The sequence below is a fragment of the Rhineura floridana genome, chromosome 6, assembly GCF_030035675.1.
Source record: "Rhineura floridana isolate rRhiFlo1 chromosome 6, rRhiFlo1.hap2, whole genome shotgun sequence".
NCBI lineage: Eukaryota > Metazoa > Chordata > Lepidosauria > Squamata > Rhineuridae > Rhineura > Rhineura floridana.
In genome coordinates this window covers 3221962-3292498 of record NC_084485.1, presented here as the reverse complement: position 1 = coordinate 3292498, position 70537 = coordinate 3221962, and the positions used below count along the sequence as shown (strand labels likewise).

Sequence of the window (70537 nt, the reverse complement as noted above, 5' to 3'; positions counted from 1 at the left end):
GCCCCACTCATACGGTGGGTTACGTTCTAGACCCCCGCCTAAAAGCGAAACCCACCAAAAAGCAGAACTCCTTCAATAAAATGGCACCTGACGCCCGAAAAACGCCATCAAAGTGGAACAAGCGCCATATGAGTGGGGCCTTACTCTAATTTTAGCCGCCGTATTAGCGGAACGCCAAAAAGCAGGCCGCTGAAAAGCAGGGCCCTACTGTATTTAGTTAGTACATTTCTGCAAACCTTGGTTTCCCCAGCCCTACTGGTGAACTTCCCTCTTGTGCATGGATGATGTTGCTTTGGCTGCATAGGCAATGACAGCAATGCCTGAATATTGGGAAATAGAAGGAACCATGTGTTAAATCCCTGTGCCCTTTCTCAACCTTTGTCCTCCATTCCTTTGGCTCTGCCTCAGTAAGCCACCTGTACAAAAGCCCTCAGACATTCTTCATTGCAGAATATCCTGGCAGAGAGGATAACCTCCCTCGTCCCCAGTCTCTGTGTTTTGATGTTTTGCCCAGATAAGTGGACCTTCCATTTCATTGATAGTAGCTGGATTCATTTTCATCCTTCCATGACTGAATTCCCTCCCCCTGAGATATCAAAGCAGTTGTTCAACCAAGGTGCACAACACTTTCTGCGTAATCCTGAGCACGATGATGCAGAAGTAAGTTCAACAGGGTTTGTACCCAGGCAAGTGGATAGGGGATTGTAGCCTAAATTAGTGATGTCTTGGCAGTCCACAATAGCTGCAGTGTCACCAACCTTCCACTGCTTTGCTGCTTTTATCTTGCAGGCCTGTGACCTCTTAAAGTCTGCACTTTCTAGCTCTGATGGTTTCCTGCTGACCCATGAGCTCGGTAAGTGGCTTCCTTCCTTGACATTTCGTTTCTTAAGAGCAGCAGAGGAGCCCGCTGGATCTGGCCAGTGGCCCATCTAGTCCTGCATCCTGTTCCTGCAGCGGCCAACCAGATGCCTCAATGGGAAGCCCACAAGTAGGACCTGAACGCAAGAGCGCTCTCCCCTCCTGCGGTTTCCTGCAACTGGTATTCGGAACCACATAGCCTCTGACTGTGGGGAAGAGCATAGCCATCATGGATAATTTATTTATTTATTTATTTATTAAATTTCTATACCGCCCCACAGCCGAAGCTCTCTGGGTGGTTCACAACAAACAAGACATCAAAATACAATTAAAACCACTTATAGAACAATTTAAACACACTAAAATACAAATATACTAGCATACTAAAATGCTAAAAATAAATTGAGATGTTAAAATATTGTTAAAAAAATTAAAATTATTAAAATGCCTGGGAGAAAAGGAATGTTTTTACCTGGCGTCGAAAAGATAATAATGTTGGCGCCAGGCATACCTCCACAGGGAGATCGTTCCATAATTTGGGGGCCACCGCTGAGATAATTGATAGCCTTATCATCCATGAAAACATCTCACTGGGAGAAATCAGTTCCTGTCCTTCACCACCTGGGGTGCATTCTAAGAACCAGTAGGTTAAGACATGAAAAACCCCCAAGAGTTTTCAGCCTGGGAGCAACATTTCCTTGTGAGGAACTTCCTGGGGGCTGCAAACTAGTGGTGGGCAGGGCAAGAAGCAAATGTGGGAGGAGTAATACTTTTGCACAGTGGGCTACATTCTAGGCAGAAACCAGTCAATGTTCTCCACACCCACGTACACTTCTCTGTCCTCTATGCAGCTAAGCAAAAGGCATTCTCTCACGTCACGGGCACATCCCAGCCAGGGAAAAGCACAGGAGGGTGCAGAGCAGAGACAGTGAGAGGAGTAGCCTGGGGAAGGCATGGAAGGGCCAGGAGGAGTCTCAAGGGCCAGACAGAAACACCCAGCAGGCCATGTTTGGTTCCCCACTCCCTGCCGGCATACGCTGTGGGGTAAAGAAAGGCCGGGGAAGAAACTGGCAATCCCACCCCATATATACGGTCTGCCTAGTAAACGTCGCAAGACGTCACCCTAAGAGTCGGAAATGACTCACACTACAAGTGCGGGGACACCTTTACCTTTACCTTACCCTACCCTCAAGAATCCCTATTTTCGTATTAAAAATAAACATGGGGATTCATGCTGGGCTCTTTTGCACAATGGGTAAATTTGGGTGCAACATCTGTTAACAAATTATTGTTGTTGTTGTTGTTTACACTTCTATACCGGCCCATAGCCGAAGATCTCTGGGCGGTTCACAACACAAAAGCAATATACCATCACATTTTGTACTTCCTATTGCTAGTAAAAGAAAACAAATATATCACATTTTAAATAAACATAGCTGAACAATAAATAGCAAGCAATATGCGTATCTTCAAAAACAAAATATAACAATTCTAAAAACATCTAAACAAAAATAAAGGAAAACCATACATCACATTATAAATCTCAAACAATATACATATCATCAAAAGCAGAAAATACATATAACAATTGTAAAATATGTCTGACAGTTATAGAATATGTCTAAAACAAAGTTCTCTATTGTCCCGTTGTGCTTCTCCCCACCACCATCTTCTATAAACAATAAACAAAGTTGTTTCCACATGCCATATATTTCCGTGGCTTCTCTCCTATATGGGTGGCGTAATGAGTATTTAATTTTGATCCATCCTTGAGTATATTCTCAAACAAATTGTAAGGCAAATTAGGGAAAGATAATTTCAAGCAAGTTTTCTTTATGGTGGTCTAGTTACAAAACAAAAAACAGATGAGACATTTATTTTCTTCTAATCTGAGCTGTTTAACCCACATTATAATCCATTATTACAGATTTTGGAAAAGTCAGTGCCAGCAAATATACCAACATGATGTATAATTTAATTTTATATAGCGTCTCAATGGAAACCCAGAATTGCAAAACTTTAGGATCCAAACACTGTTGCTCATATGACTGGCTGCTCTAAGACATGCACAGAGAGTCCCTTATATATAAGCATTCATTCAACTGAAGACACATATCTATTTATTTATTTATTAAATTTATCAGTTGCCCATCTGGCTGGGTGTCCCGCCACTCTGGGAGATGTACAGAGTAAAAACATACAATTGCATTCAAACATATCTAGGTGCCCGTACCTAATCCATTGGAGAAATGGGTCTCTCCACTGGAAGGTATGAGGAATTCCATGCATGGAGACATCCCTTCAATGGATCAGAATACACACGTAGCAATGAAATGTGTTCTGAACTCTTTTATCTCAGGTGGTTTTTAAAAAATATTTATCTCCCATCTTTACATTTGGTCAAGATAGATCATAGCATCTAAGACCATATAGAATAAACAAATCAAATTGGATTTGTTGGATCAGTGGATAGCGACAAAATAGCATCCGCAAATTGATCCTTAACTAACTAGGACCCCTAGTTAAAAGCCTTTTGCAAGCTTTCCTAAAGAGATGTGTGCTCAGGTGAAACATTCTCTAGGAGCCCTGAGGACACAAGTGTAAAGGCCTTTCTACTTGTGCTAACCAGTAAGAACATAAGAACATAAGAAGAGCCTGCTGGATCAGGCCAGTGGCCCATCTAGTCCAGCATCCTGTTCTCACAGTGGCCAACCAGGTGCCTGGGGGAAGCCCGCAAGCAGGACCCGAGTCCAAGAATACTCTCCCCTCCTGAGGCTTCCAGCAACTGGTTTTCAGAAGCATGCTGCCTCTGACTAGGGTGGCAGAGCACAGCCATCACAGCTAGTAGCCATTGATAGCCCTGTCCTCCATGAATTTGTCTAATCTTCTTTTAAAGCCATCCAAGCTGGTGGCCATTACTGCATCTTGTGGGAGCAAATTCCATAGTTTAACTATGCGCTGAGTAAAGAAGTACTTCCTTTTGTCTGTCCTGAATCTTCCAACATTCAGCTTCTTTGAATGTCCACGAGTTCTAGTATTATGAGAGAGGGAGAAGAACTTTTCTCTATCCACTTTCTCAATGCCATGCATAATTTTATACACTTCTATCATGTCTCCTCTGACCCGCCTTTTCTCTAAACTAAAAAGCCCCAAATGCTGCAACCTTTCCTCGTAAGGGAGTCGCTCCATCCCCTTGATCCTTCTGGTTGCCCTCTTCTGAACCTTTTCCAACTCTATAATATCCTTTTTGAGATGAGGCAACCAGTATTCCAAATGCGGCCGCACCATAGATTTATACAACGGCATTATGATATCGGCTGTTTTATTTTCAATACCTTTCCTAATTATCGCTAGCATGGAATTTGCCTTTTTCACAGCTGCCGCACACTGGGTCGACATTTTCATCGTGCTGTCCACTACAACCCCGAGGTCTCTCTCCTGGTCGGTCACCGCCAGTTCAGACCCCATGAGCGTATATGTGAAATTAAGATTTTTTGCTCCAATATGCATAATTTTACACTTCTTTATATTGAATTGCATTTGCCATTTTTCTGCCCATTCACTCAGTTTGGAGAGGTCTTTTTGGAGCTCTTCGCAATCCCTTTTTGTTTTGACAACCCTGAACAATTTAGTATCGTCAGCAAACTTGGCCGCTTGACTGCTCACTCCTAATTCTAGGTCATTAATGAACAAGTTGAAAAGTACAGGTCCCAATACCAGTCCTTGAGGGACTCCACTTTCTACAGCCCTCCATTGGGAGAACTGTCCGTTTATTCCTACTCTCTGCTTTCTGCTTCTTAACCAATTCCTTATCCACAAGAGGACCTCTCCTCTTATTCCATGACTGCTAAGCTTCCTCAGAAGTCTTTGGTGAGGTACCTTGTCAAACGTTTTTTGAAAGTCTAAGTACACTGTGTCCACTGGATCACCTCTATCTATATGCTTGTTGACACTCTCAAAGAATTCTAGTAGGTTACTGAGACAGGACTTTCCCTTGCAGAAGCCATGCTGGCTCTGCTTCAGCAAGGCTTGTTCTTCTATGTGCTTAGTTAATCTAGCTTTAATAATACTTTCTACCAGTTTTCCAGGGACAGAAGTTAAGCTAACTGGCCTGTAATTTCCGGGATCCCCTCTGGATCCCTTTTTGAAGATTGGTGTTACATTTGCCACAGTGAATGATTCAACTTTCTCTCACTCTTAACTTCCATGCAGTTGACTTATCACCCTCTGGGATCCATTACTCTCTCAAGAGCTTCCACATGAATGACGATGTCCTAATCCTTGAGCTGGGTGTAAGTACCAACCATTAATTTTGATGTACTCTTGCTTGTCTAAAAGGAGAGCCGTGACTTTCACATGCTCATTGCACTGCTAAATATTCATGAGATTCAGAAGTGTTTTATTCATGAACAGGAGGAACACTATATCAGTAAAAAAAAAAACACGTTCAGCACCATCCATTGAGTTCATGAGACTGCAGGTTGGTAAATTTAAAGATTAGGAGGAATATTCCAATAGTCAACTGGCATCAGAACAAGATGCTCAAGGAAGGTACAGAACCTACCTGTTTGGAGATCCTATTGTACCCACGCAAAACAGTTAAGTCTGCCATTGTGGGGAACTAATGCAACTATCATTCTGAAATCTGGCAGGATCTGTACCCTCAGAATGGCTGGCAGAAAATGAGACATTTTCTTTTAAAGAACCAGACTTCAAAAGAACTCTGCATGGAAAACCCTGAATGGATCTGCCTACAATTTGGCAGCCTTAATCCACTCTGGAGAGGCTCCTAGGCTGGCAAATTTCATCCACTTCTGTGAAAAGGAAAAAAGTTATAACCATTTTTAGATTCCCAACTCTAGTTATGGGGTGGGGGGAGATGACAGTGCTTCATAATTAACAGATGTTCTAAAGTCCTAAATAAGATGTTGAATTGGAACGACAGATGGCGGCTCCAAAACAGATTGGACTACTTCCTAAAGCTACAGATACAAGTCCTGTGGCAGGTGCAGACCCATAGGTACTGTAAACCGCCCAGAGAGCTTCGGCTATGGGGCAGTATATAAATACAATCAATCAATCAATAAGGTATAGCAAACCTAGAGACCACCATCTCTAATTGACAACTCCTGTTGGTTTATGTTATTATTTATTTATTAAATTTATATCCCACCCTTCCTTCCAGAATGGCTAATGGTTCTGTAACATTCTGCAATATTGCCAACAAGGTCACGGGCAGAATCATACAGAAACATGTTCACTCTAACAGAGGCATCGACAGTGCTGCAAGTGGCAGAAAAAGGCGGCTTAAAGAGCCATTTGAAGAAGTTCTTGTCATTCAAGGAACAATGTGACACAACTGCTATTCTGCTGCCGCTCTCAGGTCTCTGCAGGAGAAGGAGAGACAGAGGGAGAAGTAGAAGAGGCAGAAAATAGGACCAACATCCTCTTGACGTCTCTTCCTGCAATGCATGGCGAAGCTGTTGCTGACATTGCCATGACCAGGACGCAGCTGGAGCAAAACTTTGCCCAAATGTTATATCCTTTCGAGCCCCTCATTGTGGATAAGAAGCACAAAATGGTGAGTGGTGCTGTCGATTGTCTTCTCTCCCTCGTCCTGTAGGACAGACTCTGGGCCAATACAATACAAGTGAATTTTACAGGGAAAAACCCTCTCCTCCTCACTCAAAATTGCTTGAAAGGTTTGAATGGATATTAATTTTAACATTGGAAGTTGCACTTCACTTGTGTCATAGACCCACCCTCTCCCCTGGCATCTTGTGGGCTCCCAATGGCATGTATGGAGCATTGCCTGGTATACTGAAAAAGAGGGACTACTGGCCTTGTTGCTCCATGTGTGCTTCATTATTTATTTATTTATTACATTTATATCCCACCCTTCCTCCCAGAATGGTTAATGGTTCTGTAACATTACACAACATTGCCAACAAGATCATGCACAGAATCACACAGAAATATGTTGACTCTAACAGGAGCATCAACAGTACTAAAAGTGGCAGAAAATGGTGGCTCATTCAGCCCTATTGAGCTATGTCTCAAGGCCAGAGTGTGGCTCAGCCAAAGAGAGATTAGCTTAATTGAAGGAAGGGTGAAGAGCAGAATGGGGAAGAGATGGTGGCCCGGTGCTGCATATTGAGCATTTCCATTGATCTGTTATTTCATATATACCTTCCAGGGCTTTTGCCTGCTTGAAAGTGTTCAACGTTTGCTTCCAGGGGATGTTTCCTACAAGGTGAGTGTATTTTATTGGTATTGCTCAGCTTTTAAATGTTAATGTTTCTCTTCTGAAATGTCTTACCTTGTCTTATAGCGGAATCCTATTCCTGTCTACTCAGAAGTAAGCCCCAATGAATTAGATTCATTTCCTGGGAAATGAATTCAAATTTGCGTTTCCTGGGAAAACACCACCACTTCCCCTTATGTTCTGATATACTTCAAAATGAACCTGGTGCTTGAGCTAATCAGCATTCAGATCCACTATTAATGGCATCACCTTTTCAATTAGAGATAATGCCATTCAGAAAGTCTCCTATAAATGGGCAACTTGCAGATGCCCAACCATTCACTCTCTTGGGTTTAATGCTTGCTTGGTTGCCCTATACTTTTCCCCTTCAACTTTGCTCTACTGTGGGAATGCCTGCAGGAGCTAGAACATTTCTCCTTTCCTCCTCTTCCCATCTCTCTGTCTCAGCCATGTTTGTTACTTTCCTTGGGATTAGTCAGGACCTTTGCAGGAACCACAAGCCAGTGTTTTCATATAAGGAAAAGTCGTTCATTTTTGTTCTATACCAGGTGGTTTGTCAAGAATCCAGGGTGAGAATCAGACTCTGGTTCAAGGCTAACCTACAAAGTCTTGCTAACTTTGTCTTGAAAGGCCCATCATCCCCAAGTGACCCTCAAGTGACTTGCTGCCAAGAACCTGGACACAGTCAAGACCCATGGTGGCTGGTGCACATTGGGACTGATGGGGAAGAAGTCAGGGAGCCCAAATAGTAACTTAACCCAGAACCTAGGGAAGGCAGAGCCAACTAATTCTACTTTTCTCCTCCTCCTCCTCCCTGCTGAGTTCTACAAGGGGCAATATTATCTATCTATCTATCTATCTATCTATCTATCTATCTATCTATCTATCTATCTATCTATCTATCTATCTATCTATCTATCTATCTATCTATCTGTCTATCTGTCTATCTATCTATCTATCTATCTATCTATCTATCTATCTATCTATCTATCTATCTATCTATCTATCTGTCTATCTATCTGTCTGTCTATCTGTCTGTCTGTCTGTCTGTCTGTCTATTATTTGATTTATATCCCGCCCTTCCTTCCAGCAGGAGCCCAGGGTGGCAAACAAAACCACTGAAAACTTTAAAACATCATAAAAACAAAACATCTTTAAAAATGTTTCTTTAAAAAAGCTTTCAAAACATCGTCTAAGATTACAAACATTTTTTTAAAAAGAAGGTTTAAGAACATATTAAAAATCAATTCCAACACAGACGCAGACTGGAATAAGGTCTCTACTTAAAAGGCTTGTTGAAAGAGGACGGTCTCAATACTGAGACTGAGGAGGAGGAAGCTGAGAGGAAGTGCCACCTCCCCTGGGCTGGTTCTCAGAAAGAAGGCAGGCGGGGGCTGGCTGAGGACAGATTGAAGTTAATGGGGCAGCGCCCCATTTGACCTCATTGACTAGCCTCCACTGACTGATGCCATGCACCTGCGTGGTTTAAGGGCCTGATTCAGCATGTGGCCGAGCAGTGAGAAGAGGGAAGGGAAGGGAGAGGGAATGATGGGTGAAGCTCTCTGCCTGCATCTTCTCCTCAGCCCCCTTTCCTTGCTGCCTGACTGCATGTTACATGCTGCCCTTCCCCTCTGGGCATCTCTGGCTCATTCCAGGTGGACATGACCTGATCTGGGGCTGCCTTGATCTGCTCTGGAAGACCCCCGATTCAGTCTGAATCATTCCTATTAAGCTAGAGTGGTTGCACAGACCTTATAATAACTCTGTGAGCGACTAACAATTTTGGTAACATTGCAGCTGGCAAACGCATTTTACATACCGTCTGTTATATCACCTACATTCATTGGTTCTTGCCAATTAACAGTTAAACAAGAGCATACTGACAATATTAACTAACCAGTAACATAGCCCAATAAACTCCTTGGTATGCAACTGTCTCCAGATTAAAGATCCTGAGAGTGGTGCCTTTGTGGATGTGCATGTAATAACACCCATGTGAAAAAGATATGTTCAACGTGTTTGGCTCAGCTCTAGGAATACTAGTTTATTTACAAAATGCAGAAGTTAGGCCTAGGTGGAGGCAAAGCCTAGCTCTCCCCACACAGACAGCAGTTCAACTGCTCCTGCATCACATTTCCAGGGAGAGGCATGCCTGCATCCCCAGGTGCTTGCAGTCTGGAGCTCTTAACTCTCTCTCAGCCATGTTTCAAAGTCCAGTTTCTCTCTCCCACTGTCCCCAAGTCTGTCTATATGCATTTTGTTCCTTTGCACCAGGGTAGGTACCCTTTGTCAGCCCAAAGACCACAACCCCTCACAGGCAAGCTTCCAGGGACCACATGCCAGTTGAAAGGGGGGCCAGAGGCAAAATGTGGGTGTACCAAGAGGCAAAAAGTGGGCAGGACCAGAAGCAGAGGTGGGAGGAGCAACAGGTAGGACTCTTACCTTTGTACAGCAGGCGACATCCCAGCCATGGAAAAGTCAGAGGTTTCTCTCCATGCACACGTCTCTCTCTCTGTAAAAAAGGCATCACCACCAGCGGTGGCTGGTAGTTCCATGTCAGTGGGCCAGTGGACACCCTTCAGCACTTTGGAACAGTTCCTTGAAAGTCTGAACTAAAACCCGGAGCGGATTCCACTGCCCCACTGACACGGAGTCATCTGCTGCCATGGATTATCACGTTTCAAGAACATATTTCAGCTGGGCAAAAGCACTCGAGGAGGGCACAGAGCAGGGTTGGCGAGAGGCCTGGGGAGATGGCGTGGCCTTGGGAAATCCCTAAGGGATGGACAGAAAGGGTTGGAGGGCTGCATTTGACTCCTGAACTGGAGGTTTCCCAGGCCTGCTTTACATAGAGATGCTTAGATCACATCATCCTTCGCTCTGTGCAGTTTGGGATGGGAGGTGGGAAGCATGCCTTTGCCAAAATGGTTGTCACCCTTCAGAGGTGTCTTCAGGTACTTCCTTGTCACTGTGGGACATTTACCTGTCATTCCCATCACATAAGATGTGCCTGGCACCCTTGACCTCTGACCCTTTGGGAACTCGAAGCGGCCTTTCTGGCCCCATTAACCATCTATTGTCCATCAGCCCAACTCAGAACCCTAAAACCTGGTAGCCAGAGACCTGCTTTAAACTGAAAATGATCAATTATTCTATTTTTACTGCATCTCTGCAGGAGTTGGAGAACTATCTGGTGAATGTATCAGCTCGTGGGCCGCCTGAATTCCTTGGCGCCTTTGGAATTTTTTATGTGATTCATCCATTAAAGATGGAGGTGTTCAAGATCAACGAAACGAGCAATTCCCTTTGGACTCTCACAGATGTAAGTCCTGCTCCAGGGGGCATTGTGCAGGAGAACTTCCTGTGCCCGTCAGCCCCACCTCTCTCCACTGAATGGTACCTGTCCTGATTTCTTCCTTTCTCTCCTGGCAGGCTCACTGTTTACCGGCTGATATTTCAGTTTCAGACAACAAGCTCAAGTTCTCATTAACTCTAGACAGGTAACAACACCCTGAGACCGTATCCAGAGCCATTGCCTTTTATTTATGTATTTATCACATTTATTAATCGCCTGTCTGGCTGGCCTTCAGCCACTCTATTGACACACTTTACAGAATATTTTTGCTCCCAGATGAGAGAAGTAAAAGGTCACATGGTTACCAGATATTATTTATTTATTTCCATTTATAGACCGCTTACTAGCTGTACATCTCAGAGCAGTTTACAGCAGACAGATATATATACCCACAACAACATATCCATCCATATATCTGCAGTATCTATAATAATGCCAATAACATAAATTAAAATAGCATGACAAGGCAGCACAATGCAGAACCCCAACCAACAGAAAACACACTATTCACACAACTCCTTACCCAATCTCACAACCCCCACAGTCATTTACTATCTCATGCGCCATCTCTTATCAACAAACCACTCGCACGCAAACCACTCACACACAGCAATACAACACACACACAAAAGCTCACAGCCAAGCATACACATATAAGAGACTCTAGCAGGCCCATGCCCCAAACAGACTGGAGTATCTCCTACTCCTTCTCCCACCTCTCACCTGGGAGGGGCCCGGTTCTATAGCAGAGCAAACTCTCATGCATGTCTCTGTGTGTGTGTGTGTTAAGGATGAGCGAGAATGTAGATTGTGTTCACATTGCAAGCAGAATTTATCAAATGCACAATTTCTGAAACATTATGAAAACCAAAACACAGCCATCCTCCGAAATTCACACATCCTCGGATTTTGTGACACAGTTCGCCAACCAAACAATGTTTACAAAAATGCATATACTAGGGGAAGTCCGCATAAAAATGAATATATGAGTGAAAATAACATTAAAAATTATTATGTGATGAGACATTGCTTGCAAAGATTAGTGTACATTAGTCACAACCACAAATCCTGACAAGTAGCCACTGATAGCACTGGTGGCAAATGCAAACGTCAACCTCACACGGGAGGCAAACTCAGTTGTAGCAGTGAATCAGCGGCTCTGCTCCCCTTCTCCACCTCAGCAGGTTTTGTTTGGCTTGCAAATTGCTCACGGGGTTGTTGTGATGACAAGAAGTTTGCCTCCTTGGAGTACTGCAAGCTGGCCTCCGACTTCTCATGTTCCAATAGTCTGCCTCCCCTGACTCAGACGTTATGGAGAAATGAAGTTTTGATGCCCCCAAACTCTTAATGACTTCTCCCAATGGCTACAGATAGATACTGAAGAACTCTCTGGGCAAGACTGTGCCTTGCAGCACACCATAGCAGGAAGATCACGGGGCCGAAATGCCATGCTCGAGACGTAGCCCTGCAGGTAGCAAAGGAATCCCTGTAAAGCAATACCCCCAGAACCCAGTCTAGGAGGATTCTATGGTTAATGGTATCAAAAGCCACTGAGAGATCGAGGAGCAGGACTTCCACTCCCCCTGCCCAGCTCTCGGCACCAGGCGGATGACTAAGACACAGGTCAAGTGCCTCAGAGGATAGTGCAGCCTGCTGGGGTCAGATGGGCACTGGCGAAACACCGTTGCTGTGAATCCAAGCACAGAGCTGGTGTTATGGCCCCCTCAGCTCCACAGCGGAGGCCTTTCTGTGACGCATCAGATTTTTTTTGCAGCAGGGGGAGTAATGCTGAATGCAGTTGACTGGAGCCTGGGGCTAAGCCATGTCTAACAAGCATTTCTTTATTTTCAGTGCATTTCTGGACAGAGACGGGGAGAATGTAAGCTCTGCCATTTTTCTGAATATATTCCGCAGCATATTTGGATCCATTGATGTGCCTCTTCCTCCTCACAATCCCTTGCCAAGAAGGGATGGCGATCCCCCTGGGTCTAGGAGGGGAGCTGCGCCGGAGGGAGTCTGTGGGTTGTATTCCAGGCTAGTCCTACTCAGTGTAGCTCCACTGAAATTGCAGGACGTGACTAACTCTGATGGCCCTTCTCTGAATAGAACTTAGTTGGATGCAACCCTATGTCTTGCCCCAGCAACCAGTGAATTTGTGGTCAAGCAGAGATTTGAACTCAGGATTTCAGGGGCTCTTAGCTCTCTTAATACCCTACATCCATTCAGTCTAAGGTTTTGTTCTCATGTAATGTCAGGATAGAGAGCCAGTGTGGTGTAGTGGTTAAGGTGCTGGACTAGGACCTGGGAGACCAGGGTTCGAATCCCCACACAGCCATGGAGCTCACTGGGTGACCTGGGGCCAGTCACTGCCTCTCAGCCTCAGAGAAAGGCAATGGTAAACCCCCTCTGAATACCGCTTACCATGAAATTCCTAGGGTTGCCACAACTTGGGATCGACTTGAAGGCAGTCCATTTCCTTTCCAGTGTCAGGGTATGCAGCAGTTGCCAGTTACCTTCTGGACCCAGTTCCATGGGTCCTCCTGCCTAGCGCAAAGAGTTGCTCTCCCTAACTATATTTTTATTCATTGATTCAGTTTATATCCTGCTGTTCCTCTTAAGGAACTCAGAGCAGCAAACAACATCTGTGATAAAACCAGATAGGGCTGGTGCCACTGGATGGCAAGGTCCGGCTTATACCAGGGCCCCACAACTAATGAATGGGAGGGGGTATATGACAAAAGGGTTGCCCACCTCTCTGGAGCAAAGTGTCTTGGGATGGGCCTTCACGCCAACTTACTATACAAGCCACATTGATCACAGTGCTGTTGGACCTGTGCTTCAGATTATTTGTTTGTCTGTCTGTTTGTTTCCTGCCTTATGGCCAAAAGGCCCTCAAGGCAGCTTACAAGAAAAACACAAATACAGGAATACATCCATAAAACAATACAATTTATAAAATTAAATAACAAATGACATCATTAAAAACAGCAATTACAAAACTTCCAATGAAAACACGGTGTGGTGCAGGCGCCTTCAGGTATGTTGCTGTCTACGCTGCTCCTTTGCCTTGCTGATTGCATCTCTTCTCCTAGAGGCACGTTCTGGGATATGAAGCATATGAAGTAGTGGAAACGCTGGAGAAAGTGCTGGATATGGACAGCCCTTTTCCAATGCTGGGTAAGAGTTCTGGGGTGTTGGGGTCACTCACACTTTGCTATATCTGCAGCCCTGATGGTCCCGTCAGGTTCCCTTCTGAGTCATCCCTTTAGGCTCAAACCACAACGCTTGAAACACAGAAGAAATGGTTGAGTAACATGAACTAGGCCAGCCATCTCCACAAGCCATCTCCACAAGCTACTCACATGTGGGAATGCAGGAAGGTGCCTTATGTCAGAGCAACGGTCCATCTCTCTCAGTATCATCTATACTGACTGGCAGCGGCTCTCCAGGGGATTGAACCTGGGACCTTCTGCATGCCAAGTGGATGTTCTGTCACAGCCCTTCCCCATTTTTTGCACTGACTGTGGAGCTGGGGCATGTTTTTAGCCCCAGCCCTGGCATTGCAACATCTTCCTGGAATAACCACTTGTAGTGCATGATTGTCTGTGCAGAAATCCCAACATGCAAGCTCCTGTGGGTGTGTAGGGATTTTGCACGACGAGGACACCCACGTGGGTGGACTTTCTGCAGAAATTTCAGTCAGCCTCAGAATGTCTACACCGCTTAATTTCAATAGTACAAAATGCTTCACAACCATTTCCATGATTGCCTTCCCGAAGGTCCTGTGAGGTAGGCTAGGACAGAGCAGGAAAGAGTCACGCACTGAAGGCCTCTAGATCAGCTTTGCAATTTAAGGAGACTTTGCATTTCAGCTTCCTGTACAAAATGGTTTTGAACCTACGTCTGCCACATCAAAGCAGATATTTTCTCCACTACACTGCATGGGACTGCCCTCGAATGTGCGTTCATTTGGACACAAACAGGAGCCAGCTGGAGCCTGAATTGTTTAAGTTCTGTTTAAGCCTAAATGTAAGCCTTTACATTTTGGGCTCCTGCCGGGAGGAATGGCGGGATATAAATCAAATAATAGATAAATAAATAAGCTGTTAGCTGCCCCCACTCCCGCTCAGTGCAATCAGGCTCTCTGGTAGTGCATCTCCTGGTGGCAATATAGAAGCACCAACGTTAGAGAGCTAGGGAAATGATGGTAGCCCCCCCCCATCCATTTCTCCTGAAACTGGCCTGGGGGGACATGAGCCAGCCAGAACCAGATGCCTCCTGTTGGCCCAAGTGCATGGTTTCTGTGCATCTTCGCTTCAGATTATCTGCAGCAGGAGTTCCCGTTGCCACTGGTTGCAGGCATTGGTGAAGAGGTTGACATGGAAAAGGAGTGCTATGAGGTAAGCCCTTGGCGTGGTTCACGACAGTCCAGGATGCAGGTTTTGAGCTTTGTAGCCCTGGGGCCCTAAGGTGGGGCACAGCCCAGGGGCGACAGCAGGTGCTTTTCATAGGGCTTTCTGGACAAAGTCTCAGAGCACAGGAAGTCCCTACCCCAATTCAGCTCAGCAGACACATCAGGGATAAAGCGTGTTTGAATTAGGCATGGACAAGAATTTGATTCAGTTCACATTTAAAGCCAAATTTATCAAATCTGTGCTTCCTGAAAGAACATGAGAAGTGAAAATCAGCCATCCTTCAAAATTCGCACTTATCTGCATTTTGCAAGGCAATTCTCCAGCTACACCATGTTTGCAAAAATGAGGGGAAGAGTGCATGGAAATGAATATATGTGAAAAACATATACAAAAATGTATTACATTAAGAGGGATTGCTTGCAAAAATGTGTGCATTAGTCAAAATTGCACACAAGAATGTGTTTATTAAGAGAAATTTGCACTAAAATGCTGGAGAATTTTCATGAGGATTTAAACAGACACGCACACACACACAAATTGCTAAATGTGGAGAACTGAATTTGAGATTGGAAAACATGAGAAACTGAGAGAGCCAAAATTGACAGATCTCTCTCTCTCTCTTGACAGATCTCTCTGTCTCTCCCTCTCTCTCTCTCTCTCTCTCTCTCTCTCTCTCTCACACACACACACACACACACACACACACACACACACACACACACACACACACACACACACGCAATGGCCTCAGCTGTGGCCAGGCAAGGGGACCCTGGACAGCTCAGGCTGGAGACCCCATAAGAGCAGAGTCCAGATGTTGTGCCAGGGGCAGGCATCCTCACTCTGACGCTTACACGGAAGCCGCAGGTCTATCACGGGGGGCAGCTCCACTTTGGCTGAGATGATGAGTCTCCTCATCCAGTGGGGCCAGCACATTTCTGATCTAGCTCTGAGGGCAGGGGTGATGCACCTTTCCCAGCCCGAGGGCCAAATTCCCTCATAGCTAACATTCACCAGGGGGTGGGGAGGATGATTATACTGGCGGTGGTGGGTAGAACCAGGACCAAAACAACCCTAGGGATGGATATGACTCTTAACTTCATGCAGTCGGCTGCATTCCAGCCATGCAAAAGTCAGGGTTTTTTCCACCTATCCATCATGCTCACCTCTCCACCCAGGCAAGCCAAAGGCATGATTACAATTCAACGGCGCATTCCAGCCAGAGAAAAAGCACTCAAGGAGGGCCTGAAGGCTGCAGAGAAATCGGGGAGGATGAGAATTTAGGACAGCCCTTGGGATCCAGAGGTGGGAGGCAGAGGAGGGAGGTCAGCTTGGCAGGGGCCAAGAAGGTGAACTGGAGGAGACAAAGCTTTGGTGGTGGGAGGCGACGTCCCGCTGCAGGGGTTGGGAGGCAGATTTTCAACTTCTTTTTCTTCCAATAAAGGAATACCTTTTGCTAGCTTTAATTCCAAAGTAAGATGCCCTCCGGAGCCCTGCGTGAAAACCAAGCGGCCAGAATGGTCTTGTACCTTTTCCCTCACTTTTGGATTCAGCTCCTTCTATTGCACCAATCACTAGCAAGACAAAAATGGCATGAAAAGTGCCTCCTTCAGCCTTGGAGTGACTAGGATTTCTATAGCAAAGTAACATGCTAAGATTCAAATTGCTTTGAACCTTTGAGTTGTGGCAAGAGGCAATGGGCATGATCCACACTTGGACTCCTTGTGCGCAGGCCGCTTTGCAACAGATGGAAGCCATGCACGGACTCCAGCATGCTCCTGGTGCAGCGGCCATTGGTTTCATTGGAGCTTGCTTGGAGGTGCTGTCAAGGGAGCTGTGCCTAAAGGGGAAAAAGTTGCATCTTCTTTTGTATCTGTCTCCGTTGATGGATGAACTGAGCCCAGAGCTCTTCTGATGGGCGTCCTCCAGCCCTACAACCATCGATCAGCAGATGCCAACCCAGCAAAATAGATTGTGTCTCTCGCTGCCTTGCCTCCATGTCTCTTTCATCTTCTTCGAGATTAGGGTGGGCATAGCAACACTTAGCAATGCTGACGATTTTTGTAAAAAAATATTGATATTAGCCCCTCATGAAGGTTTGCTTTAAGAAAGGCCTCTGTGTTAATAAATGTTTGGCTTCCTCTGCACTTGTACAGATATATCTTCCTGTTCCTCCCAGAATTACTTCCAGAGAGGGAGGCCCCAATGCCTGCCAGGAACGGTCTTCACTGGCAGGCACCAAGACCCGTGACTGTATGTTCATGTGCCATGTGCATTCAGGTCTTGGCCTGTGTCTTGAGGTCAGGGTCCACACACACTGCAGGACAAGTTCCACTGATGTAGGCGTAGAGAGGGGAATGCAGGCACGATAAAGATGTGTGTTCCTTGCATCTCTTCTCCTAGAGGCACATTCTGGGATATGAAGCATATGAAGTAGTGGAAACGCTGGAGAAAGTGCTGGATATGGAGAGCCCTTTTCCAATGCTGGGTAAGAGTTCTGGGGTGTTGGGGTCACTCATACTTTGCTATATCTACAGCCCTAATGGTCCCGTCAGGTTCCCTTCTGAGTCATCCCTTTAGGGAGATAGCTGGACAGCCATCTGTTGGGAATGCTTTGATTTGGATTCCTGCATTGCGCAGGGGGTTGGACTGGATGGCCTTATAGGCCCCTCCCAACTCTACTATTCTATGATTCTATGATAGGCTCAAACCACAATGCTTGTTTTAAAGAAAAAACAGAAGAAATGGTTGAGTAACATGAACTAGGCCAGCCATCTCCACAAGCTACTCACATGTGGGAATGCAGGAAGGTGCTTTATGTCAGAGCAACAGTCCATCTCAGTATCGTCTACAATGACTGGCAGCGGCTCTCCAGGGAACCTTCTGCATGCCAAGTGGATGTTCTGCCACAGCCCTTGCCCATTTTTTGCACTGACTATGGAGCTGGGGCGTGTTTTTAGCCCCACCCCTGTGTCCGCCGTAGCACCAGGGCAATCCCAACATCTGGCAGAAGATTCCTGGTTCTTTTGCCCTTTCCTGATAGCGATTCTCTCTCAGCCATATTATATCAACCTTGTAGCTTCTCTCTCATCTTCTCAACATTTTTGAATGGTGGTGCCCTGCGCATAGCATGTCACTGCATGTTGTATGTTCCTTTGCTCCATTATGGCTTATTCATGGGGTGCTCGAATGGGTTTCAGATGTGGTCAACCCATCTCTGTGTGATGCCTTAAAGAGGCAGCGGTGTGTCCACTTCTTAAAAAGCCCACACTGGACCCAATGGAGTGTAAGAACTATTGACTAGTCATCAACAACAACTCTTTCTTGGCAAAGTTGATGGAGAAGGTTGTTGTAGAGCAACTGAAGGTTTGCCTGGATTAGACTGATTATCTAGATCCATTACAATCTGGACTCAAACCCGGTTTTGGAACAGAATCAGCCTTGGTCACCTTAATGGGTGACCTTTATTGTGAGACGGTGGAGTGCGACCCTGCTACTTCTGCTTGATCTGTCAGCGGCATTTGATACCACTGACCGTGGTATCCTCCTGAACCGGCTCAGTGGGATGGGCACTGCATTTTGGTGGTTCCGCTCCTACTTTCAGGGTCGGGTCCAGAGAGTAACACTGGGTGAATGTTCCTGGGTCCCTTGGCCCTTGTGCTATGGGGTTCTGCAGGGTACTATTTTCTCCCTAGTGCTATTCAACATCTATATAAAGCCATTGGGAGCGGTCATTAGGAGTTTTGGAGCAAGGTGTCAGCAATACGCTGATGACACACAGCTCTGTTTCTCCATAACATCTGACTCAGGAGAGGCTGTGAACACTCTAGATCAGTGTCTGAATGCTGTAGTGGACTGTATGAGGGCCAATAAACTGTGCTTGAATCCTGGGAAGACGGAGGCTCTTTGGGTAGGTGGCTCCCATGTCTGGGAGATAGGCAGGTTACCTGTTCTGGATGGGGTCGCGCTTCTTCTGAAGGACCAGGTCTGTAGCCTAGGGGTACTCCTGGATTCATCTTTGTCACCAGAGGTCCGCGTATCCCCTGTGCCTAGGAGTGCCTTCTTCCAACTTTGGTTCATCAGCTACAGCAATTCCTGGACAGGGATAGCCTGACCTCTGTAGTCCATGTGTTAGATTACTGCAATGTGCTTTATGTGGGCCTGCCCTTGGCCCTGTTTCAGAAGCTCCAGCTGGTGCAAAATGTGACAGCCAGATTGCTGATGGGAGCACATGGCCAACAACATGCGACACCACTTTTAAAACATCTGCACCGGCTGCTCATTCACTACCAAGGCAGGTTCAAGGTCCTTGTATTAATTTACAAAGCCCTGAACAGCTGTCTTGCTCCAAGCCTGTGGAAGTCAGATGCAGACACAAAGGTGTGCTCTTCTTCATGAATCAGCTTACAGGTTACACAGGATTCACCATCTCTACACTGCATAACTAGGCATGATTACACAGAGCTACGACGTTGCAGAAATCAGGTATGTCCCCTTACAACCCTTACGTAAATGTGTGTGTGTGGGGGCTGATTCTACTTGCATATGAAAGGTGTCATGGGGGGAGTGTGCATACATGTGAGCACTCCTCCTCAGTGGGACAGTAGGAATCCTTCCAGCTTGCCAGCGCAGTAGCCTACAGGGCAAGGCGAGGGCATCAGAGACATTTCAGCGAGGTGGTCCTCCTCGGAGGAAGGGTGTGCAGCAGTGACAGTGGGCTGAGGTGGGGGGGCTGAAGAGCAGGTGAAGAGGCTGCCTCTTGATCGGGCAGCACCCCATCAGTTGCAACTGGAGTTACGGGGGCAGAGCTGTCACAGTCAGTGGCACCGAAATCTTCGGCCTCAACCCCTCTCAATGCAAGCCACTGGGGGCCTCCCCCATGTCCTGTTCTGGCTCCTCCTCTTCTTCCTCATTGCTTCAAGACCGTTCCACAGGACTCATGACAACAACTTAGGTCCAGAGTATCAGCTCCATCATTGAGATTCTCTGCAGGAGCACCTTTGGTCAACCCCCAAGTTGGCAGGCACCTTCTGTTTTAACTTTTAAGTGCCTGCTGAAAACATTTTTATATGCTTACGCAGGGCATTTAAGAAGATGCCTTTTTACAATAGTCAACCTTTGTTTTTATTGTTTTTTAAATTGTTTTTACAGCATGCTTTGATGTTTTTAAAAAATGAAATAAAAATGTAAATGGACTGCCTTCAAGTCGATCCTGACTTAAGGTGACCCTACGAATAGGGTTTTCATGGTAAGCGGTATTCAGAGGGGGTTTCCCATTGCCTTCCTCTGAGGCTGAGAGGCAGTGACTGGCCCAAGGTCACCCTGTGAGCTTCATGGCTGTGTGGGGATTTGAACCGTGGTCTCCCAGGTCGTAGTCCAGCACCTTAACCACTACACCACACCGAAATAGCGGTATACAAATATATTTATAAATAAATAAAAATTATCTATGAAACCCCAAATCTGGTTCCCTCTCCCCCCCTCCAAACCCCCCCCTCCGTGCCAGGTTCTGTGCTTTCACTGACAGGTATGCACTTACACATCAAATTAGGGCTTATGCCTCCCCCCATCAATTTTGTCAGATGTCTTCCAAACCCATGCCAAGTTTTTTACTAGTTCTGTGCTATGTTGTGTACAATTCCTGGGTGTGTGCTGCCACCACAAGCATGCAGCAAACACACACTCTGGTGACTCCTAGTCACCACCCAAAAAGCCAATGCTCAAATCTGTGCCAAGTTTTCTAATAGTTTTGTGCTGCTTGATGCCACAAGCCCCTAGTTTACGACACCACTTACAAGTATGCAGCGCGCATACCTATGGTGACTCCAACAATCTTGCAAGGTTGATTTTGGGGAAATTAACTGCGAACCTCAATTTAGCATAGGTGCAGGGAGAAAATCTGATTTGGATGTTTGCAGTTAATGGTTGTGAACTTGGACAAGGCATGTGAAATTCCCTGACAGAGGGTTGGATGACTGAGGGCTTAAGCTGTAAGGTTAGCGAGAGGCCAGGAGATCTCCCAGCTAAGGCTGTCCAAGCAAGTAGCATTATTAGACTTCAAGGATGCACTTCACTCAACTCCCCCTTTTCACTAAAGCAAAGCAAAGACTGGGAGGAGAGACTGACAAGATCGTCTCTTCAAACTAGGCAATTCTGCATGGATCTGCAGACGCAACGATGACAGCAGCGCTTAGAAACTAAGGTTGCTCACTGCTGCCCTTTGCTCCCAAGCCAGGCCCACGCCTTCCCTTTCTAATGCGATGTCCCAGGCTGGCTGCTGCACCCGGGCAGTGCCGCTGCATGTCCTGGGCCACAAGAAGGGAGCTTATTGGGGTGTGGGACTCTCACTTACTGAATCAACCTCACAGCGAGCAGTTAAGTTTACGGTATGTGCAGGAAACAAGAAGAGGCAGGTAAGCAAGCAGGACTTCTGGTGCCAGCCTGAATAAAAGGGACTAGTAACTTCAGCATAACTCATTTGGTTTTAGTGCAAAGTGTCTTACTCTGCTCACTGTTACTGCCCCCCACTGCCCCCCTTATGAGGCAGGTCATCGTGCCCATTTAGCAATGGGAAAACTGAGGCAGATAGCAAGTAACAAAGAGCCCAAGGCTCTTCAACCTTGGGTCCCCAGATGTTGTCAGACTACAACTCCCATCAATGCCAGCCAGCCTAGCCAATGGCCAAGGATTATGGGAGCTGCAGTCCAGCAACATCTGGGGAACCAAAGTTGAAGAACAGTGGCCGAAGGCATTAGTGGTCGAGAAGTGGAGTGACTGAAGACCTGCCTAAGCCCACATCAATCCGTTGGGCTGCTGAGAGGGTCAACTCAGACTGTTCTCCCCGTCCTCATGGCTGACTATCAAGGGAAGGGACTTCTTGGTAGTGGCACCAGAACTAGATTCTACATTGATGCAGCCTGTAGAATTTGTCTTGGTGAAGAACTCGGGTCAACTTGGCAAAGAATCTGATGACATTTGCCCACCAGCACTAGGTCTGTGCAGTCCAAAAATATTTTACTGGTCCAGTAATATTACAAAATACTTGTAATGTTTTCATATGTATTACACTATAATAAAAACGTCACACATACTTTTGAAACAATTTATTCACTCCACCTCTTTCCATCCACACACAGGGCACTGCAACATCACGCTGGCCAGACAGACCAGTGCCTCCCATCAACCCAACGGGACTGGGCAAAGATGCTCTAGGTAGGACGGAGATGGCTTTAGGATATGCACTGCACAGTGAGCCACGCTTCCTCCACGGAGGGGATCCCTTGCTCTTGAACAGCCTCATGGGTATCCAAGGTAGAAAGTGGGGGGAGGGGGGAGAGCAGGATGAGAGCGGTGCGAATGAGTCCCAAAAGCATAACAGAAGTGATAACAGCAGCAAAAACGCAAAGTGTGCGTTCATCAATGAAGTAGAGAGGTGGCTGGACCGAGGGCACAGCAGGAACTCTGAAAAACAGAGGCGTCCTAAGGCAAGGGAGGGAGGCTGAACCATCCAACCATTTAACTGAGTAACCATTAAACTGAGTAATAGCGGAAGCAGGGTTGGGACGTACCAGGCGCTGTCTCGGGGGTCCAGGAAGATCCATGCATTATTGATTCCCCAGCACGAGTCCAAAAGTCATCTTCCACTCCTCCTTCTGGGGGGTAGGAGAGCCACCTGCTTCTTCACTCTGCTACTCCAAAGGGAGCATCAGCAAACGCCGCAGATTCTTTCAGCGTGGTTCGGCAGAGTGGGATGCCCTTCAGAGTCTGGGAACTGGCAGAGGAGATCTGGAAAGAGGAACATTGCGTATGTATACAGAGAGAGAGAGATTGACTGGCAGAGCTTTCCCTGCCATAAGGAACCGGTGTCCCTGACGCACAGCTGAATGCAGCCAAACACACCATCACACTACTCCGTCTAGGAAACACATGAGCACGGAAGTGTAAACCTGAAATGAAGGGAAATCAGCCATGGGAAGGAGTGTGAGTGATTCCCCAAGCCTCATCCAACAGTCAGGGATGTACATGTAAAAGGGGACTCCTATCTGCCACTCCCCTTCCCTTTCCACCAAACAGCAGAGGCAGGATTTTTTTTTAAAGAGAAGTGGCTGCATGTGTAGACGTGCACTGCTCCCCACATACTCTGCAGGGCTGAAGCTTCCAACCCCATTAACCCACACTATCAGGCTAGGGGCTAATTATGTGTGGGTGAACGGCAGAAAGGGAAGGGCCACAGCTCAGCCATAGAGTATCTGCCTTGCATGCAGAAGGTCCCGGGTTCAAGCCATGCCATCTCCAGATAGGGTTGGGAGAGACCTCTGCCTGACACCCTGGAGAGTTGCTGCCACTCAGTGCAGACATTACTGAGTGAGATGGAGCAATGGGTCTGACACAGTGCGAGGCAGCTTTTGAGGTTTTGCAGAGTGAGGTCAACTCAGAAAGGTGAGCCAAGCTGCAGGCTGCAAAAAAACTCTCCTGGCATCTGACTTAGAGATGTGAAGGTCTGGAAAAAACCCGGAAAATTTATGAAAAAGTGTCCCATCTTCCCTGTTTTTTCTGAACTTTTAAGTTTTTTTCCTTGGGCCTTCACATCTCTAGTCTGACTCAAGGGCAGATCCCTTTCTCATGCCAAAGATGGCCACCAGTTATATACCCTGAGAGAAAGAAGCACATTTGATGGAGAATTCTTATATTCAAACAATAAATAAAAATATATTCTTCTATAAAGCTATAAAGGTTTAGAATATTTTACTAAGTTTAGTAGCCAGCCACAACCCTTTTCTCCTTGGAGCTCTCTCTCCTGCCTCCTAAGCTGAAATGCATAAAATGCTTGGCACAGCCTGAAAAGATAACGTAGAACACTGTGCTGGACATCTTGGTATCTGCAAAACGCAGAAAGAACTGCAGTGGCTAAAATACTTAGCTAAAAAGGTAGCTCAATAGCGGGAGTACTCAGCTCATGTACTGGTATGTGAAGTTCTGAACTTTGCCAAATTGACTAGAACATAATGCAGTGCCAATGCAATTCCTATGTAATACTGTAATGTCAATGTAATACTGATGTGTAAGCTCCTGATTCATTAATGCTAATTTCTTTGTCCTGAAGTGTATAAAAACTCCAGGAAAGCAGTACCATGGGGCAGTTCTCCACTCACTCAGAGGGAGACTGACCAAGCACACGCTTGTCATCCAATAAAGGCCTACCTTTTTGCTGCAAGCCTGTGTCTTCAATTCCCTCAAGGACCCCCAGTCCAACAAACTACAAAATTCCCATCACATTCAACCCATAACTCCTAATGCAGCAGTTAAATTGTTGTAAACCACCCTGGGACCTTGTGATAAAGGGTGGCTAAGAAGTCCCAATAGTAATAAGCAACTCATTAGGGCAAAAGTCCATGCCAGCCACCTGTCATTTTGTAATATCATGGCATTCACTGGTTCTTGAGGGGGGGGAGAGTGACTGAGCAAACGTGCTGAAGGAAAGCTCTGTATCGGCCTTACAGGACGACAATTCAAGACACACAATAAACATCTCCAGATCTCTTCAGTATCTCGCTCTTGAGAGCACCCACTCTAACTCTCCCTATCCCAAGAGCTTGGGAAAGACAAAAGTGGCCAACAGTGACTCCAGGTTTGCATCCTCACACCTCCAGGAGCTGTACATCAAGTCATGCATATTTCTTCTCTTTCCAAAAAGAAAACTCGGCTGTCAGCTGCTGAAAGTATTGAGCAACATATGGAAAAAGACTAGGAGGCCCTGAGCTTCAGCAAGTTAAAAAAAAGTGAAATGGCCAGTATAATACAGTTCAAAAGGATCATGGAACACAGGCACAGGGTGTTGAACAGATGAGAGAGCTTACAGACACACAAAAGCTGCCTTTACCAAGTCAGACCTCTGGCTGACCAAGGCCAGCGGGGTCTACTCTAACCTCCAGGGTCTCAGCAGGAGATGTCTTCTCCAGCCCAGCTGCTGAAATCCTGTTTGACTGGAGCTGCCAGGGGTAAAATTTTCTGTGTGTGAAGCATGTGTTCCACCACTGGGTTAATGGGCCCTCCACAAATACTGTTAACAACAATTCATCTTGCAATTACAAATTGCATTACAAGGAGCAGAAGAAAGACAGATCCGTAGGAGGAGAGAGGACAAGCAAAGCTTCTTGACTGAGGGGAGATAGGAGAGCACGCTTCAAGTTCATGAAAGGTTGTCACTCAGAGGAGGGCCGGGATCTCTTCTCGATCGTCCCAGAGTGCAGGACACGGAGTAATGGGCTCAAGTTGCAGGAAGCCAGATTTCGACTGGACATCAGGAAAAACTTCCTGTTAGAGCCATACGACAATGGAACCAATTACTAGAGAGGCAGTGGGCTCTCCGACACGAGGCATTCAAGAGGCAGCGGGACAGCCATCTGTCGGGAATGCTTTGATTTGGATTCCTGCATTGCGCAGGGGGTTGGACTTGATGGCCTTATAGGCCCCTTCCAACTCTACTATTCTATGATTCCTTCTAGGAGTCACCAGAGAACCTCACCCAGGCTGGGTGGAAGGATGCAAGAAGCAGAGCCGCACAAATCTCTTCTTAACTTGTTCATAAGTGATATGGAGTTCAGGGTGAGCAGTGAGGTGGCCAAGTCTGTGAACACTACCAAATCATTCAGGGTGGTAAAAGCAAAGAGTTTAACAAATAAATAAATAAAAAGGAATTATGAACAGCCCCCATATGCCCTTTCCAAACCTGGGCTCCTACTGGGAGGAACGATGGGATAAAAATCTAATAAATAAATAAATAAAATCACAAAAGTAGTGGCACAAGTGTAAAGTGATGCACACAGGGGAACACAAACGCCAACTCGACATTTACACTGATGGGGTCTTAACTGGTGCTGGCTGGCCAGGAAAGATCTGAGGGTTCTGGTGGACAGCCCAATGAAGGTAGTTTGCAGGGACTGGTAAAAAGTGAATTCCATGCTAAGGATAATTAGGAAAATGATTGATGTGCAAACTCCAGTATCACAACACCTTTATACAAATCTATGGTGCGACCACACCTATAAATACTGTGTACAGTTCTGGTTGGTGCATCTCAAGGTGCAGAAAAAGGCAAGCAAATTTGGAAGGGGGCTGGAACAACTACCCCAACAGTGAAAATTACAACATTTGGGACTTTTCCGTTCACAAAATAGTGAATAGGCTGGGGGGAGGAGAGACACAAAAAGATAGAGTTGTGTAAGATTATGCATTGCGTGGAGAAAGTGAAAAGGAAAAAAAAAATCTCCCTTTCTCAAAACACTAAAACTCAGGGACTTCCAATGAAGCTGAATGCTAGAAGAGTCAGGACAGATAAAATTAAATACTTCTTCACACAGCACATAGCTAAACTCTGGAATTTGCCCTGAGGGGAGGCAGTGATGGCCACCAACTTGGATGGCTTCCAAAGAGGGTTAGACAAGTTCATGGAGGATAAGGCTACTAGCACTGATGGCTATGTTTTTCCTCTGAGTATGCCTCTGAATGCCAGTTGCCGAGGAGCACAAGTGCGGAGAGCACTATTGGGCTCAGGTCCTTCTTGGGGGCTTCCTGCTAAGTCATCTGGTTGGCCATTGTGAGTACAGGATGCTGGACTCGATGGGCCTTTGACCCAGTTCAGGAGCCAGGCTCTCCTTAGGCTATTGTTTCTACCTAGGGAAGAGTAAAAGGCTGGTAAATCACCTTCACCAGGACGTAATCGCCTGGCTGGACTCGGACTGCGGATCCCAAGCCGGTGCCATCATCTGTCTCCACATCAGGGAAGATCACTTTGATGTTGCCGTCATTCCTGCCACACAGCTCCAAGGTCGAACGTTTGCTGGGCTGGAAAAGCAAGGAAGGTGTGTGCTAATTTTCTACCAATGTCTCGCACTCTGGGCCAGTTCGTTTGTTAGCACAGCAGAGTGGGAGGTGCTTAAATGAAGGCACTACATAGTGAGTGTGAAGAGGAATGGCATGGATTCTGCCCACTAGTCCTGCGGGGGGGGGGTCAGGGGGGCTGCTTGACATTCATATGAGCAGCTGCAGCAATAGGCCAGCCCACATGACTACCACACCCCCTCTTCCCCCTCGGCCAACTCCCCTTTCTATGCCAAAGAGTAAAAGTCCAAAATCCAGCAATGCCCATTCCCCAAACTCTAATTGAGCAATTGGAACCGAAACCCACCTATCTGAAGTTCTTATATGCAACTATATATATTTTGGGGTTTTGAAAACACCTAATTCTAAGAGCATCATCCAGATATGGGCATGGCAGGGGGACTAAATGAAAGGGCTATTTCCCCATCCACCCATGGTTCACTTGCTCCCATGTTTGAAAACAGCCAAAGCTGCAATCCAAGGAAGGAAGGAAGGAAGGAAGGAAGGAAGGAAAGAAAGAAAGAAAGAAAGAAAGAAAGAAAGAAAGAAAGAAAGAAAGAAAGAAAGAAAGAAAGAAAGAAAGAAAGAAAGAAAGAAAGAGAACTATTAAAACCCTTAAAAAGAAGTGATGGGTTTCCATACTCGGGACCCAGGTTTCCTTCTGGATACAATGAGCAGGGCTGGGATTAAAAACAAAGACCCTGTTGTTAAACTGGCTGCTGAGCACCTCAAAGCTCAATGCTGGCACCAAGGAGGGTCTTCATTCAGTTTTCCCATTTAAAATCCTAAGCTGACCTCCTCGGTGACAGCTTTTTGGAGCCACATTGAATGGTCTGAGAGCAGCTGCGCTAGCGTAAGCATGCCCCTGCTCCAGCCGCATGTAGGTGGTGTGCACGCGTGGAATGGGATTTTATCAACAAGAGGAGTGTGTGAGTGAGGGCAACTGAACCCTGCCCTCCCCTACCACACAGTCCACCAGTGAAGGCCCTTTGCTCCCAAGCCCAGCTCACTCCTGGCCTTGGAGCTGGAGCTAGAGGTGGGCTGGAGGAAAAAGGAGTTTGGGCAACCAACCAGTAAATTGACACCCTTGTAGCTCCCTGGCTTGACTACTGTAATGCAGTCTACATGGGGCTACCCTTGAAGACGGTCCAGAGAGGATGCAGTTGCACATCAAGTTCATCTCCCCCCACCCATGTGCCCCTTTTTGATGTTAGAAGCAGACCCCCCACCACACCCCATGTGCAAAAGGGGCACCCATATGACAGCAACCATCAGCCCTCTTGACTCCTGAAGCAGTGACCAAAGCAGTACTCACGCCCTCTACCAAGACAACTTGCACGTGACCCACGGCGGCTGCGTTGGCCTGGGATGCCTCCGCCCGGAAGACGGTCTGCAGCTCATTGAGGCGCCTCTGCTTCACTTCAGGCGGGACGTCATCTTGCAGGCGGTGAAATGCCCGGGTTTTCTGAGGGAGCAAAGTGCCAGGGGCTCTTAAGCCAGTTACTCCCCACAGCAGCGGGGCCATGTCTTGTTAAGGGGGCCAGCTGCGTTATGCAGCTACACATGCCCCAAATTCAAAATTCTGTGGCCTTTCAAATTGACAATGGGAATACGTGATGCCCATTCACACACTCGATACATTCTCACAATCTTGCCTCTTTTGTTTTGCTCCATTATTGAGGGGCAGCGTGGTGTAGCGGGTAGAGCATTCAGAAGGTAGGAAGCTGCCTTATACTGAGTTAGACCATTGGTCATGGTCCATCTAGCTCAGTACTGTCTGCGCTGACTGGCAGCAGCTGTCCAGGATTTCAGACAGGGAGTCTCTCCCAGCCCTACGTGGAGATGCTGCCAGGGACTGAACCTGTCCTTCTGCATGCCAAGCAGGTGCTCTGCCACTGAGCCACGGCCTTTCCCCTAGTGTTGGACAAGGATCTGAGAGACCACGGCTCACTCAGCCATGAAGCTCAATGGGTGACCTTGGGCCAGTCACTTTCTCACAGCCTAACGTACCTCACAGGACTTGTCAGGATAGATAAACAGCGAAGGGAGAGAAACAGGTGCATTACCTTATGTTGTTGTTATGTGCCTCCAAGTCGACTACGACTTATGGCGACCCTATGAATCAGCGACCCCCAAGAGCATTTGTCATGAACCACCCTGTTCAGTTCTTGTAAGTTCAGGTCTGTGGCTTCCTTGATAGAATCAATCCATCTCTTGTTTGGCCTTCCTCTTTTTCTACTTCCTTCTGTTTTCCCAAGCATTATTCTCTTTTCTAATGAATCATGTCTTCTCATTATGTGCCCAAAGTATGATAACCTCAGTTTCATCATTTTAGCTTCTAGGGATAGTTCTGGTTTAATTTGTTCTAACACCCAATTATTTGTCTTTTTTGAAGTCCATTACCTTATAGAATCATAGAATAGTAGAGTTGGAAGGGGCCTATAAGGCCATAAAGTCTAACCCCCTGCACAATGCAGGCATTAATATCAAACCTTGGGCTTCTTGAAGGAAAGAGGGGGGTATAAACAAACAAATATTCAGATCATTTACAATTCTTCTAAAAGAAGCGGTGAAATAGTGTAAAGGCAAGAGAAAGGCATGAAGGATACCTGCAAGGCTCCCTCAACAACCTTCAGGACTAGAATGCTGGGTTTTTTTGAAGAGTAAAGCTGAGGTTGCCCAACGGCCCAGCTCCATGATAGGTTATATTTGTGCAGCAAACCATTTTGTTGCTCTTCTCCAATACAAATTTACTCAGGAGCCCACCAGATTCAGTGTGACCTACTCCCAAATAAATTGTGTATAGGATTACAGCCTTAAACACCAAAACATAACACAACTTGTGGAGAAGCCCACCTTTGGAGACACAGGTTACACAAGCCACTGACTGAATTCCACACTCTACCCAGAGAAATATCAAAGGCTATACATGTTTTTTTTAATATATAAAATAAAAATACTTTACAGAGAAACTCTGGATCCTGAGACTTGAAATTATTTAAAATTGTAGCGCGGACATTTTCTCTCTCTGCCTTGTATGCTCAGAATAAGTTTACGAGCTGAAAAACAGGTCAAGGAACCCCATTTTTTTCTTCTGGAATCACCTCCCTGGTGCGCGGATGTGGAATGGGTTTTCCCAACTTAATACCGGCCAGATCTCTCACCTCCCGCATGCTGTAAGCAAAGATGAAGGCAATGTGGTAGCCGACCTCGCGAATGAGGGACAGTGTCTGCTGGTGGTCTGCCTCCGTCTCCCCACAGAAGCCGGCAATGAAGTCGCTGCTGAGGGTCACGCCTGCCATGCAAGGGGCCAAAATAAGACACTACCCATGAATCACAAAGAGTGTGATGATGCAACAGGTGGACGTGAATGATAAACAGGATGGCTGCATCTCAAAAGACACGTCTGATGATTAAACTTCAGGAAGAAATTCCTAACTCTGCTCAGATCTGGAATAAGGCACCCATCAAACCCTAATTTCAGGAAAACCTCAGAAGGAAGATGCCACCAAGGAAAATGGTGAACATGCCTTGAGAGAAAGGGGCTGGATCCCAACCAGCTCTACTCTTCTGTATGGCAGCCTGAGAATCGCAGCTTTCACATTCTTCCAAAATCACATTTTTAGCCCAACATTGCCGCAGGGAAAAGCTTGAAAACATTAGGCCACGTTGGGTAAAAATCTCAGAAGCCAGGAGAAGGGCTGAGAAGGCCTTCCAGTAGCAGGTCTGGATACAGAAAGGCCCACCTACTCTCTCTAAAGCCAGCCGTGAACCACACTGGAGCCCAGCAGGGAAGCTTCTCTCTCTCTCTGCCTGCCTGCCTCTCTGGTGCATGGGGAGCAAGAACAGGGAGGGTCTTTGCCCAATAAAGCTACAATGAGAAAGATCAACTGATGCACTCACACACAGCCACCTTGGGAGGCATTTGCCTGAAATGCATGATAGTCATTATTTATTGTATAGATTTCTAACAAACTTTTTGGCAACCTTCCCTTGAAATCTCCCCAGTTCTTTGCTGCTCCTTCCCAGCAACCCCTACAGGGCTCTGGAAGCAGAACTATTTTCTCATCACACACACAAGCATGCACAAAAGCAATGCAGCTAAAATTGCTACTTCATTTTTGCATGCATACACACGTTAAGTTTAAAGTCCATATCGATGTAATTTTGATGAACATTTTGATGTTTGCTGCCCTGGGCTCCTTTAAGAAGGGAGAGAGAGAGAGGGACGGACGGATGGACGGACAGACGGACGGATGGATGGATGGACAGAGTGAGCAGGGAAAGAGGAAGCAAGCAGGAACAAGAGGTGGCACCAACCTGGCAAAGAGTCCCGGATGTGGCGTACAAGCTCCAAGTAAGCTTCCCGTGTATACCTTGGGGTGGAGGGTGGGGGAAAGAGGGCATTTAGATGACCACAGATGCAGCCTCAGGCAACATGCTGCATACAACTACATACATTCGTATATTCCACATGTGGCTCATTTCCCCCACCCCAAAACAACAACAACAACAAGAAGCAACATTAATTTGTGCAATATCTGTTTCTTACAGCCCAAAAACTTTTCTTTACTACTGGAACAGGGAGCATTTTTTTTTAAGATACCTTGTAATAATTTAGCAGGGATGTCATGGACGAGACAGCATTGACTGCAGGGCCAGATGTAGCCAGCTTGCACTGTGACGTATTGATTTATCATGGGAATGTGCTTTGGTGCAAGACTTGTGGTCTCTGATCTTCGCCATTGTTGGGATGCTATAGTTTGTCCACTGCGACTCAACCTTTGCGTTGCTCTCCATTTTTAAGGGAGAAAAAAAGCTGTTTCACAAGACCTAATTGCACAGTGCAGTATGTAGGGAAATTGTGCATAAGTGGAACGGGATCATTGACTTTTCTATTAAAAAGTGGTACCCTAGAATCTGGCAGCTGGCACTTGCTGAAAAATCAACCCTGCAATGCAAACTAGTCAGAGGGAAAAGACAGCAAAACAGATTCTTTGATATTTGGTCCCAGCTATTTGGAAGGAGGTGGGCTGTGACCAGCAGTCCCACAACAATCATTCCGGTGAGATTCTCTACTATACAGTTTGTCTGGGTTATTTTGCTCTCCCTTTTTGTACACATTCTTTAAAGCGTAAAGAAAGCCCTCCTGGATCAGGCCCAAGGGGGCTCATCCAGTCCTGCATCCAGTCCTCACAGTGGCCAACCAGATATCCCCAGGATGCCCACAAGCAGACCTGATGCCTGAAATGTGGAGCCAGTGTGGTGTAGTGGTTAAGGTGTTGGATGATGTCCTGGAGACCAGCGTTCGAATCCCCACACAGTCGTGAAGCTCACTGGGTGACCATGGGCCGGTCACTGCCTCTCAGCCTCAGAGGGAGGCAATGGTAAACCCCCTTTGAATACCGCTTACCATGAAAACCCTATTTGCAGGGTTGCCATAAGTCGGGATCGACTTGGAGGCAGCCCATTCCATTCATTTTTGTAAATTAAAGACATTTGTACTCTATAACAGCCTTTCCCAACTTTTGGGTCCCCAGAAGTTGCTAGACTATAATTCCTGACCACTGGCCATGCTGGCTGCAGGGGCTGATGGGAGTGGGAGTCCAGCGACATCTGGGGACCCAAAAGGTTGAGAAAGGCTGCTTTATAACATCTGTTTGCCAAGCTAATGTTGCTGAGTTTTTAATATATATATATATGTAGGTACGTATGTACACACACACACACACACAAATAGGTTTCTTTTTTCCTACAACTTGCAACAAAATTCCTCTCTCGCTCACCCTCTCTTCATAGCCTGCAGAACACGACTGCTGCCGCTTTGGACTGGGAGGTGCAGCTGTTTGCAGATGTTGTGCCTCTCCTGCATGAGCTGGAAGACCTACCAAGAACAGAGTGGTAGTTAAGGGAGAACCAGGCTGTTAGCGACTGGCTGCCCATGGCCAGCGGAGGGGGGGGGAATCCACCTCATCTGGGAAGTCCTTGGGGTGCGGGGAGGTGAAGCGGATCCTCATTTCCGGGTCAATCGCAGACACACAGTCAAGGAGGTCTGCAAAGCGCAACCCGCCCTGTTTGGGTTTGTAGATGGTGCTGAATCCGCGGCTCAGGTGAGTTGGTGTTGCTGAGAGGAAATGGACTTCAGAGGTATCCCGGTAGCTATTGACATTCTGGCCCAAGAGGGTCACCTCTTTCACACCCTGCAACAGGAGGCAGGATGATCAATACTGGGGGTAAAGGGAGCCGTCTAAAACAACGAGAGAAGGGATGGAGACGGACGATAGGCAGAAACTAAGAGTTGAAGGCATTTTGGAAGAGACGCCTGCTGTTTGTGACTGCGCCACTTGCACCAAACCTGCAAAAACTGTCTGACCAGAGGCAGAGTGGCCAAAACAAGTGAGTGCCTCAGCGCTGGCTAGGGCTGATGGGAGCTGTAGTCCCAAGTCATCTGGAGGGCACCAGCTTGGGTAAAACTGACCTGCATCATGAAAAGTGAAGCTTCTTTCAAATTGCTTTCAACTCTCTTAAAAACAAATGTCTGCTTCCAGCGTTACAGCAACGTCCTATAAGAGGCACCCTTTCACAGACCAAAAGAGCCAGCAATCAGTGTTAGACCTGAAATATTTTTTAAAAACTTTTTTATCTATTTAATCAAAATAATATAATTCAACAACATTTAAGAAATAAGAAAATAAGGAGGAAAAATACAATCGAATGGAAATTAAAACTAAACATACTCCCCCCCCCCCAAAGTATTCACAGTCCCTGGAAGAAGGATTGGTGTTAGAGGACAGAACTAGATGTGAACTATAATGCAAGCGGCCACGCCTTGTTGCTTGCAAGCATGCTTGTCACACGTAAGGTGAAGTTGGGGGAAGGTGAAGACCCCGCTGTGACTTTTTCAGTCTTTTTCCCCAGGCATTTTAGCATGTGTTTTTAAACTGCTTTTTAAAAATGTGTTTTTAAATTTGTATATTTGTTTTTAATGTTTTTAATTGTTGTAAACCACCCAGAGAGCTTTGGCTATGGGGCGGTATACAAGTGCAATAAATAAATAATTTTTTCCATGGTAGGCGGGGTCTGAAGAAAAAATGGGTGGAACAACTAATCTTAATTTAGTCACACATCCCTCTCTAACCTCCACCGAGGGAAGCAAGAACCGATATCCGGCAAAAGGCCTCAAGGAGCATGCAGAGCAGAGCGGGTGAGGGGCATGGCCTGGGGAAGAGTCCTGAGGGCCAGATTGAGAGGCGCTGAGGGCCGCATTCAGCCCCTGGGCCTGAGGCTTCCCACCCCTGGCTTAAAGGTTTCATCAGCCTCCACCTGAAGAGGAGGTAGCCCTGCCCCCATCCCACTTGGCAAGCCTCCGTTCCCACCCACAGCATTATTCTGTGATGAGTTTCCGCCGAGCCTTAAAGACCTGGCTCTTGAGGCAGGCTTTTGGGGTGAGTTAGGTTTTACTATTATTGCTTCAGATTTTTAATGTTTAATGTATTTGTATGTTTTATTTTGTACGTCGCCCAGAGTGGCTGGATAACCAGCCAGATGGGCGACTAATAAATTTAATAATAAATAAAATAAATAAAGGGCAGGGGCCGCATCACCTGGTCCGAGAGCACCTGCACTTCCTGGAGGATGGAGGCAACAGGCCGGCTCCGCTCACGGCCGCGGGTGAACGGTACAATGCAGTAGCTGCACATGTTGTCACAGCCGCGCATGATGGACCTGTTGGAGGGAGGAGGAGGAGTCAGAAGCATGGCGGCAAGAGGGCCAGGCCGGCTTTAATCTGCTGGCACAGGGGTGTGATGGGCTTCGTTCGCTCCCTCCCCACCAAGGGAGTCTGCTGGCCACCCCTCTCCCACTTGCAATGACACAGCTGAACATCCCAAGTCCCACCCCTGCCCCCTCCCTTTGAAACGTCTGTAATAAGCAGAAAGCAGAGAAACAAGCCAAGGATGGAGCCATGCTTAAACCAAATGCTATGTTCTCTTCCAAGCACTTAATGTGGGGAGTTCCCCCCCCGCCACCCCCAAGATTCAGGGTACTTTGGCAAGCCCGTCTCCTGGCGGTGGCCGAAGATCAAGAAGAAGACAAGGAGCATGAACTGAAGGGCAACAGCAGAGTCAGGGAACCAGGAGTCCAGTGTGTGCAGCCAGCAGCATTTTCTTCAGATGGTACCTTCAAGCATGAGGTCCAGCAACTGGCTTTTCTTAGAGCCACAGTTTTTAGAAAGAGGCTATTTTGGAGCCACACATATCAAGCCCACGGAGACTGGGTCTTAAATGAACCAGCTCTTGTAACTCAGAGGTAGTCAGATGTGAAGCCAAGGCCTTTGGAATCGCAAAGAGATCCCTTTAAAGAGATTCCCAGGGCACATACCCTAAGCCGCCATCCCACAGACCCCAGCTGCAGGAACAAGAAGCCCAGCCATGACTTACACAAATGCCGACTTAGCATTGGCACTCGTATGTACTGGCACAACGTCTGCATAAGTTTCATCCAGGGAGAGCAGGACATTGGCAGCTTGCTGGCCAGTTTCGGCCACTGCCAGGAGCCGGGGAAGGTCACGGTAAGCATCTGGGCCTGCCACAACATCTACTAGCTTCTCCCGGTCCAAGATCTTCTCCTTCAGCCTCTCGGCCATGCAGCCTGCAGGCAGAAGAGAACAGGTTGCATGGGCAGGGCACAGAATGCTCAGGTATAAAGATCTGAGGAGGGTCTGCAAGGGAGCAGAAATCCCAGAGGAGAAAGGTTTAGGAAACATACAATGCGCATGCAGCGCTTGACTTCTTATTTATTTATTATTAATTAATTAATTAATTACATTTATATACCGTCCCATAGCTGAAGCTCTCTGGGCGGTTTACAGCAATTAAAAACAATTTTAAAAATATACAAATTTTAAAACACAAAAAACAATTTAAAAACACATGCTAAAATGCCTGGGTGAAGAGGAAAGTCTTGACCTGGCGCCAGAGAGATAACAGTGTTGGCGCCAGGCGCACCTCGTCAAAAACATCATTCCATAATTTGGGGGCCACCACTGAGAAGGCCCTCCCTTTCATAGAATCATAGAATAGTAGAGTTGGAAGGGACCTACAAGGCCATCAAGTCCAACCCCCTGCTCAATGCAGGAATCCAAATCAAAGCATTCCCGACAGATGGCTGTCCAGCTGCCTCTTGAAGGCCTCCAGTGTCGGAGAGCCTACTACCTCTCTAGCTAATTGGTTCCATTGTCGTATGGCTCTGTTAGGAAGTTTTTCCTGACGTCCAGTCGAAATCTGGCTTCCTGCAACTTGAGCCCATTATGCCGTGTCCTGCACTCTGGGACGATCGAGAAGAGATCCCGGCCCTCCTCTATCTATGTGACAACCTATCATGTACTTGAAGGGTGCTATCATATCTCCCCTCAGTCTTCTCTTCTATAGGCTAAACATGCCCAGTTCTTTCAGTCTCTCCTCAGAGGGCTTTGTTTCCAGTTCCCTGATCATCCTTGTTGCCCTCCTCTGAACCTGTTCCAGTTTGTCTGCATCCTTCTTGAAGTGCGGAGACCAGAACTGGACGCAGTATTCAAGATGAGGTCTAACCAGTTCTGAATAGAGGGGAACTAGTACTTCACGCAATCTGGAAACTGTACATCTGTTAATGCAGCCTAATATAGCATTTGCTTTTTTTGCAGCCACATCACACTGTTGGCTCATCTTCAGCTTGTGAGCAACGACAATTCCAAGATCCTTCTCACATGTCGTACTGCTGAGCCAAGTATCCCCTTGTTGCCAGACTCCCGGCTTCCCTCTGAGTAGGCACCCGGAGGAGGCACCTGGAGGAGGGCCTTAGATGTGGAGCATAGGGTATGAGTGGGTTCGTGTCAGGAGAGGCGGTCCATCAGGTATTGTGGTCCTAAGCTCACTCACAGCGGAGCCTATGGCACCTGCACATGCAAAACAGGGAGGGGGTAGGAACAGGCTGTCCCACTTTAGGCTGCAGGTGGCGGCGGCGGTAATACCACTTTTGAACACTCTGCTGCATTCAAAAACAAAACAAAACAAACCTCTCAGCAAAGTAGAAAACAGGAAAGGAGAAAGGATCTAGCCCAGTTCTCCCCCCTCCCTCACAGAGCTGCCTGAAATTGTGCAGTTCAGGATCTCACAGGTGTGGAGCAGGCCTGACTATGCGAGGTGGCTCCATTAAAGTCAGTGCGCTTGAAGTGACAAGGAAGCTCTGTTTGTGGTGTGCGGTTTATGATGATCCGCTCACACCTGCACATCACTTCTGGGCGCTGCACTTCCCAAAGAGCCAGCTCGCACATGTGCACCAGCCCACAGCTGCTAACAAACTGAATACAAGGCAAATATGGGGGATGTATACCCAAAGCTATTCTCAGCATCACCTGCCTCGGAGAGTTGGAAAGATATGGAATGAGCACCACGCCTGGGTGCTCGGAGGCAGAGGCGCAGGTTCAAACCCGTCTTCTGCCGGAGAAGGTTGGGAAATTCACGCACCGATTCCCTGACTGCGAGTACAAGGTGGGTGGCACTCAAGAGGGCTCACACCCTTGCAGGTCGCCTCATCTCAAAAAGGATATTATAGAGTTGGAAAAGGTTCAGAAGAGGGCAACCAGAAGGATCAAGGGGATGGAGTGACTCCCTTACGAGGAAAGGTTGCAGCATTTGGGGCTTTTTAGTTTAGAGAAAAGGCGGGTCAGAGGAGACATGATAGAAGTGTATAAAATTATGCATGGCATTGAGAAAGTGGATAGAGAAAAGTTCTTCTCCCTCTCTCATAATACTAGAACTCGTGGACATTCAAAGAAGCTGAATGTTGGAAGATTCAGGACAGACAAAAGGAAGTACTTCTTTACTCAGCGCATAGTTAAACTATGGAATTTGCTCCCACAAGATGCAATAATGGCCACCAGCTTAGATGGCTTTAAAAGAAGATCAGACAAATTCATGGAGGACAGGGCTATCAATGGCTACTGGCCATGATGGCTGTGCTTGCCACCCTAGTCAGAGGCAGCATGCTTCTGAAAACCAGTTGCCGGAAGCCTCAGGAGGGGAGAGTGTTCTTGCACTCGGGTCCTGCTTGCGGGCTTCCCCCAGGCACCTGGTTGGCCACTGTGAGAACAGGATGCTGGACTAGATGGGCCACTGGCCTGATCCAGCAGGCTCTTCTTATGTTCTTATGTTCTTAGGAAGCCATCTTCAACACCTGCCCCCAGGTACCAATTCATGCTTCCCCCCCCTGCAAGAATATTTGTGGCGACTTTTTTCCTTACCCAAAATCCCAATCCGCAGGGGTGCCTGAGACCGAGGCCGCTTCGATTTCAGAGCCGTGAGGTGGCACAGGCGTTTCCAGATGGTCTGCTCGGCCTTCTCCCTGAGGAGCAGCAGATCAAGAGCTTTAGCTGTGACCTCCAACCAGGGTGAAGAAACCATTTCTACATGACTAAGCAGCATATCAATCAATCAATCAATCAATTTCAAATTCCTACAATTTTTCCACAGCCCTAACTTAAATGTCTAATAACAATCCTTCATACTTATGTGGTCCTTTTCCTCTATGCTAAACATGCTCGACATACATTATTTCACAACAACCCTGTACATTAGGCCAGCTGTTACCCTCACACTGATGTTGGGAGGCTGAGGGGGTGTCTGGGGTGTGCCAAAGGGAGACCACATTAACTGATGGCTGAGGTGAGATTTATCTGCCAGGTCCCACCCTCGATGCTAGGAAAACACACTTGGCAGGAAAATAATATATAATTAGGACCCCTCCTTTTCTTTTTTTTTAAAAAGGAAACTTAATTATTGTCACAGAGAGTGGGGAAGGAAGGGGTAAAATCAGCCAGGTACTGTTTTCACCAGCCTCAGCCAGCGCGGCCAATGGTGAGGAAAGATGAGAGCTATAGTTCAAAATATCTAGAGGGCACCAGGTTGGGGTTTGGCTGGGCTAAATCACGGACCATGCACACAAATTTGTAAGTTTGACATTTTGTTCCACCAGACCCCATTGTTTCCTCCTGCTTTCCTTTCTGTGAGGGCCATGGGACATGTTTCACTCCTGCCTAATATCCTAAGTTAGCGCTTGCAAAAAGCCCTCTTCCCTCAGACCTTATAGCCACGAAGAGACGGCACCAGTGGGAAAGGGCTGTGGGCCCACGCCTTTAGCACTGCCCCAAGTCAGCCTTCCCTAACCTGGTGCCCTTCAGCTGCATTGGACAACAACCTATCAGCCCTAGCCAGCGTCCTGGGGCCGATGGGAGTTGTGGTCCAAAACAGCTGGAGGCCACCAGGTTGACAAAGGCTGCGGCATGTGGTGGCAGCTACTACTCAGTTGAGATATTTTACAACAGTTTTACTGCCAGAACAACCTGAAACCCATTAAAAATGGCTTGCATACTCACCTCTTGGGAGTGCCAGGTTAAAACGGAGGGGGAAGGCCTTGCTGGAGGACCCCAAGATATGTCACAATGACAACCAGCCACCTCACCGTTGAAAACCAAAGAAACCAGCAAACCGTTTCTTACCTGACTGAACATGTGACAAGAAGGATCACGTCAGCCTAATGGAAGAGAGAAGCGGGAGAGGAGATTGAAAGGGAAACTGTGGTCCTCTAAAACCAGATAGGTTGGGAGGGGAGAGCTTTCATTATTACTATTATTACTACTTTTTGGCTCCGAGGCCAAATGTTCCAATACTCTTCTCTGTGGAGCAGACCTCTAGCCCAAGACTAGAATCCTCAGATTCAGATAATTCTGTTTCAAAATGCTACGCTTGCTAGACCTCAAGGTTGAAGAGAGACATTTGTCCTGGCAACATGTGCCAAACGCTTACCAACCAGAAGACCAACGTTTCCCCCCCCCCCAATTGCTATAGATTCCCATACTCCCTTCAAGGAGGCACTTATCAGGTTTTTTAAAAAAATAAGCATATAGGCAGCAGCATCACATTATGCAAAATGCAGCAACGAGATTACTGGCTGAGGTTTCATTTAGATTTCACGCCCTGATACAGTTAACAATCTAAAACTCAATACGGAGGAAAGAACAGAGGGAGGAGGCGGCGGCAGCTAACAGGGAAAGAATGAGTCACTATTCCAATCACATGTAATTATTCCTTGGTAAAGACAGTACCCTCCTGTGGCTTTTCTGTTGCTTTCTAATGCGCCAACCCAGCGACCTGCAGGTTTTATGATTCAGCCGCCCGTCCATTGATGCAGAGCACACTTTGGGGCGCAAGGCCGGCTTGCGAGGCATGAGCTTGGCTTCGGAGCAACCTTGCTGACATTGCAAGGGGTCCTTGGTGTGCCTGAAAGATTGCTGCTGCCACAGGCAACCGCAGGGGCCCAGCATACCTCCTCCAGTGTGCTGGTCCTCAGATAGCCACTCCTCTGAAGGATGGTCCAGGCAATCTCTGTATCACTGACATTCATTTGACAGCCATAGGTCTCCAGGTATACTGGAAGGGGGAAGAAGAGGAAGAAGGGTGGATTACTTGGGGAAGAGATGTTAGACATGTATGTTGGAATCCCTATGCATGTCCACCCCACACATGAGCCCTAGAACAGGTCCCCTTGAGAGGAAAGAACTTTTGCATAGAGACAATCGTACACTGCTCTAAATGGGAGCCTCACTGATTGCTATCAGTACTCACCTCATTACACACCTGGAGGAGCTAATGTCACAAACAAGAGTAAGGGTCTCAAAGAGGCTGCTCCTGTCATGCAACGCTAGCACAGAGTTTGGGAATTGGAAGGAGTATGACGTTAGTAGAGCTCCCCTATCAGGTTCCCCCTGCGCGTCTCCTTCCTATCCACACAGGATGCAAAACCAGAACAGAGGATGTGCAGTTCCTTCTCAGGAAGAGAAGTGGGGTTATGTGGCAGGACAAAACTATGCAGCAACACAGACCTTTCCTGCGGGCATCTGCCAAGGTGCTGGGGCCAAAATAGGGCGCTGGGTACTCCGCTGCTTTAGTTGGCACCTGTGGAGTTTCCTGCACAGGAGCTGCTTCTTGTAGAAAATGCTGCAAAGACGGCCCCGCTGCTAACTTAGCATGAAAATCTTGTAGGCCTCCCTTGAACGTTGTTTCCCTTCTGAGCGCCTTAGAATCCAGGCCACAGGTGGATGCCCAAGCGCGGAGGGCCGACTGCAGGGTCCAGCACAGAGGCCTCTGGCGGCACAACCAAAGACTTCCCAAAACGTTGCTGCGTAAAGGCTGCATCTTCACTAAAAGCAACTCCTGTGCCCTAAAACAACCAAGAGGTTAGCGACTCTGTCAACCTTTTCCAAGGGCTGGTTCAAATAAAATACGTTTTTCTACTTGAGTTCTGGAAGCAGCATGCAAGTAAATGTAAAACATCACACTCAACTACACGTCTGTGCATGAGTAGAGAAGTTGTGCTTAGCCACAGTTTCACAGAAAGTGCCCTCTATGGTACATTTGAAGGTCCCTCCAGATTGTGCATGTCCGAATGATGCAGTAATAGGGCACTCTTCTACCAGATGTGGACTCGGATAGTTTTACCACCAGCCAAGGCTGATAAAAATAAATGATTTTTTTAAAATGAGAATTAAAAAAACTCAGATTTTTAACAAAAATTAAATCAGATTTCAAAATTTTCTTAAAACAATTAGTGAAAAAACACCTAGGTCAAATATATCATCATGAATATTGATTATACTACTTCTAATTAGAAGAATTTGGGGGAGCGGGGTAGATATGAACAAGGAGAAGTAGTCTGGACGTAAATGCAAGAGAAAGGGGAGAGGAATAAGAAGTGAAACCAAACGTGGACAGAACACTTTCATGCAGTCCTGATGCCCGAGGAAGCTTCTACTGTATGTCTGCTCCACTGTAGAAGGGAAATACATGTGTGTGTTTTGTTAATGTTGTTGCTTGTTGAAGAAGAAAACTAACTTGATGAATAAACAGTCTGATTTATACAATTTAAAAGCCTGTTTGGGTGGTGCTGATTCTGGCACATCATGACAAAAATACCATGATTAATTGAACAGTTGGAGCAGGTTCATCTCCTGAATGACTTGACAAGTTCATTTTGCTTTAGTACTAAAATGACCAAATTATCATCCCACTTTTTGATGAAAATTAATCTGAAAACAATTCGGAATAATTCCTTAGTGTGTACCTGTCTCCTAATGAAACTGACATCTCTGAATACGTATTAAGGTTATATGAAACTTCTACTAAAAATGATGATTAAATAGAATCTTCCTGACTAGTGTTTTAAATTGTGGTTTAAATCATTAAAATTGAGTCCTTCGGGGAAGCCAATTTTCTCTCCCCGTTCTCTTCACCTTGTGCTTTGTTCACCATCTAGCCAATAGATCTAGCCTGAGAAAAGTGTCCTGGACAACTCAGAACGCTTGCACTCCCATTCTGTGGCATTTTCGTTGGCTCATAAGAAGAATCCAAAGTCTTCATTAGGATATGTCACAAAGTGAAAGTGAAGGGCTTGGTATTTTTCTTATAGGGCAACACAAGTACCATTACTTTTTGTGTAGAAACAGACACATTTTGTGACCAGCGCACATCAAGGTTTTTGTTAATACAGCACCACTATTGAATAAGTAAAAAGTGGGGCAGGTCCTTGTCCCCAAAGAGCTTACAATCTGAATTTCAACACTGCAAGGGAGGAGGGGGAGGCTGTTAAGGGCCAACCCCGCGCCCTTCGCGCGCCCTCCACCCACCCCACCCCCAAATCCCTCAGTCCTGGGACGGGCAATTGGGGTTACCTGGAGGAGGAAGGAAGAAAGGGACTCCAGCTGGCTTGAGCAGCCCACCAACCAACCGATCAGCCAATCAATCAAGCTGCCTGTCAATCAATCAGTCAGTGGATCCCGCCCAGCCTGACCTGCCGCCTTGCCTGCCGCCCACGTGGGCACCTCCAGCGGCTTCCAGCGCGGCAGCGAAAGTCTTCCCCCGTCCGTTGCTCTCTCCGTCCCTCTCGGGAAACTCCTTCCCGCCGCTCGTTGGTTCCTATCTCAAAACGTTCCGGCCGCGGAGAGGGGAACTTGGGCGAGTTTCGTGCGCGATCGCGGCTACCACAGCCCTGCAGGTGACCCTTCAGGAAGCCAGCTTAGTGGAGAGTGCCCTTGGACAACAATGGTCTCTTCTGCTGTCTGCAAAAAGCAACCATGTAGGTAGTCTGTGCCAAGAAATGCAGACAGGCTGTTCGTAGTCATGGCTACCTGGCACCTCTGTCTGAGGGTGCAGGAAGGTGTAGAGGCGACTGCAAGGAGGCCTGTGCAGTGCCGTGAGTGCTGTTGGTAATAGATGGTGTTTAAACCAGGGCTGTGCAAGGACACACACCACAGATCCTATGTGTGGCTCTGATTTGCAAATATAGATCAGGCCCGATAGGCTCCCTCAGAACTCTCCTCGCCACTCTCCGACCGAGGGGAGGGGTGGGTGGGTGATTCAGGGCACCTTCCCTTGGCATGGGATGGGTCAATGCCACCCGCAACTGTGGGGCCCAGCATGAACCAGAGAGGCCTGGATTTTTGCGTCCATCTGAGGCTGCCCCCTCCCTGGCCCTCACCCTTCTCTGCTTCCCTCTCTCTTGCTTGCAGGGAAGAAAGGATCAGAGCTTGGAAGTAACTAGTTACAAGTAACGAATTACTTGTAATGCATTACTTTTTGAGTAACGAGAGAGATGGGGTGGAGTGGAATTTAAAAAAAAACAAAACGGTTAGTGATGGTGAAGAATGGAGTGGAGGGGAAAGGATCCGGAGGTCAAGAACATGGATAAAGGGACTTCCCAGGAGGATCCCTACGCCTGTGCAGCCTCTGAGACGAGCTCCGTCTTGGATGAAACTTATCCAGTTTAAATTCAGTCAGAAGGCTCTTTTCTGACTGGGAATAATTTCTTCCGGATAAGGAAGAAACGTGAGATTTCCCACACAGCTTTGCTTTGATTGTTGGAGTCTGGAATTCGTCAGAATTGTCTGTCTTCCAGCAGCTCAGCCAGAGCGAGGATTTTTATGCTAGCTCAGCTGGATAAGTGACCCTTTTTTTTATACGGATTAACAGGCAAACATCCTCCTGTCTACATTCATCATTTTCTTATCTATACAGCTGAAGAGATTTGTCAAAGTAACAGCAATTGAGATAACCTAGGTGAGGTAAGACTTTCCTTTTTTTATTCACGGAACTAAGGGGGAAGAAAATATAAATAGCTTATCTTTTTTTTATTGCAAAAAGCTGACATGGAAAATAGCATTTTAAAGATTACAACTGACGAGAGATTTCTGATTGGGAGAGATAAGAAATCTTTTTGATTTATAAGACTTTTGTGTAATATATGGCTGGGACTATTTTTCCTGATCTACTTTTTTTTTTGACGAATCTGCTCATTCTCTCTGCTACTAGTTATTTGGACGCTGTGAACTAAAGCCGTTCTTACACTTCCGGGCAGATAAGAGATAAGGGCTGTCTAGCGTGTGACCTTAGTTGGTTGGAAAGATTAACTCCTTTGTAACTGGAAAGATTGCCTACGCTCATTAAAGAAAAGAAAACCCCCTGACCTGCATCCTTTGAACATATGCGTGTATAAGCATGAGGATGGCCATTTCTTTCTTCCCCTCTAGGTAGACCCTTCTTCCCTTTTCTGTGATTTGGCCCCTCGTGAAGCTGAACAAAGAAATGTAAGCGTTCCTTGCTGCTTTACTTTCTGCAGAGCTCATTCTGCTGATCTCGCGCTTCTCAATTTCACTTCTAATTTGAAATTGTTTCTGAGCCAGAATTAACATTCTATCCCTAAACTAAGAAGGCAACATTTGCAGTTACAACAAATCGCGGAGATTTTCCCCTGCAGAACTTGCTTTCGGTAGGAACCCTAGGGTTATTAATTTCCCCTTCACCTTTGAAAGGGACCTTGCACTCCCCCCTCCATGAAACCTTTCTTGTAACCTAGCACTGGAAGGAGACTGGTTTCATCTATGGTTGTAAAGATCTGGTTCACCTCTATAAATGCCTTCCAGCATTTGAAACGGTGGGCTGGAATCCAAACCTGATTCACCGTAAGAGCCACTGGTCAGATTTAGCCCCATGCGGACATTTTCCAGTGTAAGAAACAGTGGCAGGGCACTCCAGGGGAGTGGCGCAGCTCCTTCTGACAGCAGTTTATAATGCAGGGAGCCGTTATCATGTGCATGACAAGGAACGTGGGTTGCTCATGTGACAAAACAGAAGAAGAAAACTGTCATTCAGCCTTTTGTTAATCTAATGCATTGGCCTGGTGAGTTAATGGGCATTTGCATTGCCCAAGTTAGGTGGTGAATGGGCTTGGGAGATCCTACTGTTATTGAAACTATGTAGCCCCCCCCCCCTTCCAGTGGCCAAGGACCTGCTGTCTATGGCTGTAGTGGAGTGGGTCTCATGGCTATCAGCAGAACGGTCATCCCTGGGAGACCTTTTGCATGACTGGAGGAACGGTCCAGGAAGTCTGTCAGAAGACTCTTCGCAGTGGCCAAGACACATTCCTTTCATGGCTCCATTCTGTCTATGGCTGTAGTGGGGTAGGTGTTGTGGCTATCACCAGAATGGTCATCCCTGGGAGACCTTTGTCATGACAGGAGGAATGGTCCAGGAAATCTGTCAGAAGACTCTTCTCAGTGGCTAAGACACGTTCCTTTCATGGCTCCATTCTGTCTATGACTATAGTGGGGTGGGTCTCGTGGCTATCACCACAACTGTCATCCCTTGGAGACCTTTTGCATGACTGGAGGAACGGTCCAGGAAATCTGTCAGAAGACTCTTCTCAGTGGCTAAGACACGTTCCTTTCATGGCTCCATTCTGTCTATGGCTATAGTGGGGTGGGTCTCGTGGCTATCACCACAACGGTCATCCCTTGGAGACCTTTCTCATGACTGGAGGAATGGTCCAGGAAGTCTTTTTGTAAAGACAATAGTGGCAAAAAGGTTTTAGGGGAGCGACCCACAGCCCCCCTGCTGACAGGTCTGCACACATACACGTTTGCCCAAACCTCACCTCGCAGGCACAAGGGGGCAGCTGAGGGAAATTGTCCAACCATGTACAGCCACAGGTTGAAGATGAAAATGGCAAGCCAACTCGACCATTTTCCTGGCAAAGAGCCCCCTCTCCTTTGGTCGCCTATTCCTAAGGGAGGGGTATATTTGGACGCGGGGAAAGGACCTTCTCCCCCCCCCCTTGTAAAGATAAATAGCAAATACATAATATTGTAAAGAGTGGCTTCCTATAGTCGATGCAACAGCAGGAATATGGATTGTGTCATCGTTTAATAATCCAACGGAGGTTTACTCAGAGTAGTCCCATTGAAATTAATGGCCAGAGAGGGGCAGAGGCAGGCACAAAGCAGGGGCAAAGGATGGCTGCCCAGCAAAGGCCAGTTTTCTTCTCCTGGGCCATGGGGGGGGGAGAAGCTGCTTTTCCTGGAGCAAGCAGAAGAGCCCCCCGTCTCTTTCCCCTTTTCTTTCCCTTGCCCCCGGTGGCGCACCTGGCTTGTCCCCGGTCGCAATATCCTTCAGTGGAAATGGATCTAACAGGCGAGGGAGAGTGTGTGCTCATATGTGGTGTCAATAATGATCGATCTGTCTGCCTTCCGCCTTTAGGGGGTTGTAGATGAGTGAATTCCCTGGGTGAGTGGCTTCGCCTATATGCACGTTTACGTAGGCGCAAAATGGCTAACCCTTCAAAATATTTTCCTCCTCTGGACATCTATCAGCTTTTTAAGGCAGCCTCCCTGGGGTCTACAGTGGCCCCCGCCCCCCTCCTGTCCAAGGAAAGCCTGGATAGAGGTTGCCCCCTGGTGCTCTGAGACGGAATATATAGTGTGGGAAGCGGCAAGAGCAGTTGAGGAAGTTTACTCGTCAGCAGCTGGAAATGAAATGAAAGCCAGGACAGCGCAAGGGGGGCGGTAGGGGAGGATCCAAAGAAAAAGCAAAGAAAGACAGTTACACGCTCAGTGGCACTGAAGTGGATGCGGTTTTTCAAGGTAAGTACGGATGTTATCACATCGATTAAATCTGGAGTTAAACAAAAAAGCACTACAATGCACGCGCTTCTGCTGAAACGTCAAGCAAACGGTCCAAAGTTAAAGGATCTCTATTTTGGACCAGATGCAGATTTTCTCACCGTGTAAACAAGCCCAAAGATTCATTTCAAACACACATATAGGCTCACTCAGAACTCTCCTCGCCACTCTCCGACCGAGGGGAGGGGTGGGTGGGTGATTCACGGCACCTTCCCTTGGCATGGGATGGGTCAATGCCACCCGCAACTGTGGGGCCCAGTATGAACCAGAGAGGCCTGGATTTTTGCGTCCATCTGAGGCTGCCCCCTCCCTGGCCCTCACCCTTCTCTGCTTCCCTCTCTCTTGCTTGCAGGGAAGAAAGGATTCTGCACTGTCTCCCCCAACAGACTGAACCCCCCCCCCGCCACGTGGAATGCGAAGGGATTCGCAGTGGAATGCGAATTGCTTTGATTGTTGGAGTCTGGAATTCGTCAGAATTGTCTGTCTTCCAGCAGCTCAGCCAGAGCGAGGATTTTTATGCTAGCTCAGCTGGATAAGTGACCCGTTTTTTTTTATACGGATTAACAGGCAAACATCCTCCTGTCTACATTCATCATTTTCTTATCTATACAGCTAAAGAGATTTGTCAAAGTAACAGCAATTGAGATAACCTAGGTGAGGTAAGACTTTCCTTTTTTTATTCACGGAACTAAGGGGGAAGAAAATATAAATAGCTTATCTTTTTTTTATTGCAAAAAGCTGACATGGAAAATAGCATTTTAAAGATTACAACGGACGAGAGATTTCTGATTGGGAGAGATAAGAAATCTTTTTGATTTATAAGACTTTTGTGTAATATATGGCTGGGACTATTTTTCCTGATCTACTTTTTTTTTGACGAATCTGCTCATTCTCTCTGCTACTAGTTATTTGGACGCTGTGAACTAAAGCCGTTCTTACACTTCCGGGCAGATAAGAGATAAGGGCTGTCTAGCGTGTGACCTTAGTTGGTTGGAAAGATTAACTCCTTTGTAACTGGTTAAAGAAATAAGCTGCTCTTTGTTTGGGACATTGAAAATTGAAGGAGTTTTGTTCCTTTGGCTTTAAGAATGACAATTAAGCAGATCATGGATGTACAAGAAGGGACTTTATCTCTAGACATGTTTCAGAAAATAATGAATGGGATTAACTCAATAAAACAAGAACTGAGAAATAATAGACAAGCGTGGAGAATTGAATTTCATGAAATGAGACAGGAGCTGAAAGAAACTCAGGATTCTATGAGAAAGGAGAATAAAGATAGATCTGGAAAACAAAAAAAGGATGAAAGAGAAATTAAAGGCAAGGTTCAAACTATGGAGATTGGCTTAATTATGGACATGAAAAAAGATTTGGATTTCCTGGCTGTGATGGATCCTGGAGACAAATATTACAGTTTGGAATTCAGCGCTGTCCCTGAAGGAATTGAAGAGATTGGAGATAAAGATATTATCGGTTCAAAAAAATTCCTGGACTGGAAGGATTTGATGGAACTTGAAATGGAGAAAGTTAACAGAATTAATCCCTGTTTTGTGTCAATGGAAAAACCTTCAAGAGATGTACTAGTGTATCATGTGGAAAAGAGGAACAGAGATGCGGCTTTGCAACAATACTTCAGTGATACGTTTGGATTTGATGGCAAGAAAATATCTGTGATGGAGGAAATTCCTATCAGACTTTTATTATATGACTATGACAGCAAGATTTTTGGGTGCGTAAAGATGGAAGATGGAAGATGGACCCAATATGGATAATGACAGAAGAGCGATTTAAAATTACTGGACTTAGTAGATTTGAAGAGTTGGATTAATTGATATGTTTATTTAGTAAAAAAAATGATTGATATATATCTCAAGGATTGGAAACTTCTCTTTGACTTTTTGTGGAAGATTAAAATGATAGGATGTTAATGAGATTTGAAACCAACTAAGATAACCGCTGGAGGAAGGTGATTTTATAATCTATTAAGAGATAGGTTTGTTATATATTATAGATTTATAGCTGAATTATAGCGATTTGAAATTACTGGACTTAGTAGATTTGAAGAGTTGGATTAATTGATATGTTTATTTAGAAAAAAAATTGATTGACATGTATCTCAAGGATTGGAAACTTCTCTTTGACTTTTTGTGGAAGATTAAAATGATAGGATGTTAATGAGGTTTGAAACCAACTAAGATAACCGCTGGAGGAAGGTGATTTTATAATCTATTAAGAGATAGGTTTGTTATATATTATAGATTTATAGCTGAACTATGACAAATCGGAAGTCAATATTCTTTCTTTTATATATATATATATATATATTTCTTTTTGTATTGTACTAGTTATTGATTTGTGTTGTTTTCTTTTTGTATTGTTTTGGTTCTGAAAATTGGAATAAAAATTAATTGAAAAAAAAAAGAACATGGATAAAGGAGGAGAAGGAGGCAGCAGCAGAATGGAGATAAAGAACTGTGGAGGTGAAAGATGACAATGTGTGTGTGTGTGTGTGTGTGAGAGAGAGAGAGAGAGAGAGAGAGAGAGAGAGAGAGAATACTGTGTTTGCACTTGGCCCACAAAGTGGCTTCCACCCCCTCTCTGGCTACTGTGCTGCATTTGCAATATTTTAACTTTTTTGCATCTCAGGTGTAAATGTTTGCTTGAGTGAGTGTCCCTTAGTTGGTGGCAGGGCAGGGTCTGGGAGGTGGTTAAGTGAGAGAGATTATGCTGGCTGGCTGAGTGGGGGGGTTGCACTGGGTTTGATGTGGAAAGATCTGAGCAGTGGCCTCAGCCTCCCTCCCCACCTCCCTTACCAGCAGAGAGACCACCATTGCTATCTTATGGATAAAAATAATTATTCTACTATCTCTGTATGTCTTTGTTTATTTTTAATGTTGTTTTAGGCTACTTAGATGTGCAGCAGCCAAGGCCAGCACCTTGTAGGCTTTTTTTTAAAGTAACTGAAATGTAATTGTAGTGATTACTTTGGAGGAACTGTAAAGTAATCAGTTACTTTCAGAGCAATTATAACCGTAACAGTAATTACTACTCTTTGGGGCCATGTAACTGTAACTGTAATTTATTACTTTTTAAAAGTAATCTTCCAAGCTCTGGAAAGGATTCTGCGCTGCCTCCCCCAACAGACTGTATAACCCCCCCCCCGCCACATGGAATGCGAAGGGGACAGGGAGTGCCCCGGGAAAGCAAAGTGCTGCGAATTTGCCTGCAGATACGTCTGCATGCCCCCCAGCAGAGGTAGCTGGGCTTCGTCAGCAACTGTGGGACGTGGGGAGGGGAGATGTCAGCAAAGGCACCGTCTCGCATGGAGAGGCTACACCCTGAGCACGTGGGACGCCTCTTGACCTGCCACATCCCAGATGACACAGGCAGATCTGCCCCCCTTTCCTGGGCCAGGAAGAGAAGAGGGGCTGAATGTGAGCTGGGGGTTCCTGAGCCCTGGAAACTATTCTGGAGCAAAGTGTTCTAACCTGGAACATGAACAAGTAACGGTAAAGGCACAAGTGCCTCTGAGCATGGGCAGAGTGTCTTTCCCCTCAATAGCCACAGCCAGATCCCAAGTTCTGGACCAGGGGCAGGGATCCCAGCAGGCTTGAGGCTCAGCAACTGTCCCGTTAGAAATAGACAGGCTGCCTCGTGGGCAGGGGGGGCTTTGCACTGGCTCCCCATAGGACTCGCAGCCCTGGGCAGCCTCGACAGGAGGCACTGCAGCTAGTGCTGAGGCTTTGCGTGGGAGGTGCAGAAGAGCTGTGCAAGAGAGCAGGAGAGGCAGGCTATGGAGGACCAGCAATTCTGCATAGCTGTGCTGGAGCTGAGATGCTCCAGTGATAAAAGAGCGTCTGCTTTGCATGCAGAAGGTCCCAGGCTCAGGCAACAGCAGCTCCAGGTGTGTGTGTGGGGGGGGAGCCAGTCTCTGCATGCAACCCCCAAAGGTTGCTGCCAGTCAGCGTGGGTAGCACTGAGCTAGATGGGTCAATGTCTTCCTCAGATTGCCCTTCCCCCACGCGCCCTCTCGGGCCGCCGCAGGGTACGAGCTCACGTTGCCTTAAGCCTCTCCAGCGCCAGCAGCAGCCTGCCCACCCCCACCCATCATCTCCCCTACCAGCCTGCCCAGATGTGGCCCTTTCTTGGGAGAGCACTGTCCCAGCCCTGACAAGCAAGTCTCACCCCACTTTCTCTTCTGCCCCAGAGAAGCCCGGGGTTTGCCCAGCCCCACTGCTGAAGAAGCTGCATGCCCCTCTCATGTGTGGCTCAGCCTGCACGGAGGATGCTGACTGCGGAGGGCGGCAGAAGTGTTGCGAGTCGGGCTGTGGTGGCCACGTGTGTAGGATGCCTCCTCAAGGTAACACGGAAACTGGCCCCGACCTGGGGCAGGACGAAGGCCCTGGGAGGGTGGAGAAGATTGCCAAGGGCCCCGGCAACAATCGACTCAGAAAGGCAGCTCCGACCAGCCTGACTGCTGGATGTCAAGAAGTCTCTCGGGCCTTTCGGTAAAGTGATGCCGCTCCGGTGTCGCTGCACATGCAGGTGCTGCAGTGGCACTTTTGCAACCCCGAGGGCGGGGGGGGGGGGAGGGAGCCACACAAGGGCAACTGCACCCGGAACAGCGTTTCTTTCTGACGCTCCAGCCGCTCTCTCTGGGCCCACAAGGGTGCCACACAGTCCCCAAACTAGAGCCCCCCTTCTCTTCCAGAGAAACCTGGGAAGTGCCCCCGGAAGCAACGGGTGAAGCCATCCGGAGAAGAGGCGACGTATGACACCTGTGCCCACGACTGGGAGTGCAAAGGGGGGGAGAAGTGCTGCTTCTCGGGCACCTCCATGAGATGCATCGATGTGCACCAAGGCACCAGGGCAGGAAGCAGCGGGCCAGGTGAGGAAGCTGCCAGAGCCGTGCATGGCATGGAGGGGTGGCGTTGTTTTGAGGGGGCACCACAGGCAGGCCGAGATCAGGAGGCTCCAAGATCAGCTCATTGTCCTCCTGCCTTATGAGCTCCTGTTGCCTGTTTGAGCTGGGGGGGGGGGTCTTGGTGAGACTGAGAGAGAGAGAGAGATGCATCACAAGGGCCCCATCCACCTGGAACTGCAGCATAGGCTGTGGTCTTGGGGGAGGGGGCCCTCTGCTCGAGCAGCCAAGACATCTCTGCTGTATTTGTAACGGGAAGGTCCTGGGTTGGGTGTTCACTGGCACTCCTTGTCAGGGGTCTTTCTCAATAACTCTGGAGGGCAGGGAGGGAAAGAGGGTGACACTGCAGCCCCCTTTTGCCCACCCTCCATCCCCCTCCCCTGGCAGTTTTAGAAGGCGGCATCCCGGGGTGCTTGAGAAGTTGGGCCCATCAGGGGGCACCATGGGGGAAGGCACTGGGAGAGGGGGCCAGTGGTGGTGGGTGGAGGCGTGGGTGCCACTGGCAGCCTCGCTAAGGCTGGCCTGGCACGCCTGTGAGCCAAGGGGGCAGCCCCATGTGCTTCTTGTGGGGAGGGCTGGCAGAGAGGAGGGCTCCATGCCCCTGAATCAAGGCTTGCTTTTCTCTCCTAGAGGCCCCTGCTCCCAGCGTCTCATAAAGAAGGATCCCGTGGACTGTCGGGTCTGGCTGTGAAGACTCTCCCTCTAGAAGGCAGCGTGTGGGCGGGCCCATCTGCAGCAGGGAGTCCCGGAGAGGCAGCCTGGGGAGCACAGCCCTTGGGAAACTGGGGCGTTCCCTGGGGGGCATTTTCTTCCAGCTGCTCTCTGTTGCCTCCCTCTGGCCACCTGTGATACTGCTTCCTGCCTGTCCTCCTCCCTGCCTGCCTGCCTGCCCTGTCTGTCCAGCCAGGCATCCTTTGGGCAGAGCTCCCTGGGGCTGCATCTTGGGCCATTTGTAGGTTCTCAGCTAGATGGTGACGGCTCGCTCCTCCATGTCGTGTGCACAGACTGCAGGGCCGGGACTCTTCACACTTGGGGGGAAAGGAGGCCTTCATCCTGTGAGCGAGTCCCCAGTTAATCAACATATAGCAGGATGGGGGAGCGACAAATTGGGAGCCCAAAGCAGACGAAGTCACAATTTCCTGGCATGTGAAGAAGAAGCCAACAAAGAATCGAAAAGTGCCCCTTGGCTTTTGCTGGCAAACAACTGAAACCAGCTGGCCCCTTGGCATCTGCGTGTATTGATTCATGTTTGGCATGTATTGATGTCAGGCGTGAACGTAAAGAATGTACTTGCCAACATCTTTGCGGTGTCACAACTACATGTGTGTTACGGTTATTATTTATTTGGTTATGTATGAATCACTGTTTACGTACGCCTCAAGACGATTTACAAACATACCATAAAAAGAGCGAAAATAGTTTTTAAAATAGCACAAAAAGACCCTGAAGATAGGTGTTCATTTGCATTGTTTTGAACCTAAGGTGGCAACAGCTGATATAGCACAGTGCGGAGGAGAGCCTGGGAAAGCTTCTCAAAACTAAATGTCTTCCATTGTTTCCAAAAAGTGCAGAGAGTGGCCGCCTGTCATATCTCAAGACGGGAATGCTGTTCCACAGAGCAGGATCCCATTGGGGACAATGGGCTCTAGCCAGTGCTAGTCCTACTCAGAGTAGACCCATTGAAATTCATGAACATGGCCCACTTAGGTCCATTCACTTCATTGGGTGAGGAAAACGTAGTTTATTCATTTATTTATTAGATTTATATCCCGCCCTTCCTCCCAGTAAGAGCCCAGGACAGTAAACAAAGGCACTAAAAACACTTTAAAACACCATAAAAACAGACTTTAAAATATATTAAAACAAAACATCTTTAAAAACATTTTTTAAATGTTAAAAACATCTTTAAAAAAAAGGTTTAAAAACATAATAAAAAGCAATTCCAACACAGCCACAGACTGGGATAAGATCTCTACTTAAAAGGCTTCTTGAAAGAGGAAGGTCTTCAGCAGGCACCAAAAAGATAACAGAGATGGTGCCTGTGTAATAAAGGTCCGCTTCCTATGTTGTGCAGAACAGATCTCCTGATAAGATGGTATCTGCAGGAGGCCTTCACCTGCACAGCGCAGTGATCGGCTGGGTATATAAGGGGTAAGACAGTCTTTCACATATCCTGGTCTTACGCTGTTGTAGGGCTTTGTACACCAAAACTAGAGCTTCAGTTTGACATGGCCCAGTATAGTGACCTGTGTCACCCCATAGCTCAAGAGCCAAGGGGCAGAGAGACACTCATCCAACACTGTCTACTGGGGCCACTGCAGAACAGTGCCCCCCACTACCCATCTCCCAGTCCACGAGGATACTCCGTGGTCGATGGCATCAAAAGCTGGCGCAGGAGCAGCAGGGTCACACTCTCCCCCCATCCCTCTTCCTACAAAGGTCATCCATCGGGGTGACAGAGGCTGATTCAGTCCCAAGCCCAGTTCTGAACCCAAATTGGAATGGGTCAAAAAAAGCTCTTTTCTCTGAGAATGCTTGCAACTGCACCACCACAAATCTCATGAGCACCTTGCTTAAAAGGGGGATATTTGCAGCTTAGTGGAGGCATTGTCCTCTCGTGAAAAGACATGTTTGCCACACCCTGGACCCCCCCCCCAGTCATGCTCTCCCTGGCTAGCTGTAATCAGCCTTCAGGGGCAAGGATCAAGAGGGCACAAGCGCCTTGTCACCTGTCATGAGGCTGCAAAAACTGGCACTGATCCCACTAAGCAGGGCTTGATGGAGCATCAAGGGGAGCCTCTCCCACTCAGTGCCAGGCTCACTATGAAGTCCAATATCTTTGTCTCCAAGCGCCCAGCAAGCACATCACAGAGGGCCTCTGAGATGCCCCAGGCGGTATCCACTGAAATAGGTGTCAATAGCCCACGGGCCACCATGAAGAACTCCGCTGGGCGATTACTTGGGGACATGGTGGAGGCCGAGAAGGAGGCCCCTCTTTGCTGCTTCCATGCCTTGCAGCAGGCACGATTTATGCTCTAGCACGTTTGACCGTTTTTGCAGCAAGACTTTTGCCACCTGCCCTCCAGCCACAAAAGGTCTGTTTGATCACACACAGCTCCCCAGTAGACCAGGGGGCTACACGCTCCACAGCCCCAGAGAGGGTCCTCGGGAGCGATTGCATCTTGCTGTTCCGCAGCCAGGCGAGGGCTTCAGCAGGATCGCCAGCTCTTTCCGCTGGGAGGATTGGTGCTGCTGTGAGCATAGGAAGCTGCGCCATACTGAATTGAACCCTTGCTCCCTCCAGCTCAGTATGGCCCACTCTGGCTGGCAGTGGCTCTCAGGGTGGCAGGCAGGGGACGTTCCCAGTCCTACCTGGAGATGCCACCAGGGACTGAACCTGGGCCCTCCTGTGAGCAAAGCAGGTGCTCTGCCACTGAGCCACCGCCTTGTGGCCTCCAGGGTCCAAGCTGCCCAGCTTGAGGTTAACTTCACCAGGATGGACCTTAGAGCTGGCAAAACTGGGCTCAGTGGGTCAAAGGCCTGACTTGGCATGTTGGAAATAGACAACCTCCCATGCTGTCGCTACGGGGCACGCTTGAGTACTATTTATGCTTGAGTACAATCAAAGGGGAAGTGCTGTTTCTAGCCAGACTCAGGAAAAGTCTCTAGTTTCCTGTGATGTAGTTTCCTTTGTGGTGGTTGTTTGCCCTCCCCCTCCTCTTCCTTCTCCCTGTGCTGCATGTGCTTCTGTTGAATCCTCCACTACCACATGGAGCAAGCAGCCCTGCAGCCACTTGTCAGACGCTGAGAAACTATGGAGTGGGAGTAACCTCCATTTCTTCTTTCTGATTGTCCTAAGCTGTGCCTATATCACTTGTATGCATGAAGTGTTTGTGAGTAAACCTTGTTGTTGCTTTTCCTTCACTGAAGACAGTTTGATTGCCTTATCATGCTAGACGGTGTGAGTCAGGGCTCAGGTGGGGAGGAGTGGGACCGGTTATTGCTCGTTCCGTGTTTGCCATTTTTACCTTGTTAGGTACAGATCCACAGAAAATTTCCCCATAAACACGAAAACCATCCGCATGACAGCTGATGTTCTGTAACGGGGATATTAAGGCCCCCCAGAACCAGCATGCTGGGTTCTCCAGCACCACACAAAAGATCAGCTGCTGAGAACCATAGGAGGGAAGAATTGTTGTTGTGTTCAGGTCCTGCTTGCAGGCTTCCAGTAGGGGCATCTGGTTGACCACTGTGAGAACAGACGGCTGGGCCAGATAGGCCCCTTCTGCCTGATGCAACTGCTGGAAGGCTCTTCTGATGTTCTTAGGACCACCTCCGCCAGCTTGGGCAGGTATGCTGGGAAGCAAGGCGGGTGGTACACCAACAGCAACCACAACGTGCCTTTCTGCAAGATACAGGCCCTCACAGCCCAACAATAACAACAAAGCTTTTAATACATTAGTAGAAGGAGACCCGATAAGAAGGTGGTTGGATGCATGGATGACAAGGGAGGCAAAGGTACGCCAAAAGAGGATGAGGAGATTGCAGAGAAGCTGAATGAATTCTTTGCATCTGTCTTCACAGTCTGGCTTCACAGAGCCAGTGTGGCAGTTAAGGTGTTGGACTTGGACCTGGGAGACCAGGGATCAAATCCCCACACAACCATGAAGCTCACTGGGTGACCTTGGGCCAGTCTCTGCCTCTCAGCGTCAGAGGGAGGCAATGGTAAACCCCCTCTGAATACTGCTTACCATGAAAACCCTATTGATAGGGTCGCCATAAGTTGGAATCTACTTGAGGGTGGTACATTTACATTTTAAATGACAGATTCAAAACATACAAACCACTGGATCTGGATGGTATCCACACAAGAGTAGTTAAAGAACTCAGATGTGAAATTATTATAAAAATATGTAACTTGTCTGTAACATCAGCCTCCATACCTGAATTGGAAAGTGACCAATATAACACCAATTATTGAAAAGGGATCTGAAGGGAATCTGGGAATTTACAGGCTGATTGCCTTAACATCTGTCCAGGAAAACTGGTGAAAAGCATTCTTAAAGAAGAATGAGTAAGCATGTAGAAGAGTAAGCCCTGCTTCTCAAAGAGAGAGTTCTTTCAGATGAACCAGTTTCCTTGGGGACCACCAGGCCATCCCATTTACACAATGCTGTACATCCACAGTAGACCAGTAATCTTCCCCTTTGTCTCCCCAGTAACATGAAGGCTGAAGCTGAGGCTCATGTTGCTGGGAAACCCATATCATTTTTATTGGGTGAGCGTGTTCAGTACAAGGTTGCATTGCATGCCAAAGCGGAGTCTGCTCATCCAAGGAAGCAGGAAAGGAGTTGGCAGTGGACGCCTGCGCAGGGTGAGAGGTCCTGTGGAAGGGCTCATCCCCTCTGGAGTCCAGGTTAGCGAGACCCTAAGACAGGAGAGAAATCAGGTGTCAGCAGGCTGCTTGTCCCAGATCCCTCGCAGGATCCTTGACGGGACATGGGGATCCTGAGCACAAAAAAGGTGAAGCTATATCGCGGGGTGCCCTCTGTCCAAATGATGATGCACACAAACACGAGCCTTCCCAACACTCTGCTGCCATCTTTCCAGCTGGCTCAGGCAATGCAGTGGTTGGCCACTGTGAGAACAGGATGCTGGACGAGATGGGCCACTGGCCTGATCCAGCAGGCTCTTCTTATTTTCTTATGTTCTTAATGCTGCCCTGAGTGCCCTTTGCTACCATTAGCTGGCCATATATCTGACCTTCATTTAAAAAAATAGATAAGGGCTGCTCTAGACCTTGGAGAACCTGAGATACGCCGCAGAATGTGCAGACAGCATTCTGTCCAATGGTTTTGTGAAAAACAAGCCTCCCATCTTCCGTCATCATTAGCCAATGGGAGAAGTCACAGATCCCTTAGAACAGGTCAGGCTCCTGTGCCTAACTTTGTTCCTTCTGCCACGCTGGTGGGGGTCCTGCCCTGAGGGATGGGCTTGGCACCCAATGGCTTCTCTTACCTTTCAAGGCTTTCAGGCACTGGTGGCCACAACCATTGTAGCAGCACTTCTCCCCAGGGCGACAATCGAAATCGTTGCTACAGAGTTCCGCACATACCCCACCGGTGGGCCGGGGGCACCTTCCGGGACGCACTGAAAGAGACACAGGTTATTCTCATACTAGGATGCTCTCCTGAGGCTTCGCTTTTCCACAAGTAGCTGGGAGTGGAATGGAAGGGGGAGCTCCGCACAGCACTTAAAAGAACCCCATGTTAGCAGCAACATCCTTCCCCGTGGCTCAGAGCTCTGTATGAGGTTTACTCACAAGAAAGTCTCCTAGCAAATTCAGCCAAACGTTCATGGCTTGTAGATTCATCCTGTTTTATTGCTTCCTGTTAATTCTGGCTGTGGGTTTTGCAATGAAGGGGCTGTTAATGGACTACCTTAATTGCCCCAATGTCAATTTCTGTTCCCACCATTCCCCATTAGGCCTTAACAGGATGTGTGGAGGTACAGCAGAGAGAGCACCCCACCTGCTGAGGTTCTGCTCTGCTGCCCCATTTTTTTCATCAAGTGACCCATGGCCATTCTCCACACACACACACACTTTCTTTTCTGACAAATGGAGCCAAGCTGCCTGGGGAAACACCCCAGTGGCGAGGAGAGTCCCCAGCTTCAACTGATTGCCAAAAAAGTGTGGCATGGGAGGAAACATGATTCCCCCCCTCTTTTCCTGCCACAGAACAGGATCCCCTCAGAAGAGGTGACTCTGCCTGCTATTTGCATCCAATTCTGGCAGGAAATCTAAAAAGGGAGAGGTTTTCTTCACAAATCCACTCTGGAGGGGCTCCTTTGCCTGCAAATGTCATCCACTCATGTGAAAAGATGAAGAGTTCCAGCCATTCTTAGGCTGACCATTATTGTCAAAGGGGAGTGCATGACAATTCAGCCAAAGAAAGAAATTAACAACCTATTTTATCAAGATAAATCTGCTATAGTATCATGCAACCCAATTGTTACTCGTAAGCAAGCCCCACTGTGATCAATGAAGCGTACTCCCAAGTAAACCAAGTTAGCTTTAACATGTTGGTGTTGCTGCCTTCCTAGCTGAGAAAATTGCGTCCTCGTTCAGTCCTCGCACAGCAGCAGCATCCACTCCCCACAGGGAGCAGATTAAGGCTGCAATCCAGTGCATGTCTATGCAGAAGTAAGCTCCATTGGGTTAGATGGAACTTACTCCCAGGTAAGTGTGTATTAGATTGCAGCCTACATTTGTTAAGGAGAGACAGAGGAGAGCGAGTCAATTTTGTCTGGGCAGAGTTTGAAAAAGACGTGAAGACATTGTTTTGAATAATCCGTTGCTCATATCAATACCTGGGCACAGTCATTAACCAAAATGGAGACAACAGTCAAGAAATCAGAAGAAGGCTAGGACTGGGGAGGGCAGCTATGAGAGAACTAGAAAAGGTCCTCAAATGCAAAGATGTATCACTGAACACCAAAGTCAGGATCATTCAGACCATGATATTCCCGATTTCTATGTATGGATGTGAAAGTTGTTGTTATGTGCCTTCAAGTCGATCATGACTTATGGCGACCCCATGAATCGGTGACCTCCAAGAGCATCTGTTATGACCCACCCTGTTCAGATCTTGTAAGTTCAGGTCTGTGGCTTCCTTGATGGAATCAATCCATCTCTTGTTTGGCCATCCTCTTTTTCTACTCCCTGCTGTTTTTCCCAGCGTTATTGTCTCTTCTAGTGAATCATGTGAATGAGGCCAGTGGCCCATCTAGTCCAGCATTCTGTTCTCACAGTGGGCAACTAGATGCCCATTAGGGGAAGCCCGCAAGCAAGACCTGAGGGCAACAGCAACTCTCTCCTCCTGCAGTTTCCAGCAACTGGTATTCAGAAGCATGCTGCCTCCCACACTGGAGGTAAAATATACCCTTCACGGTTAGTAGCCGTGGGGACATTCTTTGCATTCAGCTTGCTTCCATGCATATGAAAGTATGTATATATGAAAATATGTGAAAGTTGGACAGTGAAAAAAGCGGATAAGATAAAAATCAACTCATTTGGAATGTGATGTTGGAGGAGAGCTTTGCGCATACCATGGACTGCGAAAAAGACCAATAATTGGGTGTTAGAACAAATGAAACCAGAACTGTCACTAGAAGCTAAAATGATGAAACTGAGGTTATCATACTTTGGACACATCATGAGAAGACATGATTCATTAGAAAAGATAATAATGCTGGGAAAAACAGAAGGAAGTAGAAAAAGAGGAAGGCCAAACAAGAGACGGATTGATTCCAAAAGGAAGCCACAGGCCTGAACTTACAAGATCTGAACAGGGTGGTTTATAACAGATGCTCTTGGAGGTCGCTGAGAATTGACTTGAAGGCACATAACACACACACACATATAACAAACCGTGGCAAGAAGCACCCATTTTCCTTTTGCATTTGCAAATTGTAATGCTTTGTATCAGGAATATTTTCAGATGCATGGGGGGAAAGGGAATCGAAGGGGGGAGAAGGTGGGAAAATTTCACAAATTTCTAAAGCCTTTTTTTTTTAGAGAGAGAAAGGGTTCAATTCTTCATCCCTTTCGAATGCAAAGTGCCCCTCCGCCTCTTCTGAAACCTGAATTGATCCATCACCTTTTGTGTGTGTGTGTGTGTGTGTGTGTGTGTGTGTGTGTGTAAAAAACCCAAGAAGCAAGCGCAAGGTACAATTCCTCCCTAGGCTGGGTGCTTTGAAGTCAAAATGGTCATTCCTGGGGTCGCAACTGCCTTCCACGCTCCCCCTGTATAAACTCCTCTCGACCTGCATCATCCTCACCACTGTCTCCCGTGTAAACCTCTCAAGTGCAGAATCCCTTCCCACCACCTCTGACCCTCACATGCACACACATACGCACAATGCGCCACTGCAGATCTCCTCCACACACACACACCGCGCTACCGTGGAGAAAGACCAGCATCATGGAGGAGCCCAGCTGGCCTGAACAGGAGGCTGGTTCTCTCCTCCTTCCCTCCCTCCCTCTCAGCTCTCCACTTGGGCTGCAGCCATGAGGGGCTGGGGAGGCATCTCCATCTTCCTACACACTCCCAGCTATCATCTCTCTTCCGCTCTTTCCTCCCGTCCAATTAGAGCTCCCTGGTCTGCTGGGGCAGATGGCAACACAACAAGAGCCAGAGAGCAGGGGGGGGGTGCACTGTGGAGCCCCTAAAACATTCCCAGGCAGGCCAACCCTCCACAGCACAGAGACGTCTGTGTTCCTCTGAAGAGGCTGAACACCATATCAGGAAAGATTTGGGGCGTAGGATGAAAGGCGGCCCAGATGGAGCTGCACACACAGCAGCCGCAGCAGAACAGACACACCCAGAGAGTCTTGCCTATGCAGGGATGGAGGAAAGGGATCCATCTTTGAGGCTGTCGGAAATCTATTGAGTTGCGTAGCGGATCGGGGAGTACTGAGCTAGCTTATGTGTGTGTGTTTGAATCCTTGCTAAAGATTCTACCTTCCCTGCAAATTAGTCAGACAGAGACTTTAAGCTTTAAAGTAAGAAATGACTACTTTATTCTGGAAGTACATGCTTGATAGGAAAGAGTCCTATATCTGGCTAACTAGCTAAGTTGGAGGCACAAACACTGATCCCGGTGCTTGCCCTCATGCTCGGAGGAGAGGGAGAGACAAAGGAGTATGTCTGCTCCCCTCTCAAGAAAAAAAAGAAGACTGGGAAGGAGGGAAGGAACTGGGATCAACATCCTCTGCATATCAGTCTAGCAGGAAGGAAGAGACAGCAGGAGATCAAAGGACAGGTATAGCCTAGCAACCAAGAGGTCTCCTCTCTAGCTACCCTTTTTAACCCCATGCAACCTCAACCCACAAGTCGGAGTTTAACCACAGATATTCCGACAGAGGCAGGGACCAAAAGGGATTACGTACCTTGGCCAGAGACAGAGGGCACTATGGCAGAGAGAGCGAGGAGCCCCACGAGGAGGAAGACCAGACCACCAGACTTCATGGTTAGGCAGGATGGAAGTGCTCTCCAGACTCTAGCCAGGTGCTTTATAGTACTCCGTCCCAGCAGGAGCCCCACCAGACTAAAGATGAAAACAATAGGAAAAGGAGGGGTTGGCAAAATGTCCCTGCATTGTGTAAGAAAGAATGAGGAACATGTGAAGGTAAAGGCTCCTTTGCAAGGCATAATCAAAGTGGCCATTTCACAATACGTTCCCAGTTTCCAAATCAACACAAGGAAGCATCTCAGAGGTCAATGCTCCTTTGGAAAAACAAGAGGCACCACCCCTGCAGGGGAAGACACTGAGGGAATGGGAAAGTGCTGTTGTGTCCTGCATGTGAGCTTCCCTGAGGGAATGTGGACCAGAAGGGCTTTTGGCCTGATCCAGCAGGGACTCTTCTGATGCTCTGTTCTTGGTGGAATTAGGTAGACATGGGGGAGAAATTTGATTCAGGTCACATTTAAAGCTGAACCTATCAAATTCTCACTGTCCAAAACAGTACAAGAACCGAAACACACCTATCCTTCGGGATTTGCTCTTCTCCGTATTTTGCAATGCAGTGGGCCAGCAAAACATTGTTTACAAAAATGCGTATGTTACAGGAAAGTTTGCATAAAAATGAATATATTAGTGGAAATAACAGACAAAATGCATTGTAGTAGGAGAAATTGCATGCAAAAATGTATACATTAGTCAGAACTGCATGAAGATTGTGTGTTATTAGGAGAAATTCAAGCTAAAATGCAGAAGAATTTTCATGAGGATTTTTTTTAAAAAAGTCGCAAATTGCTGCAGAAATGTGGAGAATCAGATTTAAGATTGGAACATATCCTGCCTTCAAGTCGATTCCTAATTATGGCGACCCTCTGAAGAGGGTTTTCATGAGGCTGAGAGGCAGTGACTGGCCCAAGGTCACCCAGTGAGCTTCATGGCTATGTGGGGATTTGAACCCTGGTCTCCCAGGTTGTAGTCCAGCACCTTAACCACTACACCACACTGGCGCTCAATGAGAAATTGAGAGAACTGACATGGACAGATCCTTCCATCCCATCAGCAGGCCACTTCACGGTGCAGTCTCTCACCACCTGCCATGCTCAACGCCTTCTGCATGCTGGCACGAGGTGTTCCCCAAAGGACTCTTAGCTAGGTGAATTGGGGGATTAACCAAGTCCTTCGGAGACCATCCTTCAGAAGCACCAGAGCACTGCCACTTCAAGACTTCTTCACCAGGTGGGATTGTGATGCTGTGAGCAACACCCCAATTTCTTCTCAACCCCATTGGCATCCCCCAAACTAACAAATTTCTCCCCTACCTGCTCTAGTCTACAAATTTCTGCATCAAGCGTTAACCTAGTTTCTATACTCACCTAGCTGTCTCCAGAATGCTGCTTAACGCTGCTTACTTCCTGAATGCAATGATGGTTATATATCTATGTAGAAAACATTTGCTGTTGTGTTCTATTGCCGTACACCAAAACAGAAACCACACTTCAGTGAAAGGGCTCCTCTTTGTATGTGTCCTCCACCTTGTCATGGAGGATAGGCCTGGATCTAGCTGCAGCTGTTTCTGGGAGACCTCCATGGATCCCCTGTGGAAACAGTTGGCTTGCCTTGGGGTACCAGATGCTGATGGGGACACATATTGGGATAAGGCCCTAGACTTTCAAGCTGGCCTCACGACCTCCCTGAGGTACTTTGCAGTTGTTGTTTGATGTTGTTATATGCCTTCAAGTGAATTACGTCCCATGGCGACCCTATGAATCAGTGACCTCCAACAGCATCTGTCATGAACCACCCTGTTCAGATCTTGTAAGTTCAGGTCTGTGGCTTCCTTTATGGAATCAAGCCATCTCTTGTTTGGCCTTCCTCTTTTTCTACTCCTTTCTGTTTTTCCCAGCATTATGGTCTTTTCTAGTGAATCATGTCTTTTCATGATGTGTCCAAAGTAGGATAACCTCAGTTTCATCATTTTAGCTTCTAGTGACAGTTCTGGGTTAATTTGTTCTAACACCCAATTATTTGTCTTTCTCATGGTCCATGGTATGCACAAAACTCTCCTCCAACACCACATTCCAAATGAGTTGATTTTTCTCTTACCTGCTTTTTTCACTGTCCAACTTTCACATCCATACATAGAGATCAGAAATACCATGGTCTGAATGATCCTGACTTTAGTGTTCAGTGATACATCTTTACATTTGAGGACCTTTTCTAGTTCTCTCACAGCTGCCCTCCCCAGTCCTAGCCTGATTTCTTGACTATTGTCTCTATTTTGGTTAATGACTGTGCCAAGGTATTGATAATCCTTGACAAGTTCAATGTCCTCATTGTCAACTTTAAAGGTACATAAATCTTCTGTTGTCATTACTTTAATCTTTTTGACATTCAGCTGCAGTCCTGCTTTTGTGCTTTCCTCTTTAATTTTCATCAGCATTCATTTCAAAGCATTACTGGTTTGTGTTAGAAGTATGGTATCATCTGCATATCTTAAATTATTGATATTTCTCCCTCCAATTTTCACACCTCCTTCATCTTAGTCCAATCCCGCTTTCCGTCTGATATGTTCTGCATATAGATTAAACAAATAGGGTAATAAAATACACCCATCTCACACCATTTCCGATTGGGAACCAATTGGTTTCTCCATATTCTGTCCTTACAGTAGCCTCTTGTCCAGAGCATAGGTTTAGCATCAGGACAATCAGATGTTGTGGCACTCCCATTTCTTTTAAAGTATTCCAATTTTTTTCATGATCTACACAATCAAAGACTTTGCTGTAATCTATAAAGCACAGGGTGATTTTCTTCTGAAATTCCTTGGTCTGTTCCATTATCCAACATGTGTTTGCGATATGATCTCTGGTGCCTCTTCCCTTTCTAAATCCAGCTTGGACATCTGGCATATATGGTAAGAGCCTTTTTTTTACATTCATGGCTTCCCACAAATAATCCCGGTAACTGTAGTTTGTTCACGGTGCTGAAAGTTGTTAGGAGGCCTCCTATCCCCCCCCCCATAGCTACAGTTTCCAGAGTGGTTTAACAATTGAGCCCTCTTTCCAGGGACCTCTGGGAACTGTCGCTTTGTGAGGGGAATAGAGGGTCTCCTAACAAACCTGTGAAAGTAAGATTTTTTTTTGCCCTGACATGCATCACCTTACACTTGTTTACACTCACTCCAATTTCGTTTGTAACACAAGCTACAAGTTGCTGTCCTTATACTGAAATATAGGGCACCCAATACTTTGACAGAAACTAGAAAAATCCAGTGCAGTCTTTACAGACACATCCATGTATTCCAGGGAAATCCAACATTTTTGCTTCATTGCATAAATGAATCATCAGCATTCTGGGATTTGTCTCCCATAATGCCAGAGTCTCTAACCTATCTGGTCTCCAGTTTAACTGCTGTTCCTCCCAAGGATGATTACAATAGGACTATGGTTAAATATTAAGTACAAGTGATTCACATATCTAGTAAAACGTATGTGGAGCCTGATTGCCATACGTGAGAGCTGGAGTGGGGAATTCCCCTTCCCCTGATGCATGGCGTGTGTGTGTGTGTTGGACTGCCTTCAACTCGATTTCGACTTATGGCCCCCCTATGAATAGGGTTTTCATGGTAAGCAGTATTCAGAGGGGGTTTACCATTGCCTTCCTCTGAGGCTGAGAGGCAGTGGCTGGCCCAAGGTCACCCAGTGAGCTTCACGGCTGTGTGGGGATTCGAACCCTGGCCTTCCAGGTCGTAGTCCAACACCTTAACCATGACACCACACTGGCACCATATCTTTAATATCAGCTCTAACATACAGTCAGCAGCGCCAACAGAAACTGAAGCCTGGAACCACTCCCAAGAGTTGTTGCACTTACTGACAAGGGCTTTTGGAGGGACAATCATCTTCCAGTTCAGTTCCCACAGGAAACGTGGTTCTTCCACAAAACTAGTATACCGGCTGAAACACTAATTTAGACAGAAGAGGTTATCTGTATTTTTTGATCCTGGAAAGAGTTACAACACTGCATGGAACACTAAGGCTGCCCACTCTTGCCAAGGGCAACTGGTTGGCCACTGAGAGAACAGGATGCTGGACTAGATGGGCCACTGACCTGATCCTTCATCTTCTTATGTTCTTAACCTTTCAAGTACTTGAACAATGCTGTCATATCTCCCCTCAGTCTTCTCTTCTCCAGGCTAAACACGCCCAGTTCTTTCAGTCTCTCTTCATAGGGCTTTTTTTCAGGTTTCCTGATCATGCTCGTAGCTCTCCTCTGAACCTGTTCCAGTTTGTCTGCCTCTTTCTTAAAGTGGGGTGTCCAGAACTGGACGCAGCACTCAAGATGAGGCCTAACCAGTGCCAAATAGATGGCAATGAGCACTTCACATAATTTGGAAACTATAAATGATCAGAAGTTAAGAGTAAGCAATTAAGTGGCTAAGTTTGCAAATGACACCAAATTATTGAGAATAGCAAAGACCCAAGTGAACTGCAAAGCACTCCGAAAGGATCTCTCAGAATTGGGTGACTAGATGACAAAATGAATAATGCAGTTCAGTGTATGTAAGTATTAAGTTATGCACAAAGAGGCAATGTATATGCATCACATTGCCAAACTGATTATGGCTAGTCACAGCTTTGGAGCTGTGCGAGATTACACTGTTAAGCATCAAGTCAGTATGAGCCAAACTAATTATGGTAATGACTGGGAAGCAATTAATGTGAAGCAATATGTAAATAATGTTCTTTGACCTGAAATAGTTTCTGCAGGACAACCTGTTCAGGGTAGAACATTGGCATGAAGGAAGGAAAGGTGAACCCTTTGCCCTGCTGAAGTTCTAATGTCAACAACAACAACATCACCCACCTCCAAAGCTGCTATTTACCAGAAAGTTTCTGTTGAACATGGCATTTATTTATTTATAACAGAGAACTTTATGGTATTTTTCTTTTTCTCCTTCCCTAGGAAAAGGCAGCCACTTTTGCAGAAATGTCTCCAAATATTCTTCATCAAATTTGTAGTTGCTGCTGCCATTTACCCTGAGACAACCTCCTGGGATTATGCAAGTCCAGAGCTTTGTGGAAGGTGAGAAGAGCCCTGCAGCAGCTGGATCAGGCCAAAGGGGGCCATCCTGTTTCTTTCTTTCTTTATTTGATTTATATCCCATCCTTCCTCCCAGCAGGAGCCCAGGCGGCAAACAAAAGCACTAAAAACACTTTAAAAATAATAAAAACAGACATTAAAATACATTAAAACATAATAACTTTAAAAACACTTTTAAACAAGCTTTGAAGACTTTTTTTTTTAAAAAAAGGTTACAAACATAATTGTTTTACACACACACAAAAAGGTTTTCCACAGTGTTCTCACAGTGGGCAACCAGATGCCCAGGCAGGAGCAGAGGGCAATAGCACTCTCCCACTTTTTTGATTCCCAGCATCTGGCAGGAATGCACAGGGTTGGCAAAACGAAGGTGGACCTCATCAAAGCCCCTCAGCAGATACTCCAGTCACCTCCGGAAGCAGACTCGCACTTGCCAAAGGCAGAATCCAGCTGTGATGCAAGGCAAGGCTTGGATTAGGACATACCTGGGCAAACAGGACCATACGTTCTACACCATACTTCCTGAGAAACCAGGAACCAGCATAGAAGACCCCGCCTGAGGCACAATCGCCAACTCAAGCCCACCCTAAAAAGGAATTTTTAGTGGGGAGAAAACCTCACCCCACTTCCACACACAAACACAGCTGCCAATTTATTGGTGCAAAAACTTCTGGGCCCACCGGAGAGGTAACCCTTTAATCTCTGCTCTGTCTTCTGAGTCTCACGCCAAATTGATGTGCTTGTGATGTTCCTGTATTAGTGTAAATAGGGTAAGTGCTGGTTGTATAGGAGATACATGGTAAGTAGAATGAAAGAGGAAGGGGGAGTGAATGGGCAGTAGAATGCTGGATGATTGGCTGAATGTTTAAAATGGCTGACAGTATAAAAGGAAGTATGACAGGTAAATCTGTGTGGATGTGAAGTGGATGTGAGGTGGACGTGGGTGGACTGGAGTGGGTTGTTTTGGTGGGTTTGAGAGAGTTGTTTGTCAGGAGAGCGTGGAGAAGGAGGGGGGTGGACTTTGGATTAGTATTAGATAAAACCATATGCTTATGTGCCTTAAGAAGAAATCTTGTTAATCTTATTAGCTTTGTTATCTGTAATAAATACTTAATTTGGTTTACGAAAGGCCTGATCCTTGGCTGGGGTTTCACAGACCAGAAGGGAGGGTAAGGTAATGACCAAGGCTGAAGGGGAACTGTAACAAATGGTGGCAGCGGTGAAGGGGAGAATATAACACCACAAGTATTCAGAGCAAACCAGAATTATCTGCATTGATAAAAAGGGAGTGGGACAGCTTAAGCACGCAGTCACAGAGGTAACCTGATTGAGAGAGACTCAGGCAGAGTCTCTGGGGATACTGGTTATAGAACGTGACTGGTGGTGCTGCCTAGCAGGGGGATCTGGTGAGGTCTATGCTAGAGCGGAGAGAGAAACCATAAAAAAGGACAGTCCGGACTGGTGGAGTCCCTGGTGGTGCCTAGAGACAGGCAGTAACCACGAGCAGGTAGGAACCTGACAGGGAGAGCCAGGGAAGGGCGTCACATGTGGTGTTAGCGGTGGGATATGAACAACAGAGAATCCAGATACGAATACTAGAGAATCCCTAACAGTGGTGTGGCAAACAGAAATAGCAAAACAAGATTATTTGTGAGAGTGACTGGCAAAGAGTGTGTGGCAAAGAGTGAATGAACTCAAACACCATGGCTGAATATATAAAAATGAAAAGAGAGGAGCTGGTGGAGAAGTGCATAACATTCAATTTACCTCATGAGGGTAAAGGGGTAGATGAATTGAGGGTAGCACTTATAGGATTTGCAATTGCCCAGCAAAAACAACCTGTCAGGGAAGAGACCCCAGAAGGATACTCAAGCAATCCCGCTTATATAGAGTACTTGAGAGAGAAGTTAAGATGGGAGCATGAGTTGGAAACTGAGAGATTGAGGAGGGAGGCTGATGAGAAAGAAAAGCAACAGGTCTTTGAGGCTGAGGAAAAAGATAAACAGCAAGAGTTAGAAACTGAGAAGTTGAAGATGGAAACTGAGAGATTGAGGATGGAAGGTGCAGAGAAGGAAAAACAGAGGGAGTTGGAATTTGAGAGAATGAGAGTGGATGCGGAATTACAGGCAGAAAAGTTAAAATTTGAAAGAGAGAAGTTTCATTCTGATGAGACAAGGAAAGACAGAGATGGAGCAAAAATAAAAATTACTCCAAAGGACTTTGCTGTCTATGAGCCTGGTCAAGATCCTCAAATTTATCTCAGCTCAATTGAAAAGGCAGCTCAATTGTGGGGGCTACCTGAAGATAAATACATGCAGTATTTATCAAACCTGATCAAAGGGGAATTGGCTGAGGTATACCAATATTTCCCCTCAGACAGGTCCCTCTCCTATGCTGAGTTTAAAGAGGCAGTATACAAAAGGTTCAGACTGGGACCTGACTACTTTAGAAAGCTTTTCAGAAACTGTCAGATCCAAGCAGGGAGGTCTTTTGTTGAACTGGGAGCAAAGCTGATGGATATATTTGGAAAGTGGATGAGTAGTGCCAAAGCTCAGTCAGTGGAAGAGGTGAAAAGCCTCATGATACTGGATCAATTATTCCACCAGAAATAAGGCTCCTGGTCAAAGACTGTTCCCCTACATCTGTGCAGGAGGCCGCAGAGATGGCGGATCACTTCGCCTCCAATAGAACTGGCTGGGTGGGGAAAACATCAAGAGAGTTTAAACCCAGACCATATAGTGCTGGCAGAAGGGATGTGGTACCACAGTGAGTGAGTCCTCCAGTAAAATCTGAAGGGCACAGGAAACCCCAGAGTGGATCTGTGTACCCTAAAAGTGAGGAGAAATTATGCTACAAATGTGGTAGACCGGGGCACCTACGTTTTCAATGTGAGGTTGCCAACCCCATTAGTAATCCTGCTCAGACAAGGGCAGTGAAAACAGAGCCCAAGGCTTTAGAAGCAGCGAAAAAGGTTCAGTTTTGCCAGATAAACTGGACAGAAGTAACAGACCTTGATTCAAGTCTGAGAGAGGAAGTGAGTGTACAAGGGGCAAATTATTGGGCATTGCTTGACACTGGTGCCGCTCAGACGTTACTGAGGCCAGATTTAATAAAATCTGAAGAAATATTACCTCAGGAAACGGTGAATATCCAAGGAGTGAGGGGTCAACCAGAAAGCGTGCCTGTGGCCCTGGTGAAAATGGCGTGGAGAGGCCGAGAGGGCAGATATAAAGTAGGCATTAATGCCCAGCAACAAGAACCAGTAATACTGGGAAGAGATGTTATGGGAGCCCAAGGGAAAATATATGTGGTGACCAGACAGCAACTTGGCAGAGAAAAAGAAGCCATGTTAAGGGGGGGCTGAAGCAAACAGGGTGGAAACTGTTAGCAAGCCTCAGGTCACCATAACAACCACTAGCAGGCCTGCTGAAGGAGACAAACTGTATCAGCTGGTCTCTGGGGAAGAGACAGAGCATTTCAGAGAAGAACTGAATAAGGATACCAGTTTGAATCAAATAAAGGAGCAAGCCCTGACCCAACAGATTCCTTTCACTGACAAACTGAGGAATCAAGTTGTGTGCGAGAATGGGATTTTATATAGACTGTGGATGCCTGCTGAGAGAAAGGATGAATGTGAACCAGTGGAGCAATTGATAGTACCCAGCAAATACAGAAC

The 70537-nt window shown here is 47.0% G+C and overlaps 2 protein-coding genes and 1 long non-coding RNA gene across 7 annotated transcripts; 1 reads left to right on the top strand and 2 right to left on the bottom strand.

The window, feature by feature from the left end:
• Window positions 1-21981: 21981 nt before the first annotated feature.
• CDK5RAP1 (CDK5 regulatory subunit associated protein 1) lies at window positions 21982-42713 on the bottom strand. 2 transcript variants are annotated; one of them, XR_009763317.1, is made up of 15 exons: window positions 42534-42713; window positions 40689-41026; window positions 40133-40236; window positions 39306-39340; window positions 38052-38152; window positions 35212-35422; window positions 34378-34498; window positions 32743-32973; window positions 32560-32657; window positions 31094-31149; window positions 29938-30068; window positions 28089-28238; window positions 26597-26737; window positions 22462-22678; window positions 21982-22354 (listed from the first exon to the last, which is right to left on the bottom strand). XR_009763317.1 is itself a non-coding variant. In XM_061630771.1 (14 exons), the coding sequence occupies exons 2-14, from the start codon at window positions 40999-41001 to the stop codon at window positions 22574-22576; spliced, it is 1797 nt and encodes a 598-aa protein (XP_061486755.1). In that variant the 5' UTR covers window positions 41002-41026; window positions 42534-42713; the 3' UTR covers window positions 21982-22573. The 2 variants fall into 2 exon arrangements, 1 of the variants encoding a protein (XP_061486755.1); XM_061630771.1 differs by having other exon boundaries at window positions 21982-22678.
• Window positions 42714-42792: 79 nt separating this feature from the next.
• LOC133386951 (waprin-Phi1-like) lies at window positions 42793-53202 on the top strand. 4 transcript variants are annotated; one of them, XR_009763318.1, is made up of 5 exons: window positions 42793-42937; window positions 43876-43922; window positions 51022-51174; window positions 51526-51702; window positions 52366-53202. XR_009763318.1 is itself a non-coding variant. In XM_061630772.1 (4 exons), exons 1-4 carry the CDS (start codon window positions 49273-49275, stop codon window positions 52389-52391), a joined length of 378 nt encoding a protein of 125 aa, XP_061486756.1. In that variant the 5' UTR covers window positions 49247-49272; the 3' UTR covers window positions 52392-53202. The 4 variants fall into 4 exon arrangements, 1 of the variants encoding a protein (XP_061486756.1); XR_009763319.1 differs by lacking the exons at window positions 51022-51174; window positions 51526-51702; window positions 52366-53202 and adding exons at window positions 44388-44444; window positions 47167-49097; XM_061630772.1 differs by lacking the exons at window positions 42793-42937; window positions 43876-43922 and adding an exon at window positions 49247-49294.
• A 3776-nt stretch (window positions 53203-56978) lies between these two features.
• On the bottom strand, window positions 56979-61814 carry LOC133386952 (uncharacterized). Its single transcript, XR_009763321.1, has 3 exons — window positions 61688-61814; window positions 57754-57885; window positions 56979-57163 (listed from the first exon to the last, which is right to left on the bottom strand). It is a non-coding gene; the product is annotated as an uncharacterized LOC133386952 (long non-coding RNA).
• Between the last annotated feature and the right edge of the window lie 8723 nt (window positions 61815-70537).

Coding starts and splice junctions, on each gene's coding strand:
- CDK5RAP1 (XM_061630771.1), bottom strand. CDS start 41,001: ATGCAGCCTTTACGCAGCAACGTTTTGGGAAGTCTTTGGTTGTGCCGC. Junction 34,499..35,211: donor AATGCTAAGTCGGCATTTGT/GTAAGTCATGGC, acceptor TCCCTCCAACAG/GTCCATCATGCGCGGCTGTG. Junction 32,658..32,742: donor CCAAGGACTTCCCAGATGAG/GTGGATTCCCCC, acceptor TGTTCTTGGTAG/GTCTTCCAGCTCATGCAGGA.
- LOC133386951 (XM_061630772.1), top strand. CDS start 49,273: ATGGAGATAAAGAACTGTGGAG. Junction 49,295..51,021: donor GGAGATAAAGAACTGTGGAG/GTGAAAGATGAC, acceptor CTTCTGCCCCAG/AGAAGCCCGGGGTTTGCCCA. Junction 51,703..52,365: donor GGCAGGAAGCAGCGGGCCAG/GTGAGGAAGCTG, acceptor TTTCTCTCCTAG/AGGCCCCTGCTCCCAGCGTC.